Source organism: Tenrec ecaudatus, chromosome 12 (genome assembly GCF_050624435.1).
Source record: "Tenrec ecaudatus isolate mTenEca1 chromosome 12, mTenEca1.hap1, whole genome shotgun sequence".
NCBI classification, from domain to species: domain Eukaryota; kingdom Metazoa; phylum Chordata; class Mammalia; order Afrosoricida; family Tenrecidae; genus Tenrec; species Tenrec ecaudatus.
The window spans coordinates 127,536,185-127,607,007 of NC_134541.1; the positions used below are offsets into that span (position 1 = coordinate 127,536,185).

A 70,823-nucleotide genomic window follows, 5' to 3' on the forward strand; every position below is an offset into this window, starting at 1 on the left:
TTGTTTTTTTTGTCATTGGGTTGCTGTATATTGTTGCTTTGTTTTGCTCTGTCTTGTTTTTGTGCATGTTTATTATCTCCGCGGGTCTGTCTAAATAAGATAGGCTGGATGAATAATCTGGAGGAGAAAACAATGGGACCGACAGTTCGGGGGGACATGGGAGAGGGGGAGGTGGGGGAAGGTAGTGGTGTTAAACCCAGGGACAAGGGAACAACAAGTGATCCAAATTGGTGATGAGGTGGATGTGGGAGGCCTGGTAAGGCATGATCAAGGGTAATGTAACCAAGAGGAACTGCTGAAACCCAGGTGGGGACTGAGCATGATAGTGGGATAGGAGGAAAGTCAAGGGAAATAAAGGAAAGAGCTGGTAGGCAAAGGGCATTTATAGAGGTCTAGATAAAGACATGTACATATGCAAATACATTTATATATGAGGATGGAAAAATAGATCTATGTGCATATATTTATAGGTTTCGTATTAAGGTAGCAGAAGGACATTGGGCCTCCACTGAAGTATTCCCTCAGTGCAAGAATACTTTCTTCTATTAAATTGGCATTGTGTGATGCTCAGCTTCCCGACAACCGCTGAAGACAAAGCGGGTGAATAAGCAAATGTGGCGAAGGTAAACAAGTGGCCATCTAGCTGAGAAGCAACAAAGCCCACATGGAAGAAGCACACCAGCCTGTGTGATCACGAGGTGTCGAAGGGATCAGTTATCAAGCATCATCAGAACAAAATTTATCATTGTAATGAGGGGCAGTGTGGAGTGCAGACTCAAAGTCCATCTGTAGGCAACTAGACAACCCCTTATGGGTTGCAGGGAAGAGACAAGCCAGTCAGAGTGCAGGATAGCAACAATGAAACACAACTTTCCTCTAGTTCCTAAATGCTTCCCTCCCCCCCCACCCCACTATCATAATTCCAGTTCTACCTTGCAAGTCTGGAGGATGTACAGTGGTACAGATAGGAACTGGAAACACAGGGAATCCGGGACAGATGATCCCTTCAGGACCAGTGGTGTGAGTGGCAATACTGGGAGGGTAAAGGGAGGGTGGGTTGGAAAGGGGGAACCGATTACAAACATCTACATGTGACCTCCTCCCTGGGGGACGGGCAACAGAAAAGTGGGTGAAGGGTGACGTGGGACAGGGCAAGATATGACAAAATAATTTATAAATTATCAAGGGTTCATGAGGGAAGGGAAAAATGAGGGCCCGATGCCAGGGACTTAAGTGGATAGCAAATGTTTTGAGAATGATGAGGGCAATGAATGTACAAATGTGCTTTACACAACTGATGTATGTATGGGTTGTTGATAAGAGTTGTATGAGCCCTTAATAAAACGATAAAAATAAAAAGAAAATACCAAAATTGACTATAGCATTCTGCTTACCATAGCAAGATTAACTACACCATTCAGATGACAACATCAAAAGGAACAATATTAAAACAAACGCTATATTGAAGGATAGTGTAAACTAATTGTAGTATCCTGAACCTGGGAACTTGAGAGTCTATTCTAAAACCAATCACTAGTGGGACTTTCTGAGATGGGAAGGGGAAGGAGGCAGGTCACTCAGCAGCTAACAAAAATGGAGCTAGTCTGCCCCATGTGTAGCACAAGCAGGTGTTGGTAGGAACTGAAAGGTTGGTGATTCCAATCCATGCAGAGGTACCTCAACAGAACAGCCTGGCAAACTGAACGATGACAGCCGTCCCAAACCCCACATGCATGACCACCCAGTCCTCTGAAGCCCATAGGACCGCTGCGAGTCAGCATTCACTCAATAGCGACTCGTGTGTGTGTGTGTTAGAAAAATGTATGCCTCTAACCACCAGGCCCCAGCCCCAACATTGGTAAGGAAACCAAGGTGTGAATTCAAATCAAGGTCTGGATACTGTATCTTAGTGTTTAAAATGCTTGGGGGAAGGCCAAGATGCTCTCCCTCAGTTGTCCATCATCCTGACAAACCAAGTTCTAGTTTCAGATTCCCAGCTTCCTCACGGCACTTCCTAATTGCTGCATCCCAGATGTCATTAAGAATGGCAGGACTTCCCAGAACTTGCCCACAGTGGCAGAAAGAGTCAGTGGTGACCATCGCCCGTGCTCACGGGAAACGGAGCACCGGGAAGAGAGTGTATGTGGACAAGCTCTCCACGCTTATATTGAAGGAGTCCGGGAGGCAGACTGGTGGAGGCAGGCCTTCACACTCGGGAGCTGGAAGTGCATCCCAGCCACATCCTCCTGAGTCAGTGATTCGCCACTCACCCTAAGTTCGGCCCACTCCCTTCTGCTAAGGATCATAGAGTGTTCCTTTGGAGTAGAGCTCAGGGACACTTAAGGTCAAGCCAGCTCAGAGGCGATCAAATTTAAGCCGCCATATTAATTCTAGAACCTGCCCATCACGTTACATCTGTACCTTCCTGTTACATGTATGCCTCTAATACTTCCCCTTCCTAGCACATCCCCTTCCTGTTTCATGTGTACTTCTAGCACATCCCCTTCCTGTTATTTATGTATGTGCATACCAGGGCTTGCTAGCCCAAGATAATATAAGCCTGTTAAGAGAACACATTCTCTCTCTCTTGATCTTGCCATCAGATGAGGTGAGCCCTTACATGCTTTGTCTAATGTGCCTTTAATTTACCCATCAATTACACAACCACCCCCTAGAACCCATTCGATGGGGAGGCTGATTCCCTACACACTGATTCTCATTTTCTGAGTACAAGGCTAGACTACATTTCCCATGAATGAGGTGGGGGAGAAAAAAAGGGCTTCCTGCTTCAGTAAAGAGTTACCGTCTCAGAAACTGACAAGGACAGTTCCACACTGGTTGCTGAGTTGGCTCAATGGCAGGGAGTGAGTTTTTGCAAGCAGGTGAGGCCAGGTGATGCTTTCTGCCCAATGGAATGGGTGCAGAACCAACCTGTTCAGCCAGGATCACGTCCGAAAACTCCTGTGGATCTCCATGCTCGCTCTTTCCTTGGCTGCTCAACAGGAACAGAGAATCCAAGGAGTAGCACCTGCTGAGCCTCTACATGGCTGAGCAAGTAGATGGCAGGAACCTGGGCCCCTGAATGACTGTGGGGAGTGAGCCCCGCCCCCAGCACTGTACTGTGCTGTGAAAAGAAATCTGTATTGTATAAAGGCACGAGATGTGAGTCTGACTCACTCACTCACTCACTCACTGCCATCAAGTCGATGCCAACTCACAGTGACCCTATAGGACAGGGTAGAACTGTCCCTGTGCGTTTCCGAGACTGCAATTGTTTGGGGAAGTAGAAAGCCCCCCGGTCTTTCTCCCACTGGGGTGTGGGAGAAACCAAACAAACAGCACCATCAGGTCAATTTTGACTCATAGTGACCCTACAGGATGGTATAGAACTGCCCTGTGGGTTTCGGAGACTAACTCTCTCTCTCTCTCTCTCTCTCTCTCTCTCTCTCTCTCTCTCTCTCTCTCTCTCTCTCTCTCTCTCTGTCTCTCACTTTTTAAGGTTTGAATTAGTTTATTAAGGATAGTATTTTACACAAATTACTTTTTAAAATCATTTTATTGGGGGCTCATACAATTCTTATCACAATCCATATGTCCATCCATTGTGTCAAGCACATTTGTACGTTCATTGCCCTCATCATTCTCAAAACATTTGCTTTCTACTTGAGCCCTTGGGATCAGATCCTCATTTTCCCCCTCCTTCCTCGCTCCCCCCTCCCTCATGAACCCTTGATAATTTGTAAATTATTATTTTGTCATATCTTACACTGTCCAACATCTCCGTTCACCCACTTTTCTGTTGTCCGTCCCCCAGGGAGGAGGTTATATGTAGGATCCTTGTAATCGGTTCCCCCTTTCCAACCCTCCCCCTCCCAGTTATTGCCACTCTCACCACTGGTCCTAAAGGGATCATCCGCCCTGGGTTCCCTGTGTTTCCAGTTCCTATCTGTACCAGTGCTTATCCTCTGGTCTAGCCAGATTTGTAAGGTAGAATTGGGATCATGATAGTGGGGTGGGGGCAGGGAAGCATTTAGAAACTAGAGGAAAGTTGTATGTTTCATTGTTGCTGCACTGCACCCTGACTGGCTCATCTCCTCCCCGCGACCCTTCTGTAAGGGATGTCCAATTGTCTACAGATGGGCTTTGGGTCCCCACTCTGCCCTCCCCCTCATTCAAAATGATATGATTTTTTGTTCTGATGATGCCTGGCACCTGATCCCTTTGATACCTCATGTTCGCACAGGCTGGTGTACTTCTTCCATGTGGCCTTTGTTGCTTCTGAGTTAGATGGCTGCTTGTTTACCTTTGGCTTTTGAGTTTAGAGTTCTTTCAACTCATCTGCTCTTCCTTCCTGACAGCTTTCCCCTTTCCTGGGATTTCCTTCCTCGCACCTATTCCCCCACCCCCCTCGCACATCTGCACATCAGCGCAAGGGTTCTCAGACAATGCCTGCTCCAATCGGCTCTTCTTACAGAGGCATAGGGACGTCAACTGCTGGAGTTGCTTGTCCCAGGTCACCTAGCGAATGATGGGCCTTCTGCTCACTTGGGCCTTCTGCCGGAGGCTCAGTCGGCTGTCACTTCTCCCGGGGGTAGCAGGCTTGGCTGTCAAGTGGCATCATGATCCCAGCCTCTTGGAAAAAGTGGTCTGTCCCCTCCCTTTGAGCAGGAGTAGAACCTTGGATTTGCTTCTAACCAATAGAAAATGTCCAAGGTGAGGGGCTGTCTTTCTAGTGGTCACCTTTCCATCTGGAAGACTAAGTCTTTCTAGCTGACTTGCTCTTTCTCTCGGCTGGCTCCCCGTAAAAGGGGCCCTGTGGGTAGCCTGGAGGAGTTGAGGGCAGCCTCCAGTCAATAGCCAAATGCCAAATCTTTCAATTTTACAACCACAAGGAAGTGAGTGATGCCAACAGTCTGAATTCACTTAAAAGTGAATCATCCATCACCAGTCAAGACTCCCATTAAGCACGGAGCCTGGCTAACCCCTTCGTTGTGGCCTCGTAGATGACCCAGCTAAGCTCTCTCTGGGCTTCCAAATCACAGAACTGAACCCCATGGTGGCATAGTGTGCTGCATGCAGGGCTGCTAACTACAAGGTCAGCAGTTCAAAGCCACCAGTCGCTCCGACGGAGAAAGACAAGGTTTTCTACTCCTGTAAAGAGTTACCATCTCAGAAACTCACCAGGGCAGTTCTACTGTCCTGTAGGGTCACTATGAATTGGCACTGATTTGATGGCAGTGGGTTTGGTTTGGTGAGGGGTCAGTTTCAAGTGTAAGAAATCTGGCTCATAGTAGGTAGAACAGAGTGTGTTGGCTCCTTCCTGTAAGGAAATCTAGGCGTTCAGGCACAGCCGCATCGCGCATTCAACAGAGACACGGTCAGGCCAATTAGCTGGAATGACCTATGAAACCATGATCCTAAACCTTCAAAGATGCGAACCAAATCCCATGAGGTGTTGGGTTATACATTAGACAGCCTCCACAGCTACGCTTTTTCTTTTTTGGTCACCATTGCAAATCTCACCCAACATTTGCCCTTGGCAGTAACCAACCCTCAATCAATACAATTTGCCATCACATAACCCCTGCATGGAGGAGTCTGGAGGTAGCCACAGGGACCGAGGGCGAGAGGACAGCCGTGGTCCATGCGGCCGAGGGGGAACTGACCAGACCCAGGATCCCAAGAAGTGGTAAGGAGCCTCCCTCCGTCCCTCTCTTCCATCCACAAAACCAAAAAGCCAAATTCACTGCCATCGAGTCAGTGCTGACTCATAGTGAGGCTCTGTGGGTTTCCGTGACTGTAACTGTTTATGGGAATAGAAAGCCCAGTCTTTCTCCCAAGGAGCTGTTGGTGGCTTTGAACTGCTGACCATGCAGGTCACAGCCTGAGCATACACCACCGGGGCTCCTTGGCTTCCTTTCCACGGTCACCAACTGCATTTGTCTGGGTCGACTAGAGAAATTTAGACACTCATGTGAATAGGAAGGAGCTTTATATAAAGAGTAATTCTACATGAAGAAAACATCCCAGCCCAGTCCAGATCAAGTTCATAAGTCCAATATTAACCCATATGCCTGATACCATAATTAGATGCACAAAACACATGCAATGCTCCGAATGCAGGAAGATCACAGGTCAATGGGCTGGAAGCCTTCTGAGTTCAGTGGTGGTGGAAGCATCTCAGTGATGGCAGGGCGCTCCACGTGGCTCCTCCAGCTCCAGGGCTCTAGCGTAGCTCCATGTGTCTTGTCAGCAGGAATGTCATTTATCTCTGCTGTGCCTCCAAATGAGATCATCAAGCTGCGACCTGATTGATAAGCTAGACTCCACCCCTTCCTCCAGCTGACAGATTATGTGACTGCCACAGATGCATATTTCGCCAAAGGTGAGAGAGGATGGAAGCTTGAGTCATAGCACAAAAAACTTCAAATTCACTGCCATAGAATCCATAAGACTCACAGTAACCCCATAGGACAGGGGACAACTGCCTGTGTGGTTTCCGAGACTATAACTTTACAGGAGTAGGAAGCTTCATCTTGCTCCTGTGGAGCAGCTGGTGGTTTCGAACTGCTGACCTTGCAAGGAGCATCTCAACATATAACCACCAAGCCACCAGGGCTCCTGAGTCATAGCACAGAGGAGGAAATGTGCTAAGACCATTCGAGGGACAGGGCCTGTTCAGCTGGAGTTGAGTAGAGGACGGAGACACGGTGCTGACAGCCAGAGAAGACTTCTGCCTCCAGGCACTTCACTGCTTTCCAAGCATCCTTCATCTCCGAGACCCTCTGTGGTATTATGGACCCATTGCTCCCATGGAAAACAAGCCAACCGACAGAGTGGTTATGCTCTGTGTAAAGCTTCCCGGCAAGGCACTGGCTGAGCTGGGACTCCCACCCAGGGTGTCTGCCTCCTGGCAGGACTTTCCCTCGGCTTGGGGGCATGGTTGGAGCCCCATGGGACCTGTAATAGCGTGGCATGAGTTTGAGCTCACGGGGCACCACGGGAAGGAACTGGAGAGGAGGCATAATTCTCAAAAGCGTGATCAGGTCCTGGGTGGGGAAAAGGGCTGTGGGTGCTGGGTGGGACTCCCTTGTCTGACAAAGTGAGAGGATTTCATAGTCACTGGGTCAGAGCACCCACCGGGTGGCGTGGTGGTTCTGTGCTGGGCTGCTATGGGAGAAAGCTGAGGCTTTCTACTTTTGTAAAGAGTGACAGTCTCAGAAACTCACAGCGGGCACTTCTACCCTGTCCTAGAGGCTCACTGTGAGTTGATATCGACTCTAGGGCAGTGAGGTTATCTTGGGTGGGCAGTGATTTTGGGGGGTGCAGAACCAGTGGGGAAGAACAGCATTCGTTCACTCAGGAACTCAGGTGCCAATTGTGCTGAACGACTAACCTAAAGGTTGGTACTCTGAACCCACCGGGCGTGCTGCGGAAGAAAGTCCTGGTGACCGCCCCCCATGAAGATGGCCGCCAAGAAAACCCCGTGAAGCGCAACTCCGAGACTGAAACACATGGGGTTAGCACACACCGACGGAACTGACTGACCACCTTCCGGGTTTTGTTTCTCTGCTTTCCTCAGCCGGATGCTGAACTGATCACTGGGCTTGTGATGGTGAACTTGGCAACAGGGTCCCTGACCTCACAGGGCTCACGTTTCGGGGTGGGGGGGAGTCGGGGTTCAGACTCACTGCGAGCAGGTCAATTCAGACTCATCGTGACCCTGCAGGACAGAGTAGAGCTGTGCCTTTGGGTTTCCAAGGCTCACTGACCTCCATAGACCCCAGGATCTGGCGCAGGAGTTTTTGCTCAAAAAAGGTCAAGGTGCGATTTTCAAAAAGGTGAGGGAAGTCAGCGTGTGTGTGGTTCGTTCCCCACAGACGTCCTGCTGGTGAGGGTCCAGAATAGCTTCCAAAAGAGATGGGTTGGCACAGCGACTGCCACAATGGACTCCAGCATGGGAACGATCATGAGGGTGGCACAGGACCGAGCAGTGTCTCGTTCTGTTGCACACGGGATCACTAGGAGTCAAAATAGCAACTCCATGGCCCTAATGACAGCAGCGACCTAAGGGGTGGCAGCGCTGCAGCGGCAAGGGGAGGGAATGGACGATTCTAAAGATAATGGGATCGAAGGTGGTACCCATCTGCTCCTCAAATCCAACTGATCCTAAGCAAGTCTAGCCCTGTCTGAGCCCTGTACCAGTGGATGCTTGGGGGAAGGCCAAGATGAGTCAGACGCACTCCTTGCCCTACAGGTGACGAGAAGGAACCCAGAAGGAATGGTCAGGTGAGAAAACACAAGGCAGGGCACAGGAGCTCCTGCAGGACAGGGAAGCCTGCTCCCCAAACTTCTCCCACTGTGTCCATGGGGCTCCCGGGGCAGGCACACACCTGACTGTGAGTTCAAACTTCTTACCTCTGCTACATCCTGACCAGCCTCTGCTGAGGTTTCTGGTCTGCAGCTTCTCTCCATCTGACAGCTGCTCTGGTCTCCCGCCTCCAGCCCACATGGCCCCAGGGGTCATTAGTCACCTCTGGCCCCATATTCCTCACTTCCTCTCTCACTCTGTGGGAGAGAAGGGTGGGACAGAGGACCAAAAGTGGGCAGTGGGCCACCTCTGATGTCTGCTTGGCGTGTTAGCCACCTCAGTGGATCAGCAATGAAAGTAGACCTATATCTGTCGCCACTGGTAGACCTTGAGGGGACAGCATCCACCTTATTTTCAGAGGTCAGCTTCAAGGTCACTTCCTGTCCTCCTCAAGCCTGCTGGACAACCCTCATCTAGGGTAGGACTCTCACAGCACCCTGGACTTCCTGTAGCCTAAAATCCTTTGCTGTCAAGGTCAAGGCAATGCCCGCCTCGTGGGGACTCCGTAGATAAGTGGCCTGGTGGTGAGGTGGTTATGCATTGGGCTGTGATCTACAAGGTCAGTAGTTTGAAGCCACCAGCTGCTGTGTAGGAAAAAAGATGGGGCTTTCTACTCCTATAAAGTTATGGTCTCAGAATCACAGTGGCAGTTCTACTGTCTTACAGGGTCACCATGAGTTGGCATCACCTTGATGGCGGAGCCACATATCGTCTCTGAGGATATAAAATCTTTTTTTTTAAATTTTATTGGCATAGAGTTCAAATTTCAAACAATTCATTAGCTCAAGCACATCAAGCAGAGTTGTACAATCATCACCACAATCAGTTTTAGAACAGGTTTTTCATTCTTATCCTCATGGTTATTAGCTGGGACTGTAAAATCCACACAGCCTCCTCTTTCTCCCCTGGCACGTTAACCAATACTTTCCTTTAACATTTCTCCCCTGGCGGGCAAGGAGTGCGTCTTACTCATCTTTGCCTCGTTCACTTCTTTTCTGCTCTGCATATTCAACTAAATTGGGAGTTCTTTGTGCTTTAAAAAAAAAACAACTCCTAGTCCCCAGCACTCCATACAAAAGTTTGCGAAAGGATGCGTGGGCTGCCACAGGAAAGGAGGCCAGTGCTGTCAGCATCCACCAGGCGGTGGTGGTGGGTGCGGCCAGTGACAGGTGGCCCCCTAGGAGATACAGAGGACCTTTGGTAAGTTTCACTTGGTTGGGAGCGTTTGTTCATTTTGAGATGAGCGATTTCCAGGTAGGGATCAGGTGTGTGTGCACAAACCAGGGGTGAAAGGTGTGACACTCTGGGCTGTATTGTATATGGGGACTGAGGGCGCTGCAAGAGAGTGGGTGTAGCTCGGGCCCTTTAGGGCCGACCCCAGAGAAGTTGCAGAAGCAACTCCAGCAGGTGCCGGCCTCCAGCCCCGGTGGGGAGAGCGGGGCTTCGCACCTCGGCCGGCCCCGCAGCACGTGCCGCCCGCTGCCCGTGCTCCGCTGCCCACGCGGGGCCCTGGGGATTCCCGGGCGCTCGGGGAGGGACGCCCGCGGCGGGCGCGCAAGCGCGCTGAGGCCTCGAGCCCCAGGAGGCGGGCGGGTGCGCGCGCTCCCTCGCGCACGCGCGCGCGCGGAAGGGGCGACGGCGGCGGCGGTGACGCTGCTGCGGCGGACGGCGGCGCGGGCGGCGGCGCGCAATTCCCGTGTCCTGGGAGCAGTGCCCTGGCCCCCGCCGCTCCCACCGCCGCCATGTCGGGCCGGTCGGTCCGGGCCGAGACCCGCAGCCGGGCCAAGGATGACATCAAGAAGGTGATGGCGGCCATCGAAAAAGTGCGGAAATGGTGAGGGGCCGGAGGCGCGGGCCCAGGCGGGCGTCGCGGGCCCGGGCCCCAGGGGGCACCTGATTGGCTTGCGGGGTGGGAGCGGACCGGCCGGCGCTGGGGGAGGGGGCGAGGGGAAGGTGGGAGGAGGGTCCCGCGCGTCGGCGTGAGGTCAGAGGGCGTGCCGGCCGCGACCAATCAGCGGCCCGCCCGGCTGCTGGGCCTGCCCACTTGGCCGCGCGTCGCTCGGGAGGGGTTGCGGGCTTCCGGCCGGAGAGCGGTCCCGGGGCCTTGCGCGCCGCGGCCCGGCCGGGCCCCTTCGCTCGGGCCGGAGCGGCGCCCGCGCCCCGGGCTTCCCGGGCCTCCTCGAGCGCGTCTCCCGAGGGCCCATCCTAATAGCTCGCGACCGTTAAGTGTGGAGTGCGCCATCCCGAGCGCTCCCTGTGTACACGCAATTAAGTTTAGCCAGAGTTTGTCCGTCCACCTGCTCGCGCGAAGCCAGCCGGGCCAATGAAATGGAAGCCCATCTCCTCCTCCAGCATCCTTCAGGCGGGCCTTCCGACCCGACCCCCGCGCGGCAAACCTGCGTGGTGTTTTCTGCCGTCTTGGTAGGAAACGCCCCGTCATTAATGACACCGTGAGCGGCTGTTTGCACCACATTTTCACGTTGTACTGCCAATTACCCGATGCCTTCTCATGTCCCCCATTAAAAGCCCGGCTGGTTGGAGTCGATGTTTGTTCCCTTCTGGAACATTTCCCTAACTCCTCCCATCCCCCGCCCTCCACCCTTTTGGGGGACATCTTTACCCAGGTCAGTAATTGTACTTTGCTTGTTTCCTTACAAGAGGAAGCTCCTTAAATCTCTATCCAAGGGCATCTTATTAGAACTGGGAACTCAGTAATGAGTTATTTTTCCCCCTAAATCGATGGCTAGGTTTTAGTTGCACCTAAGACTTGATCTTCCTCCCCCTGTCCCCCCAGTCTGTGTTCTCACCAGCAGCCTAGGTCAGGTAGCTGCCCCCTCATCTAGATTGGTGCTGTCTCCCCTGCCCATTCACCCCATGGCAGCCTGAGGGATGCCATTTCCTCGCTTGCAGTTACCGGAGTGATCTTCTAAGAGTGAAAGCTGTGTCCCAGCCCCAGGGATGGATGACTAGAGTGGCCTCCTCTTGCACTTGGCCGAAGAGTCGTCTCCTCTGTCCGCCCTCTTGCCTGGGAGGCTGTCCCCCCCTCCCCCCATCGCAGGCCTAGCTTGTAGATCTTAGCCCCAAAGTTGCTCCTTCAGTCACACCTACCAACAGCCGCTATCTAGACCAGCTCCACTTCATCGGTCTTTGCTCAAGCCTGAGAAATTCCTTTATGTTTACATTTTACCTACAGAAATGGCAATTTTATATGATTAAAACATGATTGGGGGAAAAAAACCCAAATGATTGACTAGCTCCTTGTGAAGTAAGTTGTTTAGGCTGGCTCTGGGAGAGTCGAACAAACTCACTGCCATTGAGTTGATTCTGACTCATAAAGACCTCATAGGACAGGGTAGAACTGCCCCTGGGGGTTTCTAAGACGGTGAGTCTTTGCAGGAGTAGAAAACCCTGTCCTACTCAAGAGAGGTAAGTGGTTTTGAACTGCTGACCTGGTGGTTGGCAGCCCAACTCAACCACTACACCACCAGGGCCCCTGGGAGGATAGGGATGGGAATCTTTCCCTGGCTTCATCCCCAGGGTCTTGTACATGAAATGTTTCTTGAGTATCAAGGAAATGGAATGGCCTGCCTGGGACCAAGCATCACGCTAAATCACACTCTGTTCCTGTGCAGGTAGCGTTTGCTGAACCACGTCGGCTCATTTTGATTTTTTTTGGTAATCACACATTCAAACAGGAAATGAGCTGGTTCACATCTGCTACCAAGTGTCTCTCCATTCGACCGTCTTTCCTGCTGACAGACAGCCTGCCTACAAAGAACCTCCAGGAGCCAGATCAGAACACTGGCATTTGACTCAGGACAAGACTTTTATCCCTCTCATGCTTTTGTTCATGTACCTTGTGTGCGTAGCGGGATCTAAGGGATCATCTCTGTTTACAGCCATCAGGTTGGTCCTGGTTCATGGTGACCCCAGGGCCAGCAGAGTGACTCACTCCTCTTGATGGACTGGAGACTTGGACCCTTGAGAGCTGCTTTTCAGAATTAGACGCTCAGACCTTCCTTCTTAGCTTTCTGAGTCTGGAAGCTCTGCTGGAACCTGTTCAGCACCCAGTAATGTAAGCCGAGAGCAGCCTGGAGACTTGGCGGCCCTGTGTACAACAAAATGAAACACTGCCTGGCCCTGCGCCAGTCTCACAATTGTTCCTATGTCTGAGCCTTTTGTTGTAGCCCTGAATCAATCCATCTCTTTGAGGGCCTTTCTCTCTCCGCCTATCCTTTGCCAAGCATGGTTTCCTTCTCCGAAGACCGGGTCAGTCCTGATAGCACGTTTGTAGCATGTGAGACAAAGTGTCACCATCAGGAGCACTGTGGCTGTCATTCCAAGACAGATTTGCCCGTTCTGTTGGCGGTCCATGGTATTTTGAATATTCTTTGCCAGTACTGTCATTCAAATGCATCAGTTCTTCTCTGGTTTGGATTTTTCAAAATTCATTGTCCAGCTTTCACATGAGGCAATTGAAAGGTACCCTGGCTTGGGTTGGGTGCACCTTAGTACGCAAAGTACATCCTTGCTCTTCCATACTTTAAAGAGGTGCCACAGATTTACCCAATGCATTTGTCATTTCATCTCTTAACTGCTGCTTCCATATACACTAATTGTGGATCCAAGCAAGACAAAATCCTTGACCACTTCAATCTCTTCTCCGTCATCCCCTTTTCGGGTGGAGGGGAAAGTGGTAGCAATATAATAGTTTGTCAGTTTGAGGATTAAGAGTGTGGGGGTGGAGTGTAGCCTGTCAATCAGATCATAGCCAATGAAGCCTCTGTGTTGGCCTGGCCTTCTCCTGAGAATTCTGGGAAATCCTATATTTCTTCCTTGGAGGCGGGAGATACTTCTTTCTGGGTTCACTCCCTGGAAGACACTCTACTGACAAGACACACGGAATTATGCTAGTGCCCTTAGTTGGAGAAACCACATGGAGACCCCTGCCAGCACTAGGATGCTTACAACGCCACTGGACCCAAAGACTTTCTACCCACTGGCCTGTGATCATCCTGCATGCCACATCATTGCATGTGTTTCATGAGTCTGAAGGGGACTTTGTGGATCAGTATTGGCCATATGGGCTGATACTGGAATTATGGGCTTGGATTGGACTAGGTTGGAATGTTTTCGTAATATATAATTGCCCTTTATATAAAACTCTTGGACACATGAGTATCAATGAATTTGCTTCTCTAGTCTACCTGGACTAACAAAAAAAGTACTCAGAGTCCTCCTGGCAATGAAAAACACTTTCGTACTGCAGCCCATCATCCAGGATAAAGTGTGGGTATCTGCTTTTGCAGCCCTCCAGCCCCACCCCAGTCATTTCGGTGCCCTGCACTAGGAGTGGTAGCTCCCACTGTGACACTGCCGGTCCCATCCTTTAAAGCCACCTTTCCCAGGGCGTGGGCCATACCTCCTCCAGAAGGTAGGTGAGGCGCAGCCGGGACAGCGGGAGGCATGCAGCCCGGCTGCTGATGGTGTCTTCAAACAGCCTTGATTCTCTTCACCTCCGGGCTCCTGCGGAGTCCGAGGAGCTCTCTGCTCCAGGGGCTAACTGCTCTAACTGGGGCTTTGGCCTTCTCGGCTCCCTGGCCACCGGCTTGTTACAATGGTTTCCTTCCTTATCTCCCTGCCCCCCTCTCTTGGAGCTCCCAGGGGAATAGGGATCACATCATATGCATCCTTTATCCCTGTCATGCCCTTGTATAAGAGGTCTTTCACTACCTGTGGAATGGAGTGAACTTGGGTCCCTACCCAAGTCTGAGAATTCTGTGTCCTTCTTGCTGGTGTAGTCCACAAGGTCCAAGGGCTTTATCACACTAGCTGGGAAGTGGCACGGAGTGGGGTCTGAACCAAAGGCATTTGGCATCCAGCAGTCCTTTCGGGAAGGGATTATTGGTATTTTCGGTTGCCTCATATGCTTGTGAAAGTTGGACCGAAAGGAAGACTGAAGGAAAACCGGTGTGTTTGAATGATGGTGCTGGTGAAGACTGTCGAAAGTACGGTGGACTGCCACAAGGATGAGCCACTCTGGGATGGAAGAAGGTTGGAAACAAGGATGGTGAGACTTCGTCTCACATGCTGAGGACCTGTTATCAAGAGAAGCCAGTTCGTGGAGGACGTCATGCTTGGTAGAGCGGAGGGGCAGTAGAAAAGAGGGATGCCCTCAGGGAGATGATTGACAAGGTGGCTGCAGCAATGGGTCCAAAACAAGGACAATTGTGAAGATGGCCCAGGACTGGCGGTGCTTTGTTGTGTTGTCCACTGGGTCTCTGTGAGTTGGAACGGACTCTGCAGCAGCTGATAACGGAAGGGACGGCTGCATATGTAGGGCATTCCGACGGGGGGGGGGGGGGCGCTCCCCTGAGAGGCAGAAAACACCGCTTGTGGACAGAGAATCCCCTCTGGTATGATCAGTTCTAAGAAATGTCTTTCTTCTAGGGAGAAAAAATGGGTGACCGTGGGTGACACGTCCCTGAGGATATTTAAGTGGGTTCCTGTGACAGACAGCAAGGAGGTAAGTGTGGGAAGAAGGCAAAACAAAAAGTCAACTTAAAAAAAATGTCTCTGTCTCAGTTGTACAGACTGGAAGGGAGCATACACACTGGCAGGCACCCTCTGCCCTTGGTCCCTGCGAGGCCCTCTGGCCATACGTCCCTGTCTGCCCCTGCCACTTCTCCAAGTCTTGGCACACTCCCGGCCCTTCTCGATCCCTTCCCTAGGCAGGTCCATCCAGTTCTCCTGGAACACAGCTGAGCCGTTGCCCTCATTGTCTGTGCCGCCATTAAGTGACAGCGGCAGAGCTGAGCAGTTGCCACCGCATCCTAATGGCCAGCGAACCCTGGCGCTTTTGGAGTCCTGGGGTGGGTAAGCTCACCCCAAAGCACCACGGAGGACAAGCCCGGTAGTCTGCTTCCTTCCAAAAGGGTGCACATGGCCTGGGAAACCCCCCGGAGCAGTCCCTCTGCTCACACAGCAGCAGCAGGAGTGGGACCGACTAGCTCAGTGGTGACCAGCACGAGAAGGCTCTGAGCAAGCCTGCTGCTGGGATGCTGCCTGCCTGCCTGCCTGCCTGCCTGCCTGCCTGCCTGCCTGCCTGCCTGCCTGCCTGCCTGCCTGCCTGCCTGCCTGCCTGCAGTCCGGTCCATGGCCTAGCCTGTGGGAAATGTAGGCCGCTTGCTGAATGAAAGTCAAGAGCAAGGAGCTGAGTTATGTCCATATGCACTCCTTTCTGCTGGTTCTCTCGTGGGTTTGTTTGGATCTCTTCTCCCCTACCCCACATGACCCTTCCTCATCACCAACCACTTCCGCAGCAACAGCTCTCTCTGGCCCAGCCACCCACAGTTGAGCCTCTGGTTAGAACTCTTTCCTTGCAGCCTCTGCCAGACAGGCCAAGGCCAGCCCTTCTGCTCTGCTGGTTCTCCCCGCCCCAGTCAGAGAGTACCGGACTGGCCAGGCCCCTTTCAGGAGCTGGTCACTAAAAGCTCAGTCTCGTCCTTCATTCTGTCTGGGAAGAAGGAGAAGCATAATGCTCCTTGCAGACATAGGCTTGGGCACACGGTCAGAAGGGGCCAGTCCCTGGGGAAGGACACTGTGTCAGTGACCTAGGGGAGCACACAGTGGCTCCCACCGCGGGCTGCAACACTGCAGCAGTTGTGAGCCTGGCACAGGACCTGGCAGGTCACTCTGACCTAGTGGGGCCTCTGTTAGCCGGGCTGACCTGACAGCACCTGAGAACTGCACCAGGAGTCCTGGGGGCCGAGTGGCTCCACCCTGGCGGCGGACTGCATGGTCCACTACGGGAACCCACCAACCGCTCCTTTCTGCCCTCGGAAAGAGTGACATACAGTCAGGGCACTCACAGGGGGCGTCGGCCCTGCGCTACCCGTTGGCGGTAGGAGAAGGCAGCCGCAGCAGTGCGTGTTGCACCACAGGTGTATGCTTTTTCCTACAGGAGAGCCCGAGACAGGAATTGCTGGGCTTCGGGTGTATATTTTGACTTAGTACTATACTATTTAGTGTTTGGGAGAAGAATGAGGCTTTCTCTGCTGCCGTAAAAAGTTGCAGTGTGGAAAACCGACCCCGGCAGTTCTGCGCTGTCCTGCAGGGGGCCTGTGAGAGTCAACTCGATGGCAGCGAGTTTGGGGTTTGGGTTCGTTAACGATGAGCTATTTTCCAAGTGATTGTGCCAGTGTACACGCCACCTGAAAACAGGAATGTTCTCCTCGTGGTTCCACTTTGATGGCTTGTTTACATAATCCCTAAGAAGACTGAGTGCCTTTTCGGTGTTTATTAGCTGTCCAGGGCTGGTTCTGAAAGGAACAAAACCAGTGACGGCCATTGCAGGAAGTGGTCGAGGCTGTCAAGTCAGGCAGGAAACTTCTCCTGACCCGTGATACTGGGCTGATGGTGGTAGCCCACCATCTGCGGTCAGGGGATGACGAAACAAGAGCAGGGTTGAATGAGCATACCAACCGTGCCTTGCTTCCCGAAAGTGAGCAGGTTTTGAAGCACTTGCTGATGTGGATCGAAGATCGCAGGCTTCAGTGTGGGTTATGACTCATTGACACCAAGAAGACCCAAATCCTCACACTGGACCAATAGGTCACGTCATGGTAAATGGTAAAAAAGTTGAAGTTGTGAAGGATTTTGTCTTGCTTGGATTCTCAATCAGTGTTCATGGAAACTGCAGTCAAGAGATCAAAAGAGGCGCTTCATCAGGTTCATCATCTGCAGAAGAGTGTTGAAAAGCAATGGGGTTACTTTGAGGACTAAGGTGTGCCTGACCCAAGCCAGGGTACTTTCCATTTTCTCATATGCATTTGAAAATTGAACATTGAATAAGGAAGTCCAAAGAAGAAGAATTGATGTATTTTAATGGTGCTGGAGAAGACAAGGACTGCCAAGAGGACAAATCCACCTGTCTTGGAAGAAGTACGGTCAGCGTGCTCCTTAGAGGCGCAAGGGATGGAAAGACTTTGTCTTGCATACTTTGGATGTATTGTCACGAGAAGGACATCGCACTTGGTAAAGTAGAGGGCAGCGACAAAGAGGACGGCTCTCGAGGGGGTGGACTGACTGACACACTTTGTGTGACAACTGGCTCGGGCTGAGGGACAGTTGTAAGGATGCGGCAGGACAGTGTGCATAGATAGGGTCATTGTGAGTTGGACCTGACTCGATGGCACCTAACAATAATAGACTTCACCATAACATCCAAATGCACTGGGGGCAGGCCACACCCCCGAGAAAACTCCCCTTCCAACTGATTTGCTACTCACATCATATCGCTAACTGGAGGATGATTAAATGATGCCCTCCCAACCTCTGGGAGCTGTGGTCTTGCCATCAGTCCATCTCTTGAACTTCCTCTTTTAGGGAATGCCCATTTAAGTCTTTGGTCAACTTTTCTGTTTGTGGTCCTTCTGACTTTTCTGGATTTCTTTGTTCAGGACACCAATCCTTTAGTGACTCAATGGTATCAATACTTCTGTCTGTGGTCCCTTCAATAAGACAAAGCCAGTCAGAACCTGTTCCCTGCAGTGGATTTCCACTCGTAGAGACCAGCTAGGTTCAGAGTCGCAGTGCTCTGTCGGGTCCCAGTGCTGTGAATCCTCTACTGAAAGAGACCGACGGCCGCTTCTTTGGCCCGTGGAGCAGCTGGTGGGTGCCTACCTCCATGCTTCTGGTTGGCAGCCGAGCGCTTCAATCACTGCACCAGCAGGCCTCCTTTCTAGCAGAAACGTATCGTCTCCGGATAACCACTATTAAACTTCTTTCTTTTATATGCATTTGTACAAAACTAGTTTGATGTCTGAAGGAAGTCAAGAAGTATGGCTACGGGAGGTCATCTCCAGCCGCAGAGTGGTCGGGGGTTCTCCTTCTGGGGAGGGTGGGTTGTTTGCGGCCCTTGGGGCATCCAGCCTGACTCACCAAGCTCCACGGGTGTTGGTTTGTATGACGTGGGTTCCCGGCAGACCCTGAGGTTGGGGCTGGTTCCTGGGCCTATGGGCCGTGTAGACTCAGCAGGGGCTTGCCCTGAGCCGCAGGTTCTTCCAGGGGACTCAGTAGCACGGCTCCTGGGCCGGCGGGCAGTGTACACTCGGCAGGGACTTGCCCTGAGCCTCAGGTGCTTCCGGGGATTCGGTAGCACGGGTCGTCCTGCTGTGGATACTTTGGTCCCCGTGCACTTCATTTGTACAGCAGCGTAGGGGCGTTGTTAACCCCTTAAGGTGATAGAGTTCGAGAGACTTAGAGGAAAAAGGGAGGTGGCCGACTGGGAAAACATTTCTAACTGCAGCCCAGCCGGAGTCAAAGTGATTGATTGCGTGAAGTCTGTGTTCTTGAGCATGGGAGACGGGTCGTTGGACGCAATTGAGCCCTGCGCTGAGCAGAGACCAGGACGAGCAGCCTCATCCCACTGGGAAGGGCAGCCCCGTCTGTGAAAGAAAGGCGGCTCGCTGGGGAGCCTGAGATGAGTATGGAAGCGTTCAGATGAGAGTAAGGGGGACGCGTCTCAGTGCAAGACGCTAAGAAGCTCACTTGAATCGAGTTGCCCCAACAATGGATAAAATGTTTTGATAAAAGAAGAGACTAAATAAATAAAATAAAAGAAGAGACTACTTAAAACTCAAAGAAAAATTTGAAGCAGGACAATTCCAGTCTTCAACAATAACTGCAAAATCCTGGACTGAACCTGAATTATTCACAGAACTTGACTATACACACACACAGCTCTGTTAGCCTTAAGGACAATAGTGATTACCAGTACTGTTTGAATTAAGGTAAATGTCAATACTTGTTCTCTATAAAGGACTCTTAATAACTAAAGTAATCAAATAACAGGATTCATTGGACTATGAATAATTGAAGTAAATGGTGTAAAATATATTATGTTTATAAAGCCTATATTTTAAGAAAATAAAACTTATAATAAAACACACAAAAAAGAAGTATGGCTATAATTCCTAATAATCGTTATGAAACCAAGATGGCAAAAATGTGAAGTTAAGGTTGCCCAACATCTTTTCACTGCCGGTGGGCAAGACTGAAGAGACAGGCCAGGACTGGGGGTGGATAGGGAGAGGACATGCGCTAGGGCAGCTCTTGCTGTCCTTGAAGACTGAGCAAGTACGCTGTCATTGCTGGGGAACAAGGTCTTTGATGAGCTTTCCTGGGGCTCCTCCATGGGGTTTCCAATGTTGTCATCTTGACAGAGCAGGCGGCCTCATCTTTCCCCATGGAGCCAGCTGGTGGGTTCAAACCACCGACTTTTCAGTTAGCAGCTAAGTGCTTTGTACTATGCCACCAGGCCTCCTTCTGGAATAGTCGACAGCCTTGCAAAGTCATGTTCTTAAGACTCCTGGTTACCAGGGTCGGAGGGGGTGAGGGAGGGGGAAGGTCTAGGCTAGTTGGTAGACAGGTGTTAACTGGAGTGAAGGGGGAGAAGGAGCTGGGGGTTGGGAAAAGAGGGCAAGCCATGCCATCAGGAGGCTTGAGAAGTTGTTTGAGTTGTTGACTGCAGAGATGATGGTCTCATGCAGTCACAGTAAGAGGGTGTTTTTAAAGTCGTCGTTTGGCATGCCCAGCAAACCGGTCCCGGGTCTGTGATGATGTCACAACGATGTCTGCGTATGACAATAGGAAACAGTGCCATCAGTGTGGCTTTCTTGCTGAGAGGAGAGTGAGCATTATCAACTCCAACTAAATGGTGCTCCTAGTCCCCATGTCAATGCTAAATGGAGCCCTAGAAAGAAGTATGGAGAGGTCCATTTGCGCTCTGCCCGGTGGAAACTTCTGACTTTTGGATGTTCTCATTTGCAATGCTCGGATGGGTCACTCCCTCAGCGCTGGGCGGACATGTTGGTGGCTCCTCAAGACTTTGCGTCTCCCCTGCCCATGTCACTTGCATCCTGCAGGAGAGAGCTGGCGCTGTAGGGCAAGGTGGCCGGGTGGGGCTGATGGCTTAGGATTAGAGTGCGCAGGGCCTTCTGGCCGCAGCCCGCATCCCCGTGTCCAGCCAGCAGTCCAGTCTGTTCTTGCTTTCTGCTTGCCCTGCTCTGCTCCTAAAGCAGGACTTCTCTCACAGGAGTGCTGCATGGTTCTCGCCCAGTCACCGAGGGGAGCCTTGGGTAGAGTGTGTGGCCAAGGGTGGGAAGCTGAAGGGAGGCCACCGGGAGCTGTAGTGGAGTCACATAGCCGTCTCGGGGCCTCACACCATCGGGTAGACACCAGCAGGGTTCGGCACCACTGCCCCAGAGTCTTTCCATGACGCCTGTGTTCTCCCCTGGCCCAGGCCTCATCCAGACCTAGGGTCTCGCTGGCAGCACCCTCTTCCCTTGCTGTGGGTCCTGCTCGGCAATATCACGTTCCTCTTTTGTTCCCTTTCTAGAAAGAAAAGTCAAAATCGAACAGTTCAGCAGCCCGGGAACCTAATGGCTTTCCCTCGGATGCCTCAGCCAATTCCTCTCTCCTCCTTGAGTTCCAGGGTGAGTTGCATCCACGTCTTCCTTGCAGGAAAATGGCCTCTTAGAGCAGCAGTTCTCAACCTGTGGGTCATGACCCCCTTAGGGGTCAAATGACCCTTTCACAGGGGTCACCTAAGACTATCAGAAAACACATCTTTCCCATGGTCTTAGGAACCAAGACACGACTCCTCTACTTGTCTCCACATATGAGTACTCAGCGTGATAACATCATCGTGCCAACCCCATCACATACACCCCATACAAATACAGGTGTATGTGACAGGGTTGGTGCCACACGTAGAGAGCAGTTACTGTGTAGAAAGCAATGGCTATGTTGAAAGCAGCAGTTTTGGAGTTAAAATGACACTTCATGAATTTTAATTACTGAGTAAATGTAAAATCATATACTGTAAAATCAACTATTGCCAAAATATATATATCTGTACCATGGGAACTTATTCTGGATGCTGGTCGGTCTTTTTATGTTCAGCTGTGGTTGATGTGAATACTGCCCCCTTGTGATAGTAACAGGTATGTAAAAACACAGAATGGTAAATCATAGGAAACTTTAATGAACTGTATTGACTGAACTATGTCATGTATCATCTTTTGTATTATTAAAGCTATTGTTATATATTATTTTCATTAGTGAACCATCCCATGACAATGGATCGTGTAGAGAAGAACGTTAAGAAAAGAAAATATAGTGAGGACTTTTTACAGTATGGTTTTACCTCAATAATTACAGCAGGAATTGAGAAACCGCAGTGTGTTACTTGTTGTGAAGTTCTATCAGCCAAATCTATGAAGCCGGACAAACTCAAACACCATTTTAATAGCAAGCATCCGAGCTTTGCCGGCAAGGATACCAACTATTTTAGAAGCAAAGCTGATGGACTCAAGAAAGACAGACATGACACTGGTGGCAAGTACCACAAACAAAACGTAGCAGCCATTGAAGCTGCATATTTGGTGGCACTCAGAATCGCCAGAGCTGTGAAACCTCACACCATTGCTGAGGATTTACTGTTGCCAGTGGCCAAAGACATTCGAGTTATGGTCAGAGATGAATTTGTTAAAAATTGAGTACAGTTCCTTTATCTAACGACACTGTCCACAGACGAATAGATGACATGTCTGCTGATATTCTTGATCAGGTCACCCAGGAAATGAAATCTGCTCCACTTCCAATATTTAGCATCCAGCTTGACGAATCTACAGACGTTGCAAACTATTCACAGTTACTGGTTCACGTGAGGTATATTAATGATGGCGACTTTAAAGATGAGTTTCCTTTTTTGCAAACCTCTTGAAAAGACGACAACTGCATGTGATGTATTTGACACAGTTGGTTCATTTCTGAAAGAGCATAAGATCTCTTGGAAAAAGGTTTGTGGTGTTTGCACAGATGGGGCTCCAGCTATGCTAGGATGTCGATCTGGATTTGAACGTTTGGTGCTGAATGAGTCACCAAAAGTCATCAGAACTCACTGTATGATTCATCGGCAAAGATTAGCAATGAAGACGCTGCCACAAGAGTTACAAGAAATAATGAAAAGCATAAGTTCTGTCAATTTTGTAAAGGCGAGCACTTTATAAACAGCTGTTTTCGCAACTGTGCAACAAGTTGGATGCACCGAATAATGCTCCACTATTTCACACTGAAGTGAGATGGTTGTTGAGAGAAAAGGTTTTAAAATGTGTTTTTGAGCTTCATAATAAATTCAAAACGTTTTTTAATCAGAAAGCAAGACCGCAGTTCAAAGCACTTTTCAGTGAGAAAAATGAACTGCAGGAATAGCTTGCTTGGTTGACATCTTTGACATATTGAATGAGTTAAATTTATCACTGCAAGGACCAAATGCAACATGCCTTGATTTGTCTGAAAAGATCCAATGATTCCAAATGAAACTTCAGCTTTGGCAAAAAAAAAAAAATTGGATGAAAATAAAATTTACATGTTGCCTGCCTTATCTACTTTCTTTGAGGAACATGACATTGAACCAGACAAAAGGATTACGATGATAATTTTGAAAGAACTCTTGCACATGCTTACATACGAAATATCATCATACTTTCCAAATCTACCTGACACCCCATTTGCAGTTGTCCAGAAGCCCATTCACAAAGTGGAAGATGTTCCTGAGACAGCACAAGAGGAGTTCATTGAACTTACTAACAGCGATACAGTGAGAACTGATTTCTCCACAATGCCAGTTACAAAATTATGGATCAAGTGTCTGCAGTCATATCCCATTCTGTCTGAGACTATGTTGCGCCTTCTTCCATTTCCAACAACATATCTTTGTGAAACAGGGTTTTCCAGCTTGTTGGTTATCATGTCTAAATAATGAAGTAGACGTGTGGTGGAAGATGATCTTCATTGTGCTCTTGCAAAGACTGTCCTGAGAATGTCTGATCTGATGAGAAAGAAGCTATCTCAGTCTTCGCACTGATGTTGACTTTATGCATACTGTCCCAAAATGTAGCAATGTAGTTTACTATTGCTATAGTAAGACTGTTACCCATGCTTCAAGACAAACTTTCATTTATTTTATAATTAGAAATATTTCATTATTTTGTAATTAGAAATAAACATTTCACAGTATATTATTTTACAATATGTAAATATTTCATAGTCTCATGATTAATTACTATGCTTTCATTATGTTCAATTTGTAACAATGAGAATATGTCCTGAATTTTAGATATTTACATGATGATTCATAACAGTAGCAAAATTACAGTTATGAAGTAGCAACAAAAATAATGTTATGGTTGGGGGGTCACCACCACATGAGGAGCTATGTGAAAGGGTCACGGCGTGAGGAAGGTTGAGATCCACTGCCTTAGAGGAACCTTTTGAGAAGAAGAAAAATAATTCTGTGAATCGGTCCAGGGCTTGATCTGGCTGGTGTTTTGCTGAGCACCTTAACTACTACCTTCCCTGTGAGCCTCCCCAGAGCCCTACCAGACCAATGGTAGGATGCCCACTTTCCAGAAGTCCCTAATGTCCCATAACTCAGAAGTGATCCTGTAAGCTCCTGGATCCTCAGGACCTGACAGCTTTGTTCTTTAGATGTCTGTGAGATGACAGGGCCCCAGAAGAGCCTGTCCGCTGGAGTCACGCCACCCAACTCTGTCTTTGAGTGAAGGCCCTCTGGGTGCTGGTAGGGCCGTCATCCCCTTTCGCCCCCCAGAAAGTGAGTCCCAAGCTCAGGCTTCTCTTCCTGTCAGCCTGTGATAGAAACCGGGCCAGTAGCGTTTTTCCTCTTTAGAGAACCAGATCAGCAGAGAGGAGCACTCCTCAGTGGCGCTTTGATTAAAGGGGAAGATCAGTGGTTCGAGGGCACCAGCCACCCTTTGCAAGGGGAAAGAGGAGGTCACCTGCTTCCGCGAGGGCGTCCAGAGAACCTTGGGCATCCTCTGGGGCAGTGGTACACTGTCCGTACAGGGTCCTGGCAGCCAGGACTGACTCGAGGCCAGTGGGTTGGGTTTGCGTGATGCCCCGCCAAGCCCAAAGGGACAGAGCTGTGTTTGCCGCATGGCCTCATGGGAGGAAAGAGCAGCTGAAGAGGGAACACGGGGAGGAGAGGAAGAGGCGGTCACTTGTGAGGGGCGGGGTCACCATCATTTTGTTCCCTTACGTGGCTTCAGGAACCCCTGCTCTGTACCAGGGGTTTCATATCACCCCCGGGTTCCAAGGATCAGCGCTTCACTCCGGGACACTGCCTTCCCAGAGTGTGATGGGAGGAAACGGGTGGATGGCATCATCGGTGCAGGTGGACACAGGACCTAGTGGGACCATGGAAGAGAGGTGGCCATTCGCACCCCAGGGAGCCCCTGAGGCAGGGCCGCCAGGAGGCAATGAGGCTTGTGCTGCCTGGTGGAAGAGAGAGCAGCTTTTTTTGGTGACTGGGGGGATTAGACCAGCAGAAGGAGCAGGTGGGCAAAGGGGAGGGTCCCGCTCAGTGGCACCAAGGGTGTATGTGAGTGGGTGACAGTGCAGCTGGGGGTGCTTGAGATGGACTTTATCAGGCCGTGGTGGGGCTGTGTCACAACAGCCTTGAGAAGCACTGGGCCCCAGTATCTTCTTCAGGCAGCATGGGGAGCCCAGAGAAGGGGGACACTGGGAGCTGGGCAAGGGGGAGCAGTTAGGTGGCCGAGGCAGGCGGAAGCAGAGGCAAGGCGGTCAGCGCGGCAGAGTGACAGGGAGCACCTTCCTGGCAGTAGGAGTCAGTGACGATGCTGCTGGCTGGGAGAGGGAGGTGTTGTGGACTCCGCAGTCTGCATTCAGCTGGAAGGCCCCTGAGACCCTGCTGAAGCAGCCAGCTGCATTCTGGGCAGCGGAGGACCTGAGCTGGCCACCTTCAGTGGCCACCAACCTCCTTCCAATCCCTAGAGCCAGACAGATGGGGGTTTTCTCTGCACACCTTACACTGGGTGAAAGACAGAGGAGAAGTCCTGAGCTGAGGCCCCGCTCCGCACCGCTTCTCCCCCAACAGGGAGAAGATAGCAGGCCCTGCGGCTCTAATTACATGGGCTGCTCACCTTCCTCACTGAAGCGTTCACACTTGCAAAGGCTGACAGAACTTCCATGCGTGTCTCCAGCAGATGTCCTGCTGCCCAAGGAGGCGCCAGGCCTTGGGCTTCATTCTGCGCTCCACTCCCACCCCTCAGCTGTCACCTTTGCTGTGTTTGGCTTTCAGACGAAAACAGCAACCAGAGTTCGGTGTCGGACGTGTATCAGCTGAAGGTGGAGAGCAGTACCAACTCGAGCCCCAGCCCCCAGCAGAGCGAGTCCCTGAGTCCAGCACACACGTCTGATTTCCGCACCGACGACTCCCAGCCCCCGACTCTGGGGCAGGAGATCCTGGAGGGTGAGGCGGGGTGGAAGGGCCTTGGTGCTTGCTCTCCTTACCCCTTCCTAGAGGAAGAGCTTCCAGAGTGTTCCTCCGTGCCTCGGTGACCACCAGTCTGGAATGCGTTGGGGAATGAGTGTCTGCGTCCCGCCAGCGGGAGGACAGAAATAAGCCAGGCTCTGTCTAAGGCGCTTTTCGTAGTGGGTGCCAAAGGTTAGCACCATCTGGCGGTGGGGAGACGGGGTCCGGGATTACACTGCCTAGGGCAACTGGACGTCAGTTTAAACAGTCCTAGAGGCACAGTGGTCAAGCGCTCAGCTGCTAGCCTGAAGGTCAGTGGTTTGAGTTCCCCCAGCTGCTCTGCAGGAGAAAGAGGAGGCCGTCCGGTTCTGTAAAGATTCACAGCCTTGGAAACCCCATGGGGTAGTTGTACTCTGTCCAGGAAGGTCACCTGAGTCCGAGCCAGCGGTGGCTTGTGCCTTTATGCCCTTTGTGTTGATGCCCTTTGCCGGTTGCCCTGCAAATCTCGGTTATGACACGGCTACAATGCAAAGGCGTAGCGCGCTTCAGACAGAAAGTGTGTGGTGGAATGGAATGCTCATAATGGAGTCCCCACAAACGTTCTAAAGCTCCCGTGCATGGCTGCCTTAGACCATAGGCTCCCAAACTTACCTGCCCTGTCTACCCCTTGTTCCAGGGGAGAGCAAAAGTACACGGTGCCCTCTTGGCCGCGAGGAACTTTTGTACCACAATCCACCATGCAGGATAAAGTGTGGGTGTCTGCTTTTGCAGCCCCAGGACGTTCCAGTGCCCCTGGGGGTGGTAGCACCCACCTTGGGAAACCCACTCTTCACCACAATTGAGCATGTTTCCCTGTTAGCCCTGCCAGTCATATGTACTGTGTGCTGATTAGCGGCCAGACACAGCCGTAAGTGCCGCCTGTGGACATGTTGTTGGCTCCTCATGGCCACCCTTTCGTGGTGCTGAGCCACTGGGCTGAGCCGCTGAGGCCTGGGCCCAGCCGGATCCTGCAGCGTGCCTGTGAATGTGGGTTCATCCCCCTCCCTCCTTGAGAAGTTGGGTTTGCAGGCCAGCATTCTTCCCTGGTCACCAGGTCCCCTCCCCATTACCCAGAGAACTCCCCCCCAGGCTGTGGTAGAGCTCCCCTGGGTGGCTCCAGCCGCCTCCTGAGGGCCTGTGGTGACTGCTGTCTGCCCACCTTTGCAGAGCCTTCCCTGCCTGCCTCCGAAGTGGCTGATGAGCCGCCCACCCTCACCAAGGAGGAGCCAGTCCCGCTCGAGACACAGGTCAGGAGGCTCTTTGGTTTTCCTGGATTTTGAGAAGAAAGGAAAGGGCTTCCCGTGTGAGAAATTGGTCCTGCAGCCCTGGCTGTGCTGTGGGGAGCCTGCGCGGGGACGGGGGCTCGGGGTGGGGTGTCCAGGTGGTAAGGCCAGAAGGAGTTTGATGACCTGTGAGAAAGGAGAGGGGTGCAACCAGGGTGGGCTTGCAGTAGGTTCTGGCACATAATGCCCTGGCACCTCTCTCTCAGGTCGCAGAAGAAGAGGAAGACTCGGGTGCCCCGCCCCTGAAGCGCTTCTGCGTGGACCAACCCGCAGTGCCGCAGACAGCCTCTGAGAGCTAGCACTGCTGCGCCCTCTGCCTCCTGGCCCTCCTGCCTCTATTTATTGCATTCTGGTTCTGGCCATGCTGTGTTGCTGGGGTACGGGCAAGCACTGGGGTCCAGAGCCTGCACTTCTGGACTGGAAGGCTGGCATACGACTTGGGGTGGGAGCAGCATCTTCCCATCCCAAGCACCTGTGTCCGCTTGCGCCCGAGGAGAGGAGAAGGCACGGCCCTGTTGCACCCTGCGTAGGCTGGCACGTCGGCCACCTCCAGGCTCAAGGAGCCCCTCCAGGGAGCCGGTCTGCTGCAGAGCCGTTGGACCGACCGAGCTGCTGTCGCTTCAAGAAAGGAAGGAGATGGATGTGGGATGTGAAAGGCCGCTGGGGAAGAGCGGACCTGGGATATTTGAACTTGACTGGAGACCAGATTCCTTCGTGGGCTGGCCTGTGGGGCTGCTGTTGGAAAAGGACTTGGGAGGGGAAGGGCTCTTCTCCAGACAGAGGCAGAAAGCTCTCCTGATGTCTTGCCTGGTACTGAGGTGGCCCCGCCGCTAGCAGGCGCTCTCGCTGCTGATAGTCCCTTGTCCCCTGCCGGAGGTCTTTTTCTGTCCCCCCCAAATGCACATTTTTTTCACCTGTACATTTCATTCCAGCATTCCCTGCCCCCCACGGTCCCCAGCACTTGTGCCACAAACCGCCCCAGCAAGAAGGTGAGGTTCAGACAACAGGACCCTTGCCCCGCTCAGACTTTCTAGAAGGTTTCCTTTTCTTTGAAATCTGCATGTTTAATTAAACTTGGTGATTTTTATTTTTTGTTTCCAAAAAAAAGTTTAAGAAAATGGAAATGGGCAACAGTGAGTGAAGACATATTTTAGCACTGCATAGAATATTTTTAAAATTAAAATGATTTGAAATATGTGTTGTTGGTCGCTACATGCTTCTGTGGGGGGGGGCAGCCTGGGCTAAGTGGTGGTGACTGGGTGCTTGGGAAGTCACGGAGGGTGTGGCCTTGGCAACACCTTCTAATGCAAATGATCTGGAGACTTCCTTGGGAAGGGTCTTGTAGTTGCTCTTCTACTTCTGACCTTGTAAACACCAAATGCCACCAGCGGCCATACATATTTTCCAAAGTCCTTAAGAGGGAATCTTGAGTTTCTTTCAGCTAACAGTTTTATTGACATATTCACATACATTTCAGTGGTTTCAATATATTAAAAAGAACTGGGCAATCATCACCACCATCCTAGCACAGTCTCCTCACTGTGGTACCCATTATTAGCAGCTTCCCACACCCCAAACCGCCCCTGCCGCAGCCCTGAGGAACCACCCGCCGAGTTACTGTCTATGGACTCATCCAGGTGGACTCCATGAAAAGAAAATCATTCGGAACAGGAAAAGCCCAATCCAAGTGAAAAGTGTTAGTTTCGGGTTGGTTTTCTCCCCTTCTTGCTTAACGCTGAAAGAATTCACGCAGAAGTACTTTGGTAATCCAAAAACTTTTATGAGGGAAGGGAAGTTTCCAGTAGTACAGTCCCCAATAGTACACGCTACCCCTGCAAAGTGTGAAAGGCTGCATGGCGGGGACCGGGGATGGGGGAGTTGCGGTTTTGAGACGGAAAACGGCTGCTTCAGGGGAGCGTGAAAAACCAGGTAGAAAACAGCTAGAAAGAGGGACACAGATCCAGAAAAAAGGAAGCCAAGAGAGAGGCCCGAGCCCTGAGGGCATGCATGTGTACACAGTGCACAGGGGATCCTGCCCTCTGACCTGAATGAGGCTTGCCCTCAGTCTGCATTTTATTCCCTCCTACCCCCACGTGAAGGGGGGCGGGGCATGGTGGAGGATATTGGCCATTCTTAGTGGCTGAGTTCACGTGCATATGCGAGGAAATGTTACTGATGCCGTGTTGACTTTCACCTGCCACGTAGGTGACTGGTCCGAGCATGCCCAGCTTTGGATTGTCCCATAGGTGTCTAATATGTGTCTGATTTCCTTCAAACCCCTTTATTGTGTCATGGCCAGCTAATTTTTGCTTAGCATAGGCATTCAGTGGAGACAAATCCCTCTTATCCCTAATCTTTCAACCTTTCAAAAGCAGAGAGCAATAGAAACTAAAAACAAATTTAAAATGGGTCAAAAGGAAAAACGGTAATATGTTATATATTGACCGAAATATATCTGCAGTAATTCACTTTCCAATGCACTCTGAAGGTAAGACCATTTATATCCTTGGTCAATGGTCTGAGGGATCCAATGGAAGTTTAATTCAAAAGGGGATTCTACAAATGGATGCTGGGTTTTTACTGCCATCCATACCCCTCTGCAAATAGGATAGCATCTAAAGCTTCAATACAATTCCCTCCTCTGATCCTGGATTTTACCATTTACAATCCTTGGATCACACAGGCTGGTGCACTCCTTCAGTGTGGACGCAGCTGAAACTTCACTTAGATGACTGCCACTTCTAAGACAAGTCTTTAAGACCTCATACACCATAGGAGGTCCACTAGCCAGGCACCATCTGACTTTTTCACCCCACTTTGCTATCGGACTTACATCTCCAGTGATCATTTCATGAGAGCAAGTATTAAGCAGAGACATGTCATAAGAACAGATTGTTAATAGATTAGGGTTCATGATTAGGCATGAGCTCAAAATTTATTGTTATATCTAAAGTATACATCTCTGGTTCATTTTAGAGGCAGCATTAGCTCTGGGAAAGGGTGTATGTGTGTGCGTGTGTGTAAAAATACACAGAAAATAGACCATTTTGAAGGGTACAGTTCAGCACATTCAGGATGTCCTGCAAGCACCACCACTAATTCCAGAACCCTGTACTCATTAGCAATCCTTCCCCATTCTGTACCCTGTCAAACCAAAACACTAAACTCACTGCCATTGAGTCAAAGCTGACTCATAGCAACCCTATTGGACAGGGTAGAACTGCCCTCTGTGAGTTTTGGATACTATAATGCCTTACCAGCATAGAAAGCCTCAGCTTTCTCCCAAGGAGCAGCTGGTAGATTTGAACTGCTGACCTTGCAGTTGCAGCCCAAGGTGTAACTATTATGGCAAGAGGGCTCCCTCTCAACACCTAGACCCCTGGAAATCTCTGACCTGCTTCTGTCCCTATGCTCCTTTTTGTTCCTGAGGCCTGAAGAAGATGACTAGAGTCATGGATGAAAATAATCCTGTATTTTATGTTGTCCAATATGCTCATTCCACTATGATACTCCCCAAAGGGATGCTGTATTGGACAGGGTTCTCTAGAGAGACAAACCAAATTGCTAGTAATTATATATAAATATATTTATAAAGATAGATATATAATTCAAGAAAAAAAACCATTAAATTATATACAGATAGATAATACAAGAAATTAACAGTTAAATTATAAAGCAGTGAGACACTAGCAGTCCTTCAAGGCTTGAGAGCTGCCAGTTGCCAGTCCTCTTCTGTAGAGAGAGCTGGGCTATATATACCCAGGCAGCAAACAGCAAGGCAGGTCCCCAACTGTCATCAACTGTCAGTCCCCAGCTCCAGAGATGAACATTCCAATCGTGTGGGCTTAAAGGGACCTCAACTTACAGCGACACAGTCCACAGGCTAGGCATCCCACAGGTAGTGTACCCCTTTAAACTGAGGCACAGAACAACCAAGGTGAGGCTCACTCTGCCCTTCAGTTAATCCTACTTGTGTTTATCGGCCAGGCTGGCACAATAAACTATAGCAGATGCCAACAACTTCTCTGATTTCTCAGGGGAATTGAAAGCTCCAAGTTCGGCTGCCTTGTTTGGTCATCCCTAGTAACTTTGTTCTAGAAATCAAATTGTCCCATGAATATCACCGATACTGGAATGATCATAGGTGGCACATAAGTATGTTTCAATAAAGATGAGTTTAAATGTATATATAGAAGGACTTCCGGGAAGATGGCAACAGAGTAACACATACCAGAGGGTCTCTGCAGAATTCAGCCCAGGAGAGTTACCTAGAGGGAAATTCAACACTGCTAGAACAAGCGAGAGGAGCATCATAAAGATAAGTAGGCACAGACCCATGGCATTTTGAGGGGGTGGGGGCTTTTGGCTTACCTCAGTGGAGGCCAGCTGGCGCTTGACCTTGGCCCCGCCACTGTCTCTGCTAGGAACCTGTAGGGCAGCTTGGTCTGAACACAGCCATAGTTTGCCACCACCCACCCAGGGGCAGGGACTGGATCCTTGCTGCTCCATTGGCAGGGATCAGGGTTCAGCTACATTGTTGCTTTTGTTTCCATCTCCTCTCTGTCCCCCCCACCTTGGTCTTGGAGAGCAGCACAGGTGCCTTTTCTCAACACAGCCACAGCTTGCTGCTGCCGCCTGGCCTCGAAGCAGGGACTAAACCCTTGCAGCTCCACTGGGGCATGGGGACTCAGCTACATTGTTGCTTTGTTTCCATCTCTTCACTATATCCCTCACCTCCACCGCCCCCCACAGGCTCAGCAAGCTTGCCTTTTTTCCTCCTCTTTGTCTTCCTTGGTCTCTCTCACACTACCACTAATCTCCAGACCACTCCCCTTAGCCTAGGGCATTTACACCTGCACCACACCCAGCTAGGTGAGCTCCACCCTGTGTAGTTAGCCCGAGGTAGGAGAAGGCCCTGCTGACCTCCACCAGGGGGAAATTCTGCTCAACTTCTTACAGGGGAATTCCTGCCTGTGTGCCTGGGGTCCTAAGGTAGCTTGGCCAACACTCTTCAACTTCCAAGCTGTTTCAGGAACCTCTGCCAACCTCTGCAATACCAAAGCAGGCAACCCACCAGCCTTCTGGGGCACTCCCATGAGAGGGAAGCCACAGGAGGATAAAGTGTGAGATTAAATCCATAGTGAAATAAGCTGTAGGCAATTAGAAGAAGCACTCCTACAAGTCTCCCAGAGAGAGCCAGTGCTCTTCGACTCCCTGGAAAATGGCACCTGACTCCTCTAAAACAACGCAGCCAAAACAGCCATAAGATCCAACGACCTCAATGAAAAAATGGGAGAAACAAAGGGCAATGGCAGAAGCTGTCCTGAACATAATGACATGCATAGAAGAAGCAGACAATGAGCTGCCACAAAAAGAAATTTGCAGAATGCTACTTGGAGTCATACAGGATATGAGGGAAACAATACAGAGAAATTATGAAATGATAGTGTTAGACTTGGGAAGGGAACGCGAGCTCACCTTGGGGGCATGGAAAAATTACGACCAGTTGAGATGCAAAAGCAGCAAAAGAAGTATATTTGCTAGCTCGAGCTAGGGCTTCCCTCCCTCCACTGCCCAGCGCAGGGGGGGGACCCAGCGTCCAAAAGGAAATCAGTCCCAAGTTCTTTGTTCCCTGGGCTTTTATGGGGCCAGGGACCAGGGACAGTTCAGTGTTGTTGTTCTTTAAATTTATTGGAGAAAACTTCTGGCATCAGTGTTGTCCAGTGGTGGTTGGCAAGCAGTTCCACGCGTGTTTTCTTGACTGGTCAATTGGGGATGGTGGTCGCTGCACTCTACTGGTCAGTCTGGGACAGGTGATGCCTTCTCTGACAGAATTACCTCAGTGTCCAGGAATCTGAAATTCGAACTTAAGCCTGCCCCAGACTTTGGTTTTATACAGCCTGTCATGGTGCTGGTGCTGCCAGTCGTAAACCAGGACCCCACAATAGAAGAGGTAAAAGCCATAAACCAAAGGGAAATACAGGAGCTTAGGAAGGAGATAACAAAAACCAGTAGCAGACTCACGGACCTCAAGAAGCAACTGGAGGAATCAGAGAACCGCATCAGTGACTTCAAGGACAGCAAAGCAGACTTTAACAAATGTGAACAAAAATCTAATAAGATCATCAGAGAAGCTAAAGAAAACTTAAGAACTATGTCTAATGCTATGAAGCAGAACAACATTAGAATGATTGTCTTACCGGAGGAAGACACAACAAAGAAGTCATCTGTAACAATAGTGAGAGAATTCTTGGAGGAAAACTTCTCCAGCTTAATGAATGAAAACCAGGCAACCATTCAGGAGGCAGAAAGAACACCAGCTAGACTGAATCCCAAGAAGAAGTCACCAAGGCACAAATAGTTAAATTATCCAACTTTGAGGAATAGGAGAAAATCATGAGAGCAGCTAGGGAAAAACAAGCAATCACATATAAAGGTTCCCAAATGAGAATATGCTCAGCAGAAACTATGAAGAAAAGGAGAGAGTGGAGTAACATATTCCAAAAATTGAAGGAAAACAATGCAAACCCAAGAATACTCTACCTAGTCAAATTATCAATCAAGATAAATGGAGAAGTAAGAGTCTTCCAAGACAAGGAAAAACTCAAAGAATATGTTAGAAGAAACCCAGTCCTACAAAAGATCCTTGCCAACCAAGTATGGGCAGAAGAACAACACTCGCCAAAAATAAATAAGAGACCACCACATAGAACAACCCCACCCAGAGGGCAAAAAAGAGAAAACCGACCTCAAGATAGCACTGACTTAAAGCTGGAAAGACTTCAAAGGCTGCTGAGGTAAGCTTAAAAATTAAAAAAAAGCAAAAGGGGCATAGGGAAAAAGCTACAGTATACCAACATTCCTGGGGTGAGGACCAGGTAATATGGCAGGGACCAGACCAAATACAGGGGTACACATGGTAGACAACTAAAAAGGAGATGGGGAAAGGGAAAAAATAATAATAATAAAAAAGAAAAGGGTAGCGGGGGCAAAGGGCTCTAACCCACCCAAGGGGAGGGTATTGTTTGTGTCTCCACAGGGAAAGAGGGGCCAGACTTCAACCTGGTGCTCCAAGATGTGAAAGCAACATCCTGGCATGGAGTAGGGAACCAGTGGAGTGGTCTGGGGGGTCGACCCCAACCCCAACTACTAAGTGGACACCTGCCCCTCCCCTCAGAAGAATTTATTTCAAAGGAAGGCACTGAATCTACAGCTCTGGAAGAGGGACATTTCTGATCAGAGCACACAGGAGCAGATGAAGGGGGAGGAGGAGAAAGTGGAGCACATCCTGGCCCACCAGGCCGTGAGGTCGATGTTCCTAATTAGAGCAGTCACTCGACAGAGAGGACCACATGGCCGGCCCCACTATGAGACATGACGCCCCTCACTGACCCATAGCCCTATAGGGGACAACACCAGAGACACAGTGTGGGAATTGCACCCGATCGGATCCCGCCACACTGAGGCAAAACATTAAGAGGCTGCAACTGAACAGCAAAGGAATGGAGCAGCGAGGTCCCCAGGGAATGCTGAAGGTAGACTTTGGGGCCACAGCGTTGTGCCCCAACAGACTGAACTGGAAAACACTCCTAAAGGCCAACAAACAATCCTTGAACTAACTACAAGCTTTGCTTTCTTGTATTTTTTTTGCTTTCTGTCATTGGTTTGTTGTAGTTGTTTTGTTGTATATTGTTGTTTGGTTTTGTTCTGTCTTGTTTTTGTGCATGTTATTATCTCTGCAGGTCTGTCTAAATAAGATAGGCTGGATGAACAATCTGGAGGAGAAAACAATGGGACCCACAGTTCCGCGGGGACATGGGAGAGAGGGAGGTGGAGGGAAAGGTAGTGGTGTTAATAGACCTAGGGACAAGGGAACAACAAGTGATCCAAATCGGTGGTGAGGAGGGTGTGGGAGGCCTGGTTGGCATGATCAAGGGTAATGTAACCAAGAGGAATTGCTGAAACCCAGGTGGGGACTGAGCATGATAGTGGGACAAGAGGGAAGTCAAATGAAATAGAGAAAAGAGCTGGGAGGGAAAGGGAATTTATAGCGGTCTAGATAAAGACATGTACATATGCAAATATATACATGAGGATGGGGAAATAGATCTATGTGCATATATTTATAGGCTTAGTATTAAGGTAGCAGAAGGACATTGGGCCTCCACTCAAGTACTCCTTCAATGCAAGAATACTTTTTCTATTAAATCGGCATTCTATGATGCTCACCTTCCCGACACAACCACTGAAGACAAAGAGGGTGAACAAGTAAATGTGGTGAAGAAAGCTGATGGTGCCCGGCTATCAAAGGATATAGTATCTGGGGTCTTAAAGGCTTGAAGGTAAACAAGCGGCCATCTAGCTCAGAAACAATAAAGCCCACATGGAAGAAGCACACCAGCCTGTGTGACCACGAGGTGTCAAAGGGATCAGTTATCAGGCATCATTAGAACAAAAAATCTTACCACAGTGAATGAGGGGGGCAGTGCAGAGTGGAGACTCAAAGCCCATTTGTAGACCACTGGACATCCCCTTACAGAAGGATCTTGGGGAAGAGACGAGCCAGTCAGAGTGTGATGTAGCAACAACGATGAAACATACAACTTTCCTCTAGTTCCTAAATTCTTCCTCCTCCCCCACTATCATGATCCCAATTTTACCTTACAAATATGGCTAGACCAGAGGATGAGCACTGGTACAGATAGGAAATTGAAACACAGGGCATCCAGGTTGGATGATCCCTTCAGGACCAGTGGAGTGAGTGGCAATACTGGGAGGGTTGAGGGAGGGTGGGTTGGAAAGGGGGAACTGATTACTAGGATCTACATGTGACCTCCTCTCTGGGGGACGGACAACAGAAAAGTGGGTGAAGGGAGATGTCTGACAGGGAAAGATATGACAAAATAATAATTTATAAATTATCAAGGGTTCATGAGGGAGGGGAGAGTAGGGAGGAAGGGGAAAAATGAGGACCTGATGCCAGGGGCTTGGGTGGAGAGCAAACGTTTTGAGAATGATGAGGGCAACGAATGTACCAATGTGCTTTACACAATGGATATATATATGGATTGTGATAAGAGTTGTATGAGTCCCTAATAAAACAATTTTTTTAAAGTAAGATTTTTTCCATTTAAACATCTATTTAAGAAATGAATGTCAGGATTTTTATAATAAATATATATCATGTTTAAATACAAAAATTAATAAATATATATGTTTATATTTCAAGTACAATAAAGGTCTAAAAGACCACAAAGAATTATTAGGCAGATTTAAGGACAGAGTTCCTAGAAGTAAGAAACAGAATTGTTGAAATCAAATGCCACAAAAGATACACAAAAAACAAAATTCAAACTTACTGTCACCCAGGCAATCCTGAATTACAGCCATCTCCTGTCTTCCTGACAGACAGGGCCCTAACCAATCTGTGTTCCCAGGCTGCTGACTCCCCTTGTGACTTCTGTGTTGTGAGAAGCTCTGGTGGAGTAGTTACGGGAGTAGAAAGCCTCATTTTCCTCATCTTCGAAACCACCAGCCAGCTCTGTCCGAGAAAAACGAGGCTCAAGGCTCGCCCCTCCCATAAAACAGTGACAGTCTCAGGAAGCCACAGGGCAACTCTTCCCTGTCCCACAGGGTGGCTAGAAGCTGGAATTAATGAGATGGCAATGATTTTGAGAAATCAGGGCATCAGCAGCCTGGCATCACAGACAGGAAACCCCATCCCTCAGGAAGTTAGGCAATTGACTTCTACCTGGGACCAAACACACTCTCATTGAGTCGATGCGGATTCATAGCGACTCTATAGAGCAGGGTAGAACTGCCCCTGTGGCTTTCTGAGACAAATTCTTTAAAAAATTTTTAAATTTATAAATCATTTTATTGGGGCTCTTACAGCTCTTATAACAATCCATACATCAGTTGTTTCAAGCACATTTATACATAGGTTACCATCATCAATTTTAAAATATTTTCTTTCTGTTTAAGCTCTTGGTATCAGCTCCTCTTTATTTTCCCTCCCTGCCCCACCTTCTCACTCTTACAGACCTCTGATACATTATTATTGTTTTCATATCTGGCACCACCCACTGTCTCTTTTCGTCCCTGTTACTGTTGTCCGTCCCCTTGGGCAGGGGTGGGGGTGGGGTGGGTGTTAATTCATCATTGTAGAAACTAACTCTTTACAGGGGTAGAAAGCCTCATCTTTCTTCCGAGAAGTGACTGGTGGTTTCCAACTGCTGACCTTGTGACTAATAGCCCAACTTGTAAGCACTAGGCTACCAGGGCTCAAGACAGAGTACCAGGCTAGGAAGTGCTGATGGCCAGGCTCAAAGGGACATGTAGGATGAAGGGAAAGGTGCAGTAGAAATCACGCTGTCCTTTGGTAGACTACTAGCAATTGGTAAACACTCGCCTCAGAAATTCAGGTAGCCACCTCCACCATGAACCAGAAATATCGGTGCAATAGGCATTGGGAGGATGAAGAAAAAGAAGAGGTACAAATCTGGCTGGACCAGAGGATGCACACTGGTACAGATAGGAACTGGAAACAAAGGGAATCCAGGACAGATGATCCCTTCAGGACCAGTGGTGAGTGGTGATACCAGGAGGGTGGAGGGAAGGTGGGGTAGAAAGGGGGAACCAATTACAAGGATCTACATATAACCTCTCCCTGGGGGATGGACAACAGAAAAGTGGGTGAAGGCAGACATCAGACAGTATAAGATATGACAAAATAATAATTTATAAATTATCAAGGGTTATTGAGGGAGGGGCAGTGGGGAGGGAGGGGGAAAAAGAGGAGCTGATATTAAGGGCTCGAGTAGAAAGCAAATGTTTTGAGAATGATGATGGCAACAAATGTACAAATGTGCTTGACACAATGGATGGATGTATGGATTACGGTAAGAGTTGTACAAGCCCCCAATAAAATGATTTTAAAAAAAGAAGAGGAAAAATCAAGACTGGCCACTGGTTATAAGTAACCTGTGAATGCCTTCCGGGTAGTACGTGCATCTGAATTATTCTGGGAAAGGCGTCGGATGCCCATCTAACCAGACGCACGGATTATGGGTAAGCACTGAAAAAGTTCAACCATACAGTACACCCTGGTGAGATAGAGGAGGGAGAAAGGCTTAGGTGTCGTGGGTGGTGAGATTAAGGTCCAGAGGAGAGTCTGGGAGGCTGGAGATCCTGAGAGGGATTGTGGGAGAGCTGGCCTCTGAGTTGGGCCTTGGAAAACAGGGGCGGATAAGAGGAGATGGGCGGGAAGGGGGAGCTCAGGGCAGAGGTGAGCAAAAGCCAGTCTCTGTGCAGACAGTGGCCATGCCATTTGCCTTTTTATTTGGAGGAATTTCCAAGCCACAGAGAGTTGACAGAATAGTTTAATGAGCACATATCGACCCTTCCATTGGAGGCAACCGCGATTCACATTTTACTCCACTTACTTTATTCCGCAGCATGGATCCTTTCTCTTCTGGCTGAAGTCCGTGCAAGCGTGGTGTCAGCAACATGACACTTTCCCCTGGGGGGTCATGGGTGAGATACTGCACTGCTAACCTCAAGGCTGACATTTTAAACCCACTAGCTACTCTGAGAGAGGCAGATACAACTTTGTACTCCTGCAAAGAGATCTTCACAGAAAGCCCCAGGGGAAGTGCTGCTTTGTTCAAAGGGCCGGGATCAACTTGAGTTTTACTATATCCTAAGAACAAAGCAGGGGTCCTGGGGGTAAAGGGCTCCAAGGTGAGCTGCCAGCCACCAAGGTCAGCCATTTGCAGTAACAGGAGAACCACGAGGCTTCCATGTAAAAAGTGACAGTCCTGCAAACCCACAGGGACAGTTTTCCCTGCCCTGCACCATCTCTACAAGATAGAATTGACTCGGTGGAGTGAGTTTGGTGGAGGTGGAGGTGGTGGAGGTGGAGGTGGAGGTGGTGGAGGTGGTGGTAGTGGAGGTGGGGGTGGAGGATGTGGAGGTGGAGGAGGTGGAGGTGGGGGTAGTGGTGGTGGTGGAGGTGGTTGAGGTGGAGGTGGTGGGCGTGGAGGTGGAGGTGGGGGTAGAGGTGGTGGAGGAGGTGGAGGTGGAGGTGGTGGAGGTGGGTGTGGAGGTGGAGGTGGAGGTGGGGGTAGAGGTGGTGGAGGAGGTGGTGGCGGTGGAGGTAGTGGAGGTGGGGGTGGGTGTGGGGGTAGAGGTGGGGGAGGAGGTGGTGAAGATGGAGTTGGGGGTGGTGGAGGTGGAGGTGGGGGTAGAGGTGGTAGAGGAGGTGGAGGTAGAGGTGGTGGAGGTGGGGGTGGAGGTGGAGGTGGTGGTGGAGGAGGTGGAGGTGGTGGAGGTGGGGGTAGAGGTGGTGGAGGAGGTGGTGAAGGTGGAGGTGGAAGTAGTGGAGGTTGGGGTGGTGGAGGTAGAGGTGGAGGTGGAGGTGGAGGTGGAGGTGGGGGTGGAGTGGAGGTGGAGGTGGATGTGGAGGTGGGGGTGGTGGTGGAGGTGGAGGTGGAGGTGGAAATGGAGGTGGAGGTGGAGGTGGAGGTGGAGGTGGTGGAGGAGGAGGAGGAGGAGGAGGTGGAGGAGGTGGAGGTGGAGGTGGTGGAGGTGGTGGAGCTGGAGGTGGATGTGGATGTGGACATGGTGGTGGAGGAGGGGGTGGAGGTGGGGGTGGAGGTGGTTTGTGTTTGCAACCCTCACCTAACCCTTGGAGGGCCCTGCAGTCAATAGGTTGACCAGACTCAGCTCCTAACAGGAAACAGTAGGTGGCTGTTCTAGTCTACCCACGCAGGTTTTAGAATAAAGCCGTGCTACTTCCGGAAAAGGAACCCTGGCCAACCATCCAGAGTACAGTTCTACTGTGACACACAGAGCGTCACCGTGAGTCAGCACTAACCCCATGGCAACAAAGATGCTTTTGACTGGCTAGGTAAGTCCTGTTGGCTGAAGGGAAGTGGGTGGGGGGGAGGCTGTGAAGGGCGGCCGGCGCAGGAGTGGGCTGCATTTTATTTGCATTTTGCTTGACCACAGCACCTTTATGAGTTGCAACCGACCCCAGAGCACCTGACCACGGTAGCCAGGTGAGGGCAGCTTGTGAGAGGCCTTGCCGGACCAAAGGACTGGCTTTTCTTCTGTTGCCTCAAGGGAACCAATCCTTGGGCCTTAAGGATCAGAAGGAGGCATGCTAGCAGCAGCGGGCAAGTTGCCATGGTGAAGAAGCAGGGAGGCTGGGAGCTGCTACACAGAGGCTGTTTTGGGAGATTTCCCTTCGGTCAGTCTAGGGATAGATCTGTGATTTACAAACCAACAAACCCATTGCCATGGCGTTGAAGCTGACTCATCGTCACCATATCGGGCAGAACAGAATGGCCTCTCCGGGTCATCAGGTTCTAAATCCTTATAAAAGCCCACACCTTTCTCCCTGGGTTTCTGAGACTGTAACTGGGAGTAGAAAGACCCATCTTTTTCCCTTGGAGCAGCTGGTGGATTCAAACTGGTGACCGTGTGGCTAGCAGCCCAATGCCTAACCCACTATGCCACCAGTAGACCTATGTTTATATCTGCTATTTAGAAATATGGCAGTAAGTTAAAAAGCAAACACCCACAGCTTTTTGAGTTGAAAGGAGTCTTACGAGGGTGGTGAATGGTGCATGAGGCTGCTAACTGCAAGGTCAGCAGTTTGAAACCACCAGCTGCTCCTCAGGAGAAAGATGAGGCTTTCTCCTCCTATGAAGATTTGAAGCCTTGGAAATCCATAGGGGGCAGTTCTACTCTGTGTCACGGGGTCCCCAGGAGTCCAAATCCACATGATGGCAGTGAGGTGTCTTGTTTTGTTGTGGGGAATTTGCTGCAGTTTGGAGTAGGCAGAATTGGATGTTATCTGGTTGATGGTGTGTCTGCTGCATGACTGAGAGGAAAGTGGGGCCCTTAGTTGACATTCTAAACACACCCCGGGACAGGGAAGAGGGTGGAGGGGAGGGAGATGAGAGACTATGGGTTTGGGAGGTTTCGCATTTGAAGACAGGGTAGGGAGGTGGGAAAGGCCAGGTCCAAGCTGGGATTATTTAAGTAAGAAAGGGTGTGTGTCGCCATCAGTGAAGGGTGACTGTGTGTGGTTGAGGACACTGGCTGGCTGACAAGCTCACCACCCCCCACCCCAAAGCTCTCTCTCCCTCTGTACATACATATCACCTCAGTATCATGGAGACGGTCAGTCTTTTGGGAAGTGCAGAAAGCCTCATTTTTCTTTCTCCCACCAGGGTTTGCACTGTTGACCTTGCAGTTTTCAGCAAGTGGAATTAATCGACATTATTTGCTCAATGATGTGGGTGCTGAGTTGAGAGAGAGAGAGAGAGAGAGAGAGAGAGAGAGAGAGAGAGAGAGAGAGTGAGAAAACGAGAAGGCTGAAAGGAAAGAGGGCCACAATGTGCTGAGAAAGCTTCGGCCAACATGGACCTCGCAATGCCACGGGGGCTCCTTTCTGAATATACCCAAACCCAAACTCTGTCATCGCGTCGATTCTGACTCAGATGTAACCCTGAGGACAGAGTCAAACTGCCCCTGAGGGTTGCCACGACTGCCAATCTGGAGACTTGTTTGGAGGCTCTAGCTGAGGAGCACAGCTACTGGTATACCCTTGACCGAAGGGCTGGCCTCCTTCCATCTGGGAAGGTTGTCCTCTTCAAGGGCACGCAAAGCTTCGGAAGGGAAGGAAGCACATGGAGCTGTGAGGGAGGAAGGGGACACCCATTTAGCCAGCCAGGTCAGCCAAATCAACCCTGGTGATCAGTAGGGTGACAGATGTCACCGCCAGATCACCCTCACATCCAAGACTACGAATCTTGATAGTAGTAGAAAGCCTCATCTTTCTCCCTCAGAGGGGCTGGTGGTTTTGAACTGCCGACCTTGTGATTAGCAGTCCAACGTGTGACCCTCTGTGCCCCAGGGCTCCTTCTCTCTGCCTGTGTAGGTAATAGGCCTCCTGCGACTAAGCAGCTGCAGCTGTCACCTTGGACAGACAGGCCTTGAACCGATTAATGCCCTGGTAGAGAGATGTGAAAACTTATACATTATCCACTAATGCCCATTATTGTCAATTCGCCCAACTGCTGGGAAAACCCACACATTCAACAACAAAGTTTGGTAAAATCATATTTAAAAACATACACCTTGAGAGCCCAGGGTGGACTGGAATGATGAAGAAATGCATTGGGAAGAAGGTGTAGCATTCTGGGGCACTGGGGAGGCGGAGTGCCTTTCTGGCAGGGGGAGCAAAGAATGCAGCAGCCTGGGACCTGGGAGAAAGGGGACCCGGGGAGGCTTGCTGAGAGGGGCCCAATGATGAGACTGAAAGAGTCAACTCAAATGGGTTTTGTGCTGTTGTTAGGTGCCGTCAAGTCAAGTCGGTGCTGACTCATGGGGACCCTGCGCCCAAGAGAAAGGATGGATGATCGGTAGGAAGATTAGGATGTGGGGGGTGGGGCTTGCCATGCCACCAGAAAGGGGCTGGAAAGAAATCAGGCACACATTGGAAACCCACGAGTACAAAGCAAAGCTGGGCATGCTCAGACCAAGGTCACCTCGGTGCCCATGGAGGTCAACCTGGGTGTGCACTCTTGGCACAGGCAGCATGACGTCATACGTGTGCCTCATCTCAGCCACCACGAAGAGTGGCCAAGACCCTCAACCACACCCCCACTAAGTGAGGCTAGGAGGGGAGAGGCCACACAGACTGAGGGCAGACCCTTCTCATGTCGATCGCTCTTTGAGGTTGGAGAGAGGTGCCCCAGTTTTCAACCTGTGGATCGTGACCCTTTTCGGGGGTCAACGACCCTTTCACAGGGGTTGCCTGATTCATAGCTGGAGCAAAATGACAGTGATGAAGTAGCATCGGAAATCATGTGATGGTTGGGGGTCACCACCACCTGAGGAACTGCATGAAAGGGTCGCACAGGGCGGCATGAGGACGGTTGAGAACCACTGCTCTGTGCTTGCAGCCTCTCAGGGTCCGCAATCTCTCTTCCTTTTTGTTGGTTCTGAGCCTGCTCTTTTGGTTTTCTGGACTCCACTTCAGGGCCATTTCCCACGTGGTTTTCCTTGCTCCTCCAAAGTGGCCATTTTCAGTCTCTAACTTTCTCACGGCCTCCCACCCCATGCCGCCCCCTCCCCAATGCCGCGCCGCCCCCCCCCTCCATGCAGCCTTGCATGTGTTCCAGATAATATGTGGACTATGGGAGACTGTGCTGCCCCAAACTCCCCTTTTCCTCATACGAGTTACTTAGATTTACAAAAGCAAATCAGCTGTGTGAATTCTTTCAGCGTTGAGAATCAAGAACGGGGAAAACCATCCCAGAATTCTAACAGAAACACTGCCTCATCCTGCGCCATCCCCACAAGAGTTCTTAGGTCTGAGCGCATTATTGGAGCCACTGGGTCAAGCCATCTTGTCGAAGGTCTTCCTCTTTTTCACTGCCCTCAGGTTTTACCAAGCCTGATGTCCTTCCTCCTCCAGGGACTGGTCTCTGCTGACAGCATGTCCAAAGAGTGAGTGGCTAAGTCTCGCCCTCCTTGCCTCTCAGGAGCATGCCGGCTGTCCTTCGTCCAGGACAGATGGGTCGGTTCTTTTGGCACCTGTGTGCTTTCCGTGTTCTTTGCCAGCACCACCGTTCAAATGCATCGATTCTTCTGTATTGCATGTTCAACTTTGACATGCACGAGATGGCTGGGGCCAGGCACACCTTAGTTCTCAAGTCCCATTCTTGCTCTTCAACACTCGACAGAGGTCCTGTGTAGCAGTCACCCAGTGCACTGTGTCTTTTGATCTCTTGACTGCTGCTTCCATGAGCACTGCTTGTGGATCCCAGGAAGACAAAGTCAACCACCCCACCCCCATTCATCATGATATTACAGGGATCCAGTGGTACCGATTCTGCTTGTCTTTGAGGGATTATGTCAGTTTGAGGACTAACTAAGTAGGGGCTGACTGGAGCCATGTTCTTTTCTTTTTTTACATTTTATTAGGGGCTCATACAACTCTTATCACAATCCATACATATACATACATCAATTGTATAAAGCACATCTGCACATTCCCTGTCCCAGCCATGTTCTTTTCAATGACCTCTTGTGCATCTGAAAGGTAGACAATGAAAAAGACTGAAGAATTGAGGTGTGGGCCAAGAAATTTGAATATGCATGGACGGCCAGAGGAAACAAGGAATTTGCCTAGGAGGAAGTACAGCCCCAATGCTCCTCAGCAGCCAGGATGGGGAGGTGTGAATCTATTTCACTCAATGTAGCCTAAGGCAGAGGTGCTCAACCTGTGGGTCACAACCTCTTTGGGGGTCGATGACCCGTTCACAGGGGGCCCTGATTCATAACAGTATCAAAATGACAGTGATGAAGTAGCAACAAACAATTTTATGGTTGGAGGGTCAGCACAACATGAGGGACTGTATGAAAGGGTGGTGTTGTACATGAACCGGACGAGAACAACTCAGTCTGTGGTAAGAAGCAAAGCAGTGAGGACCTGATGCAAGGGGCTTAAGTGGAGAGCAAATGCCTTGAGAATGAGTGGGGCAGGGAATGTATGGATGTGCTTTATACAATTGATGTATGTATATGTATGGATTGTGGTAAGAGTTGTATGAGTCCCTAATAAAATGTAAAAGAAGAAAAAAAAAAAAAGAAGCAAAGCAGTTTATTAAAGGGGGACCAAAAAGAAGCTGCGCAGGGACCAGGCCTCGGAGGAGTGGGAGCAGGATGGACCGGATCGCTCACAGACTTGGGTTTTCATAGGGTGGGGTAAACAGTGGGGGCTTTGCAGCTGTGCGAGCAAGAACAGAAGCAGACTTTGCAGTTAGCCTTGACATTTTAAAACTTTTTTTTCCTTCGAGATAGATGTGCAGCCTTATCTTGCAGCTGCTATTTTCTGGCCAATGTTTGCTTGACCTTAACCTCAGGGGAATTTCCATAGCTTGATACAAAATGGAGACTGCTAGAGGATGGTTCCACTCAGGCTAACTCTCACAGTGGCAGCATTAGGAAGGTGGAGAACCACTGTCCTAAGGGATTAATCAGTCTTTGGAGAAGAACATCATGCTTGTTAGGCAGAAGGTCAACAGGAAAGATCTTGAAGGAGATGGGGGGACACAATGGCAATGACTGAGGATGGTGCGGGGGGCCAGACCAGGTTTCATTGTGTTCCACCCGGGCTTGCTAGGAGACGGAGTCTACCTGACAGCACCTAAGGACAACACCTGTGAGAGGAGCTCAGGAGTGGCCCAATGGTGAAGGCCTTGGTTATTAGCCGGAAGGTTGGCAGCTCAAGGTAGTTCAAAGCCATCATGAAAACTGCATGGCGCTGTTCTACTTGGTACACTTACGGTCTCCAAAAGGCAGGACTGAGTTCCCGACAACTAACAATAAATGTCTCAGGTGAGTGATAGGCGCGTTAACTCGTTAACTCGGGTCTCCACTTTTTGACATCTTTGGGACAGGCTGGTTCACATCTTGTGTTAATCAGTGCCATTTGATCATTTCTTTTCTTTAAAAAAATTACTGTATTCGTGACATTATTATTTTTTAACTGTGTACCATTTCCTTCTGTAAAACAAATATAACGATGCTAGGGAAAAAAGACGGGGAAACAGAGAGGAAAATTAAGTTCACCACAATCTATAAGACACCCACAGCCATCTAGTCCATCCTGAGGTATCATGGACACTACAGGACAGGGCAGAAGAGAACTGACCACAGACTTTTCAAGAGTGTCATCTTTACAGAGGTGCCCTGGTGGCGCGCAGTGGGTGATTCGTTAGGCTGCTAACGGAAAGGTCAGCGACTTGAAACCACCAGCTGCCCCGGGAGAACGAGGAGGCTTTCTACTCCGGTTGAGAGTTACAGTCTGGGAAACTCATGGGGGCAGTTTCTACCCTGCCCCACAGGGCCGTGATGAGTTGAAATCAATTCAGTGGTGGCAGTGAGTTTGGCTTAAGCGTTGCAGGAGCAGACTGCTACCCCTCTCTCCTGCTGAGCCGTGGATGGGTTCAAATCAATGACCTGTGGGTTGGCAGCTGAGTGCTGTAGCCTCTGCACCACCAGGGCTCCTTCACTAATCTAAGATTGGCAGTGCTTTTTATTTGGGGAGCTCCTCAGTAATTGCCTAGGAGTCCACTAGGTAAGGTGGGTTAAGCATTGAACTGCGGGCTCAGTAGTTCAAAGCCACCAGCTGCTTCGTGGGAGAAGGGTGAGGCTGTGTCTGTTTCCCCCAAGATCTGTAGTCTCAGGAAACCAACCTTAAGAATAAGTCTCTGGAAAAAAAAAAGAATAAGTCTCTGCATGTTTTTTTTTTTCTCTCATTAACTTCCAATTGCTGTTCCTGAGACAATAGTGGATAGGATGTTTAAGGAAACTCCTCCAGGCCCTTTCTCCCTCCTCCCTCCTCAGCTCCCATTCAGAATTCCCACTGTGTTCCTTAAGGCTGTCTAGTGTCTGGAGCTGAGATGGAGCTTCTTACTGGGGGTTCCATCTTAGATGCTGGCTTCACTGTTTTTTCCCCCCTTCTTCTTCCAATTTTTTTTTGGGGGGGCACCTAATCCACATCATACAGTTCAATCATTCATTCAATAATCATGTCAAGAAGAACTGTGCAATCAGTAGCAAACTCAATTTCAGAAATTTTCTGTTTTCCCTTCTGACTAAATCACCCTTAAAATGAGCTGTACACTCACATTCAGTTCTAGTACCCCTTCCCACCTTCACTGTTTACTCCTGCAGTCTCCTCACCCTCCCCATCCATTCCTCCCTACCCACCCAGCACCCCCTCCCACTCCTTGCATCTGTTATCTCGATGCAGGCACTCCTTCTGTGCTTCCTAAGCTGTTAAACCCAAGAGAAACAATAAAGAACAACATCTGAAATGAAGTGGTAAGTATAAAACACTAGTGATATCAAGACAAAAGTACCACCCACAATGAGCAGGAAAGAAAAGACCTCCATCAATATTTAAAAAGCCAGGATCAAGTAAGAGATGCTTGCACCTAGAACAAATTCAGGCTGGGCCTAGAGGGAGGTCAACCGGCCAAGTATCAAGTTTTATCCAGCCTAATCAGGAAGACAGTGATCTGTGTTTGATACGAGGCTGTTTCAGACCTTCGCCTGACTGGCACACTTGGGGAACTGCTGACCTTGGGGAATCAGCCCAATGAGAAACCACTATATTCCTAAGGCTATGCACACAACTCCCTTCTAATTAATCTTCCAATTCCACCATCCCACACTGTGGCCAGGACGACGATTTTCTTTGCCGTTCTCCTAACTGATAGTTGCCCTTAGATTTTTTAAGTCCCCTTAAGCTTAAACTCACGACTCTTTTGCTCTGCTGTTCCCGCTGCCTTCTTCCCTTTCTCTGCCTAGTGAACCTCACTGAGATGGACTTCGCAGGGGCTGCAACAATGGGCTCAAGTATAGTGTAATGGGGAGGAACACCCCAGGGACCAGTGTTTCCTTCTGCTGTGCCCAGGGTCCCCATGAGAGGCTCCCTGCTGCGTGGCACCTAACACTGAATTCTCTACAACACAAATGCTTCTCTGAGAAAACTTCGGTTCCTTTTGCAAGAAATGGGTACCGAAAAAGACACGCTTCCTTCTCTACCAGGTGATCAGAGCCGCCTTCACCGAGGCGCCTTCTGAGCTAGAACTTAAACAACTATTGGGGATGAGATTTCTGTAGGGCGAGAGGATAGGATACATACGGGGGTGCTGTCAGGGGACACCTAGCAGCCTTGGTCCTGTTGATGAGCAGTTGGGAAAGTACATCCCGGGGTCAAAAAAAAAGAAAATATTTGAACCAAGGGAGGGAAATGGCCACAAGAACATTTAGAGCAGCGCTTCTCAACCTGTGGGTCGAGACCCCTTTGGGGGGGTTCAAACGACACTTTCATAGGGGTCCCCCGATGCAGAACAGTAGCAAAATGACAGTGATGAAGTAGCAACGAAAATAATTTTATGGTTGGGGAGTCACCACCATAGGAGGAACTGTATGACAGGGTCGCAGCCTGAGGAAGGTTGAGAACCCCTGATTTAGAGGGTTTTTCTGATTCTACAAGGAGCTCTGGTGCCACAGTGGGTTATGCACTGGACTCTAGCCACAAAGTTCTAAGTTTGAAACCGCGAGCCACTCTTGGGGCGATGGATGAGGCTTTCTACTCCTGTAAAGAGTCACAGTCTCAGAAACCCACAGGGGCAGTTCGACGGTCCTGTGTTGGGATCGATTTGATGGCAGTGAGTCTGTATTTTAGCCAGATTTTGGACTCTGTGGGGGATGTCTGCTTGGAGCAGTTCACCCTCCAGGCAGTTATCGCTGTCCTGTTACCACGCATTTTGTACCTCCGCTTATCGCATAGAACTGGTTCTTTGTGTCAAATTGTCCTTTTCATTTTTTTCCAGGGAAGTTTCTGGGTCTTACGCTCGCCCCTTACAACACTATAGCACTCATCCCAGGGCCTGGGACATGGTGGGTGCCAGGGAAAACTATTGGAATGAATGGCGGGCGGTATCTCCTTGACAAACCCTTTAATTTGTTTATCAAGGAAGGTTCTATTTTATCTTTTCCCACCAGCCTCTCAGAGGTAGGGGGCCGATGCGGATCTCAAGCGCGCTCTCGTCTAGAAGTTAACTTCGAGGAGAGACCAGGTAGGGTTCAAGTTGTCCAGCAGCGGAACGTGGGCTTGGAGGAAGGGATGACTTCCCGCCAACCCCTCCTCCCACCCCCTCCCGGGATCCAACCGCGCGCCCCCGGGCGTGGCCCAGCGCGGCGCCTTTAAGAAGGGGGCGGAGCTCAAGAGGAAAGACAAAGCCCCTGGCCGCGCGCTCCCCCTCCCCCCTCCGGCGCACCACACGGACAGTGGTGCCCGGATGTCGGTGTCGCCGTCGGTGACAGATGGCGCAGTGTCTGCATCTGTGAGAGGGCTTCTCGGCCCGGACCTCCTGGGGTTCTCGGCCTTTCGTTCTCCCACCGTGCCCCGCTCTACACTCCATCGCCGGAGGCCCGCGCGCCTATCACAGGCGCTTACATAACGTGACCTTTCACCCCTCCTTACTGCCCTCCAGTGCGGCGCAACCCAACTACGCGGCAGGGGGAGGGGGCGGTACCCACGTGCGGAGCGGCAGCTGCCCGGAGCCAATCACTTGCGAGCGTGGACCAGCTCCCCGCCTATTGGAGCCATCGCCACCGGCGCCACAGGGGAGCGAGTTAGTGTGTGCGCTGGCCGGGCGGGGGGGAGGAGGGCAATCTCCCGCCATTTTTCAATAATTTCCTCCGGTGCCTCCGAGGAGGAGTCGTGACTGCCGGACGCGGAGGCCTGCAGCGGAGGTCAGCCGGAGCCCGCCGGACGGCGCCGAGGTGTGCGTGGGAGCCCCGGGCCGGAGCGCTCCGCTCCATGGGGGCCGCGCGGCCGCTCCAGCGCTGAGGGAGCCGGAGTTCGCGCCGCCCTCTCACCCCTCCCCTCCCCCACCCACCCCCGGGAGCGCGGCGCCAGCCCGGGGCCGCCGGGGCCTAGTGCAGCGCTGCGGGCCCGCCGAAGAGCACCGGGGCGCCGCCGCCGCCGCCGCGATGGCGCCGCTCCTGGGCCGCAAGCCCTTTCCTCTGGTGAAGCCGCTTCCCGGCGAGGAGCCGCTCTTCACCATTGCGCACACCCAGGAGGCCTTCCGCACCCGGGAGTATCCTTTCCAGCCGGGCAGGTCGGGGGGCCGCGCCGGGGGCAGCTGTCAGCGCGGCCTGGACCCCGACCCCATTCCCGCCAGGCCGGCGGTTCGTGGGGCGTCGGGCCCGCCCGGGGGTCCCGCTGCGCCGCGCGCTCTGCATCCTGCGCCCGGCGTCTCTCACCCCTCCCCCTTCGGTCGCTACTTTGTCCCCGGGTCTCCGGGGCGATGGCGACCTGGGGGGTCTCCCCAGGGCCAGTCGGGCCGGCGCCGAGTTCTGTTCGCTGAGATCTCCCCGTTGCGCCCAAGTTGGCGGCCGCGTGGACGCGGCCAGCGCGATTGCGGGGGGCAGGTTCTTCCCGGGCCCTTCCCGTGGGGCCGGGCAGGGAGGCCTCGAGCCCAGGGTGAATTTCTAGACGTCTGGGAAGGGAAGGAAAAGTTCCCAGGGAGGGCGGCCCCAGCCTAGAAAGTTTTTAAGACGGGGCGGCAGTCGGATGGGTATTGGTTATGATTGTCATTTAATTAAAAAAAAAATCTTTCTTGAACGAAAACGCCCAAACATGCTCTTAAGTTTTTAGGTTTGCCTTTAGGGACAACGGACTGCTGCAGGACATGGCCTGCGTCCTCGCTGCCGCCTAAGCATCGTGGAAAGGTGCTTGTAACGAGGTCCTTGAGCGCAGTCAGTCGACGGTTAAGTTTCTTTGGGAATATGGAGGGCTGATAAAGCCTTTTGGAAGCGCAAGTGTAAGAAAGGGGGGGCGTTGGTGGGAAAAAAAATTTCGAGATCAGTCTTTTAGGAGTGAAGGTTAAGGGCTGATTGGTTTCGTCAGCTCCATTTCCTGTGGAAGGGCTTGAGTACCCAGTTTCTGCTAGTTAGCGCAGGAGACGTGGTTCTGGGACCCAGTTCTTTCCCTTCTGTGCCTCCTTTGAAAGAACTCTTTTCTCGGGTAATCTTACTGTGCCTTTGGGGACCGCTTAGGATTTGTTGGGTCTGCACACAAAGGGACTTGACAAAATGAGTCGCTTGCTTCTGGGCATGGGATGATGCGGGAGAGTCTCTGGGAAATAGATCTGCTGAGATAGGCCTCTTGGAGGATTTAGGAGGCTGCCGAGGTGGTAGGAGCCTCCTGCCAGGTTGCTTAGAGGGTTTCGTGGGGTGGTTGGCTTGTTAGAGGTCACTCAGCACTGGGTAAATGATGACTGGCAGGAGCCCTCCCAGGGCCTCCTGCGGAAGCACATCTGAGAACTCTCCCTGCCATGTCAAGCCAGACAGTCACTCCCCAAACCGGCAGTATTCTACAGCTCCCCGACTTTTCCTAACTTTCCAGAACATCAGTGGAGTGGAAAAATGTATGCCGGTAGGTTCTTTTCAGGTGGCATCCATCTTCTGAGCAGTTGATGGGAACGCACTTGCACGCTGCCATTAGGGTCATTTTCTAGGGCTAGTTCTAGTAGAGGATGAGTCCCATCAAGAGACAAGTTCTAAATCTGTAACAGGCCCTGAGCGGGGTAGCATGTCATGTAGTGAAGTCATTGAAATAGAAATAAACACAGGGGCTTCCACAGGTTCCTGGGGAAAATCCCATTTTTCCATGAACTTTTTGAAGGCGCCCTTACCCTTATGTTTCTTGGGGAGAACAACGAGGCTTTATATTTGAATAAAAGATTTACAGTCTCAGAAATCCGTGGGCAGTTCTACGCTTCCCCGTAGTTCCCTGTAGTCACTATAAGTCAGAATGGTTTTGCTTATTGTGTATCTGGATGAGCTGCCCCGCTGTTGGCTAAGCTTTGGCACTACTAACCACAGGGTTAGCAGTTCTAGCCCAGCAAGTGCTCTGTAGGAGAAAGCTAATGCTGACTGCCCCTGTAAAGATTTACAGCTCGGGAAATTATGTGATCATTATGAGCTGTAATCGACTTGATGGCTGTGGGTATTGGTATACACGAATTCCACTTACAATGATTATTGAAAACTGGGTCTTGGGACAGTTTAAGGGTACGTGTGTAAAAAAATTACTCGTTTTGTATTTCATAAATCAATATTTAGTGTGTCCCGCTGAAGGAGCACTAGTGGTGCAGTGAATGTAGCTAGCTAACCACAAGGTCAGTACTTTGAACCCACCAGCTGCTCCATGGGAGGGTCCTATAGGGTCTCTATGAGCCACAATTGACTTGAAGGCAGCTAGTTTGTTATGTTAAATAGGCACCTCCTATCCATTTAGAACTTTTTTACTAAGAGGTAATTGCATTATGTGCCAGGGAGGGGGATTCTCTGTTGGGAGTTGTTACAAAGGGAAGTACTAGGATGGTTTTTAAATTGTTGTCCTGGATGACTGGCAGGTTGGCATATTTCTTTATTAGGTTATTAGTGGTTTCACAGAGGAGAGTATGTGGTTGGGTAACCTCCTTTTGAACTGTTATTTCTAGTTCTCAGGTTTATATTTATAGTTAGGTTTATAATTGGTTTTGATATTTTAAATTTTCTAATACCTTTCTGACTGTCTATATACTCTAGAGCAAATGATGTGTTTTATTAAGAGCTGTGAGCTGATAGGGTCTTCATTTTGGTGAAAATATATACAAACTCCCAGACCCATTCTAAATTCAGGGTAATTGATAACCGTGACACACTTACCTGTTGGGTGTGATTCTCCCTGTTAACTTGAATGTTTCCTGAGTGGGTGGTGCCCATCCCCCCTGTGGGGGTGTAGTGCTGGAGTCATCCAAGGAGTCTTCAAAAGCAATATTTAATTGCCAGGGTAGTGCTGTGTAAATCCCCCCCTTCTCAAAAAAAAAAGGGCGGGAAGAGGGTTAGGCCAAATATGTTTGGGACTCCATCACTTAAAATTATCCCTTAAAATTCTGTGTCTAGACTTATGCTTGTCCATCTGATCTCAAAGCCCACTGCCCTGAAGTCATTTCTGGCTCTCAGGGACCGTTTAGACAGAGTTGAGCTGCCCTACCCCATTTCCAAGGCTGTGACTCTTGGCAGAAGCCAACTATCACACCATTCTCCCATGGAACAGCTGGTGAGTTTGAGCCATCGACCTCTTGGTGTTAGCAGCCAAGCACTAAAACAATGTGCCACCAAGGTTCACTTTAATCTCATTTAGATAAGTAATTATTGAAAAGAGGACAAAACTTCATGAGGGAACAGGGAATGAGCTGATAGGGCTCAAGTAGAAAGAAAATGTTTTGAAAGCGATGATGGCAATATGTGCAAATATGCTTGACAATGGATGTATGTTGGATTGTGATAAGAGGTGTATGAGGCCCCAATAAAATGATTTAAAAAAAGGGCAAAACAGGTCCACAGTGAACATGCTTCATTCAATGAGCTGAATGGTTTAGTTTAAAAATGACTTCATTCAGTAGTTTTGGTTCCAGCCCTGAAAATTACTGGCAGCAGATTTGGGAAGTCCTGCAGGGGTTTGAATGTCCTCCTTAGCATTATAGTGTACCTAGTCATTAACCTTAAATTGGGAGTTGTGAAGAATCGCAAACATTCCGTGACTGATCTGATAGAGGGATGGCCGTGTTCACCGCACTCTGATGTAGTCCTGATACTAGGAGACGAGCACTTGATAGGTTTAGGGAGGACCGACCACAGGTGAGACACCAGATGGTAGCTGTAAAAACTGACCTTACCAAAATAAATTGCCCTTGATTCACAAAATGGGAATGGTATACTGAACTGTATTTAAATTCAGACAGATTTTAAATAGGAATTGAAGCTAACAGCAGCCTACTCTAGATTAATATTTTTGTTGTATTTCAACTAAAACACTTCAACTGTTTTTGTTTCTGAAGCTTTAGAAACACCTAGTTCATAAGTTTGGTTAGCATCATTGTATGAGCATTTTCAGGTGGTGCAGTGATGAGAACCTGTTAGAATATACAAGTCCATTGTTAGTGGTTACAGACAGGAAGGATTAAGCAGCTGTTCTTAACCTGTGGGTCGTGACCCCTCTGGAGGAGTCGACCACCCTTTCACAGGGGTCTCCTGATTTATAACAGTAGCAAAATGATAGTTAAGAAGTAACAATGAGAGTCCCTAATAAAATGTAAAAAAAGAAAAGAGGAGAAAAAATGATTAGGGCAAAGACTGTACAGATGTGCTTTATACAATTGATGTATGCATATGTATGAACTGTGATAAGAATTGTATGAGCCCCTAATAAATTGTTAAAATTAAAAAAAAAAGAAGTAACAATGAAAATAATTTTATGGTTGGAAGGTCACCACAACATTAGGAACTGTATTAAAGGGTCTCGGCATGAGGAAGGTTGAGAACCACTGGATTAGAGCTTCTTTGGGCAGTTAATCGGACAGAACTCGATTGGGCAGTTGGGGTATTACGTTTTTATAATGTAATATCTTCTAAGTGTTAAGAGATGCTTGATTCATTTTTCACTTAATGACACTGGACCAGGGAGAGAAAGTAGGATAAAGAGCAAATCTTGAGTTTGTTGTTGTCATTTTCTTATTTAGAACCTTTGGTTATTGTGCAGTTTTTTTTTACCCTCCAAATTTTGTGGCCCACTTTCTTTCAGTCTATCCAGTACTTAATGAAATGAAACAGTTCATACAAGGCAAGAGAACAAAGAATGGGCATTTTTCACGAAGATAACACAAACTCAGGGGGGAAAGTACTGGTAGATGCCCATGAAACTAAGATGGCAAGTATTTGTTTATAGTTTCTACCTTTGGAAAATTGCTCAGCCATTCTGTCGGCAGTGACATCTGCTGCAGTTGTTGGCATGTACGAACCCCCACTGGCATTTGCGCTAGGTGGTTCTTTGAGGTTGAGCGACTTATTTTGGTAACCTAAATCTGAAATGGCATCTGGAGGCAGCAGACTCACTCCCCTCAGAGGCTTCTCCTCCCCTTTTATTTTTCTAGCTTTCTCTTAATGTAGTCAAAGTCATAGAACAGTTACAACAACTTAAAAATAGTTAAGGATCATCATAGGAATGTCACTTTTGAGATTTTTGATTTAGCTGAGAGCACTAGTCTAACTAACAATTTTGAGTTAACATCAGGGCATTTGCTCTAAGACAGTGGTTCTCCACCTTCCTAATGCTGCAACCCTTTCATACAGTTCCTCATGTTGTGACCTCCCAACCATAAGATTATTTTCATTGTTATTTCATCACTGTCATTTTGCTATTGTTCTGGGGTCGTGAACCACAGGTTGAGCACTCCTGCTCTAAGATGTAACTCTTAGATTTCATAGCTGTGAAATGGGAGCCACGTGTGAAATTAATTATATTTTAAAATTCAGGCTATCCAAAGTCCCATTTCAATGTGTAATTTAAGAATCACTGAGACCAATTGACATTCCTTTTTTTTATACTGTTGTTCAAATTCACTGTTTTGTACTTGGAGCACATCTCAATTTAAACTAGCCATGTTTTAAGTAGTTTTAAACAGCATAACTCTAGAACATTTGAACTAAGTTAAAGTGTTATCGACCTGTTATTTGCAAGTTTGTTTAAGTTTCTTTTCCTGAGTCTTTATCTTTTTTCAGAGTAATGTGTTTTGAAAGTTATCTTTCTGAAATAAACTCTTTTTAAGAGGGTGGCTGACCCCTTTGGTGCAGAAATAGTTGTAAGCTGCTTGTTGACCATTGACTTTTAGCTATCATGCTGGTGCTGGACACAAAGATGAGTACTGTGAAGACCCTTTCATTGGAGAGCTGCTAATGCACTAGACGGTCATTGTGAGTCACCTTTCTGACGGTTCTTAGCCCAACCAAGACTGAAACCTACTATTTTTGGTTGATTCTCATACAGAAATATTTTACATTCCTCCACATTTTAAAGGGCCTAACTTTTTTTGGAGAATACTCCATGGCCATTGAATCAGTTCTGACTCACACAGGGGAGCCTTTCTGAGACGGTAAGTCTTGGAGGAGAGCAGACCGCTTCCGCACTCTCCTGAGGAGTGGCTTGGCGTTTAAACCGCGGATGTTTGGGTGATGTCCATGCACTGCTGAATGCCCTGTTCCATCAGGGCTCCTCTTGGAGGACTCAGTCCCTGCAATCATGTTGTTACTGACTCTTTGACCTGTAGGGATGAGAACCAGTGGGTTTCCGAGGCTATACATCTTTCTGGAATAGAGAAAGCCTCAATTTTCTTTTAGCTTTATTATTTTTTTTTAAGCCTCATCTTTCAGTCCCAAGAAAGGACTCGTGTGCTTGAGCCAAGTCTGGTGGTTAGCAGCGTAGTGAGAGTGTAACCCACTGTGCCCCCAGAACCAGCACGTAATATTTCTATTGTGATGCAGCGTTTTGAAAACTCATGCCTTCATTTTGATACTCTTACCGATTCTCATGGCTATTTTGCAAAATACATTGGCATCTTGGATCAGTTGTCTTCAGGAAATAGTTTTCAAGGCATTTTTGGCTCTTGGATTATAAGTGGGATGGTAGCATTTGTCCTGAAACTGTATCTTGGGTTATTTTTCTCTAAATCTCCTTTAGACATTATTTCTTTCCTCTTGGTAACTTTTTTGGTCATCTTGTTTCACTGCCTGTAAAGTGTTCCATGTGATTTGATATTACTCTTAGTTTATTTAAAAGTGTGGTGAAAGTAGTCCTGGTTAACACTGTTTATAGTTCTCTATTGATGTGCTGTTTTTTTATCATTCTAATTTTATTTAATTTATTTTTTAAACATTTTATTAGGGACTCATACAACGCTTTTCACAATCCATACATACATCAATTGTATAAAGCACATCTGTACATTCTTTGCTCTCATCATTTTCAAAGCATTTGCTCTTTTTTCCCCTCCTTCCCTGCTCCCCCCTCCCTCATGAGCCCTCGATAATTTATAAATTATTATTTTGTCATATCTTTCCCTGTTTGGCGTCTCCCTTCACCCCCTTTTCTGTTGTCCTTCCCCCAGGGAGGAGGTCACATGTAGATCCTTGTATTCGGTTCCCTCTTTCTAACCCACCCACCCTCTACCCTCCCACTATCACTCCTCACACCCCTGGTCCTGTGCCTCCAGCTCCTATCTGATGATGTGCTGTTTTCTATGAGTATTTAACAGTTTATTTTTTAAGGAAAAATTTGAGTATCTCCAATGTCTGTCTCCTTAATGTTTAGGACACAAGGATGCTTTCTTTCCCCTCTTTAAGTTTTTCTAGTAGGAGACAGTTATATGTTCCTATGAAGGCAGCAATCATGCATATTTAATACTCAACCCAGGGACTAGACAATTCCTTTCCTACAGTCCCCCATTGCCATCTGTCGATTTCGAATCAGAGACCCACCCTACAGGACCGAGTAGGACTGCCCCTCTGGGTAGCCAAGACTGCAGATCTTGTCAGAGCAGAAAGCTTGATCTTTCTCCTGCCCTGCAACTGGTGGAGTCCAGAGTTGAGCTGCTCAGCGTGTAACCGACCCACTCACTGTGCCTTCAGGGCTCCTTTGACAGTCAGTAGGAAGGACTCAATAAATACTTGTTTTCCCTCTAAGGTACATTACGTGTTCTCTCAACACTGTCTTGCTGTCATCCTACTGTACACTGGGGTGTCATCAAGAAGTTTGTAGAAAAATGGAATTGGAAGATACATGTAATTTTCCCATGAACTTTTTGAAGTTTCCTCATGGGCTAGGAAGATCACAGTGACTACAGTATGGCAAATGGATCACCAGCCTCCAGACTAGAAACAGACTAATGAGACAGCCATCTAAGCAAGTCTGGGTGGTGCTGTGGGGTGGGTTGGGCTTTTAACCACAAACTCAGTGGTTCAAAGATAAAGGCTGAGGAGGCTGACCCCTTAAAAATTTAGTCTTTGGGGACCCCGTGGAGCAGGCCTATTCTGCTTTTACAGGGTTGCTATTAGAATCAGGGCAGTGATCTGTGTGTGTTGTTTCTACTGGCCTTTGTGGTGGAGAGAAGTAAAGTAGATAGAATTGAGAGAGAATATAGGTGTGATTTGGTTTGCACCTAGATAGTAGTAGTGGTTGATAAAATCTGGAAGAGGAGGGTCAAGTTTGCATCTGTTTTGCTTGACTGGATGTTGGGGGAAGGTAAGTGGAAAAGGCAGTTTGGACATTCGTATGTTAAATACTGTTTGAGATCCATCTGTCTGTTGAGAGAGGTGACTGAGCTGATGGTAGAAGTTAGCGACATAAAGGCAGTAGTTGAAGTTAGGACATTAATGTTGACCTAGTCAGTAAAAATGCTGTAAGATAGGTGTAATTTTTAAATGAGAGGGAAATAACTATGCAGTGGGAGAGATTCATAGCTTGAAAAATATATTCAAGAAGTATAGATTTGACATTCAAATAAATGCTTTGTGTAATAAAATCCTTGCCCTTTTTTCTTTTTAAAACAATACAAGTCATAGAAAATGAAGTCCAAAATTTTGATTGATGGGGCGTCTGTTCTGTGGGGGCCACCGGGTTGTCTCTTTGTATTTGTATCAGACTCTTCAGTTATCAGAAGGGATTGTGGGTTTACAAAATGAATAAGTAAGAAGCATAGACGATCAGAGAAGACAGGGTTATAAGTGAGACCAATTAAAATGTTTGAAAATGTTACCACTGGATAAGAAGTGGGGATGAAACTGGATCTTACCTAGTGGGGACATACGTGGAACTTCATTGAGAAATTTAGGTCTTGTGCTAATCATGTTAAGGTCAGCTGTTCAAATCCACCAGCTATTCCTCTGCTAAAGATGTATAGTCTCAAACTCCTGGTGTAGGGTCACTGAATCAGAATGGGTTCAAGGGCAGTGGGCTTCAAACTGAGAAGATACCAGCGCCATGCGATGAGACTGTTAGGGTGTGGTTTATAAAAAGTTAAGAGTTGAGGTATCCCTGAAGTATTCATGTTGTACCAGTTCTGTTGACTACTTAGGACTAAGGAGAAATGACAGTTTTTCACTTTTTAAAACAGCAACTAATAATAATGTAATGGTCTCTTTAAGGCATATTTGCTCTACTACAATCTTTATTATAATCTTCCATTCTATCTGATTACAGTGAATTTCTTCAAAACAAAACAAATGTAAAAAACACCAGTCAGCACTGAATGGATTCTGACTTTTGGCAGCCTTGTGCGTTTTAAAGTAGAGCACCAGTCCTTTCTTTAAGGTACCTCTGGGTACACAGAACCACCAGCTGAGTGCATTAACAGGTTACTTCACCCAGTGACCTTGTATGTTTGTGAGTTAGACTGTGTGTTAGACTGTCTCTGGCTTTTTGAATCTACCTACTGATTATTTGTCTTGTTGTACCTCCCTCCGCTACTTAGTGGGAAATGGCCCAAAAGAAACACTACCCCCGAACCCCCAAAAACACTCCCAGATTTACTAATTGACTTCTTACCAGCCAGAACCCTGAGGTTAAAACCAGAGGGATCTGTTTAAGTAAATTTATTTCCACCACGATAAAAAGGAGAAAACACAGGGATTGGCAGTTAACCTTCGTCGTCGTGTCAGTGTATTTTCTGACGTAGCATCTGTTACTGTGTATAAAAGTAAACCAGTTGCTTGTTGTGTGAGCATGCTGGCTGATGGTGAATTCCAGCCGGAAAGGTGTGTAACAGGTCTTCATGGATCTGCTGCCAACTTACATGATGTTCTCAAGACCCTGCATGTCCCTGGGAAGACTGAGTAGTGAATGAAAAGTGGTCTTAGGAATACAAGTACCCATTACTGGAGACAACTTAGAATTTAAAAAGGTAATTTCACTGTGATGAAATGCACAAAATAAAAATCAGGGTTTTAAAAGCCATTTTAAGTTTACAATTCCTTGACATTAATTGCACTCACATTCTCTGTAACTATATTCACTATTCCCAAAAGGTTTCCATCACCTTAAAAGAAACCTTGGGCCCCTTCAGCAGTAACTCCATTTCTGCCTTCCTCATTGAGCATAGTCTTATTAAGGTCCATTCATGTCATTGCATGCCTTATAGACCCTACTGTACTTATCCTTGTGTAACTTCCCATAGTATATACATTTTGTTTATCCATTCGTTTGTGAAATATGTGAGTTGTTTCCACCTTCTGGCTATTGGCAAATGATGAAGCAATGCGCATTTATGTACATATGTGTATTTGAGATCCTATTTTTAATTCTCTTGGGTCAGTACCTATAGTGGAATTGCTGGACTGCATGGTAATTCTCCATTTACCTTTGCAGTTGTTTCACAGCAGCTGTACTGGTTTTTACATTGCCTCCAGCACTGCCCAAAGGCTCGTTTTTCCACTTCCTTAGCAACAGTTACTGTCCATTTTTCTGATAACAGCCATCCTAGCAAGTGGGAGATGCATGGCTGATCCCTGTCCAGAGCACCTCATACACAGCTACCACCCATCTTCCAGTGTAGGTGTGGAGGTTGCTGGGTTGCTCTACAGATTTCAGGCTAAGACTGGGAAGAAAGGCTACCCCTAACATTGACAGTAAAAAAACCCTCTGGATCGGTCATTTCATCTTTCATTGCAAGTGGTCTTGGGGGATGGCACAGTGCTGGGCAGTCAAGAAGGTCTGAAGAGATATCTCTTTGTACTTTTGATTTGCATTTCCTTGGAGCTTTTTGGCAGCCTTTTGGAGATGGGAGAAAGATGAGGCCTTCTACTCTTGCAAAAAGTTACCGTCTCAGGAATCTACAAGGGCCACCACCCTACTCTAGTCCTATAATGCTGTGAGTTGGAATTGACTCAATGGCAGTGAATATCTTTGGCGAAATGTCTACTAAAGTCCTTTGCCTAATTTTTATGGCATGGCTTACCTTTTATGTTGAGTTTAGAACTCCTTTAGGTATGAAGAAGCAATGGGTGTTTCTAAAGTCTGAAGACCTACCTATAAATGGCTCCTCAGCATATGTACAAGCTATTCTAAATGTCATTTGGAATCAGTCGTGGTGAGCTAGTCATGAGAAATTCATGCTGCTGTGGAACGAATTCTTGAGTTTGCTGTCTGACAATTCCATATGGTTTAAATTCTTATTGCTGTGACTTGTGTTTCATTTTGTCTTTATTTCTTACACATTTTAAATATGGTGTGAGTCCTACAATGAAGCTTGGGTGAATTGAGGACATCACATTTGTGTTAAGATACAGTGAGACTATTTGTAGTACATGAAAGACTATTAATTTTACTTTAGTATAATTATGAGCGACTATGACAAGTAGAAATCAGGAGTAACACAACAGACCTCTTAGGAATTTGGAACAGAAGCTTTCTCTCTGGACTTTTCAGAGACTTTTTCTTGGTAACAGGCAGAAAGTGTAGAGAATAGTAATGTAAGCATTTTGTTTTGGATTTGCTAGTTTGAAGCCCTACTTCCAATTTTATTATGCTCTGCATTATAGAATAGATGTAGGCTCTTTTTCTGTATTTGATATAGACGTTTTATGGGTATAGCTTAGTTGTCACTTTAAAATGGTTTTCCTGAGCCACTGCCATCAGGGAATATGAAGCCCGCCTGGAAAGATACGGAGAGCGCATTTGGACGTGTAAGAGTACTGGCAGCAGTCAGCTGACGCACAAGGAGGCCTGGGAGGAGGAACAGGAAGTGGCTGAACTGTAAGTAACCAAGCATTGCCCTTCTGACACCATTTTGCATTGTTAGGAAAAGGGGCGGTCATTAGCTCCAAAGCAACAATTGTATTTGTGAATATCCCTTGGAGTGGATTGCCTAGTGACAAGTTGCTAGTGTCATTGTGGAATATATATATTTAGTAAAGTGTCTACTTCATGTGTTAAGCTTTGAGTATTATGTTCTTGCCCTGTACTACTTCTACAAGGGCAAGTTATAAAAGATCGCTACAGAAGCATAGAAACCTTTATCAAATAAGTATCAAAGTATCAAAAGAAGTTATTGGTTCTTTTTTTTTTTTCAAGAAGTATTCTTGACATTACCTCCATCCATCCAGGTCTAGACACTTGTGAAGGTGTTCCCTTCTTTGCAATCCTCCCCCCAAAGAATTCTGCACTCCTTGATTTACGCCACATCCAAAGGCAGTTTGGGTTTTTGCGGGACTCAAACGTTTTCCTTTTAATGTTCTTTATATTTACAAAGAAATGGAAAGTGTAAGATCAGGCATGTAGGCTGGATGGGGTAGTTTCCCATTGAAAAATTCGTATAGGACAACTCTTGCCATCTCGAAGAATGTGCAGGTGCACTACCAAGATGGCAAAAAATTCCTCCATGCAACTTTCCTGCCATTTTCATTCTGTTGAATGAATTATCATTGTTAGAAGGTTGGTTTTACGGGTTCTTGAATTGTTGCCAGAGAGACTAAATGGGCTCTAAATCTTTCTCACCAATGCAGTTTTCAGTGAAAACTTAGTTTTATGGGCTAGGGGAAGGTGGGGGGTAAGGAAGTGGTGTTAACCCAGGGACAAGGGAACAACATGGGACCCAAATTGGAGGAGAGGGGGGAGTGGCAGGCCTGGTAGGGAGTGATCAAGGGTAAGGTAACATAAAGAAGAGGTATAGCTATAACCCAGGTGGAGACAGCATGATAGTGGGGCAGGAGGAAAATCAAGGGAAATAGAGGAAAGAGCTAGGAGGCAAAGGGCATTTATAGAGGTCTAGACAAAGACATGTACATGCAAATATATACATGAGGTTGGGGAAATAGATCTATGTGTCTATATAGGTTTAGTATTAAGGTGGCGGAAGTACCTTGGGCCTCTACTCAAGCACTCCCTCAATGCATGAATACTTCTATTAAATTGGCATTCTATGATGCTCACCCTCCCGACACAACTGCTGAAGCCGAAGCCGGTGAACAAGTAAATGGTGAAGAAAGCTGATGGTGCCCGGCTATCAAAAGAGATATAGCGTCTGGGATCTTAAAGGCTTGACGATAAACAAGGGGCCATCTAGCTCAGAAACAACAAAGCCCACATGGAAGAACACCCCAGCCTGTGTGATCACGTGGTTCCGAAGGGATCAATTATCAGGCATCAAAGAACAAAAAATATCCTTGGCTGCACACCTCCATGATACGATCGCTGAGGACAAACGGGTGCATAAGCAAATGTGGCAAAGAAAGCTGATGGTGCCTGGCTATCAAAAGAGATAGTGTCTAGGGTCTTAAAGGCTTGAAGGTGAACAAGCGGCCATCTAGCTCAGAAGCAACAAAGCCCACATGGAAGAAGCACACCAGCCTGTCCGATCATGAGGTGTCGAAGGGATCAGGTATAAGGCATCATCAAAACAAAACAAAAAAAAACCTTACCATAGTGAATGAAGGGGTAAGTGCAGAGTAGAGACCCAAAGCCCATTTGTCGGCCACTGGAGATCCCCTCACTGAGGGGTCTAGGGGAGGAGATGAGTCAGTCAGGGTGCGACGTAGCACCGATGAAGAATACAGCTTTCCTCCAGTTCCTAAATGCTTCCTCTCCCCCCTACCCCCCCACTACCATGATCCGAATTCTACCATGCAAGTCTGGATAGGGCAGAGGTTGTACACTGGTGCAGATAGGAGCTGGAGGCACAGGGAATCAGGGTGGATGATACCTTCAGGACCAGGGGTGTGAGTGGCGATACTGGGAGAGTAGAGGGTGAGTGGGTTGGAAAGGGGGAACCGATTACAAGGTTCTACATGTGATCTCCCTGGGGGACAGACAACAGAAAAGGGGGTGAAGGAAGATGTCGGATAGGGAAAGATATGACAAAGTAATAATTTATAAATTATCAAGGGCTCATGAGGGAGGGGGAGTGGGGAGGGAGGGGAAAAAAGAGGACCTGATACAAAGGGCTTAAGTGGAGCGCAAATGCTTTGAAAATGATTAGGGCAAAGAATGTACAGATGGGGGAGGGGGGAAAAAGAATGTGATGCTTTATACAATTGATGTATGTATATGTATGGATTGTGATAGGAGTTGTATGAGCCGCTAATAAAAAAGGAATTGTTTTTGAATTTAAGGAATTTTAATATTTTCTGTACATTAAAGCTGTTTTCTCCATTAAATAAAAAGAAAACTTAGTTTTAATAAACTGATTCTTCCTGCGTCACTTGAGAAAATTTATCAAGATTACTCCTTTAGAAGATCAAAAGCATTCATTGTAACCTGAGAAAACCTGTACCTCGAATTTTAACTGTTCCATCAGATCCCTTCAGCAGTCAGTTTTGATTGGACCTTGGCTTTGAAGGCTCCCTAATGAGAATAAGACAACTATATCACCGAGAAAACCCATCTACAGCCATGCCCTGATTCAGTCACAGTTAAACATGCACTTAGGAACTAGGATCCTAGTAGCAATACTTTCTGATTTAGCTCTTTACTCTGCCATTCCTCTGGGAATGTGGTTCTAGGCAAAGGAATCAGAATCATAAGTAACATGGAAGCTGAAAATAAATTTTTGTATTTTATGATTATATAAAATTTCAGGCCATTTTCAACAGCTGTGGAAGAAAAGCACACACAGTTGGGTGATAGTTTATCTAAATGGGAGTTTTTTTTCCCCCAAACTCTGTGGATGTTCAAAGTGACTGGTTATTCTTTTCAAAAAACACTCAGAATTTGGGCAGTAAGCGCTTTCGCAGGAACTAAAGATGGTGAACTGGAACCCCTGGGAGTTGGTAATTAATCTCTACGCTGCTCTCGCTGGTGTTTCAGAGCATACTGGGTTCAGCTGAGACCTTAGGTTCTTAACGTCATACCAAAAAGCATTGCCAAATTGCTCTCAGATGATTGGAACATAGGACAATAATCCACAGTGCATTACATTCATGCCCTGCACCTTTTTTTAATAAATCATTTTATTGGGGCTCATACAACTCTTATCACAGTCCATACATACATCAATTGAGTAAAGCACCCTTATACATTTGTTTCCCTTATCCTCAAAATTCGCCTTCCACTTGGGTTCCTGTACATGTAGATCCCCGAGATCGGTTCCCCCTTTCCACTCCCCCTTCCCTCCCGGTGTTGCCACTCTCACTGCTGGTCCTGAGGGGTTCATCTGTCCCAGATTCCCTGTGTTTCCAGATCCAAACTGTACCGCTGTGCTTCCTCTGGTCTAACCAGGTCCGCAAGGTAGACTTGGGAATCATGATAATTGGGGTGGGGGAGGGGGAAGTGTTCAAGAACTAGAGGAAGGTTTTGAGTTTCATTGTTGCTACACTGAACCCTGCCTGAGTGACTAATTTCCTCCCCACTACCCCTCTGCAAGGGATGTCCAGCTGTCTACAGATGGGCATTGGGTCCCCATCACACACTCCCCTCATTTACAATACGATTTTTCCCCTGACTATGAAACCTCATCCCCTCGGCCCTTCATGATCACACATGTTGGTGTGCTGCTTCCATGTGGGCTTTGTTGCTTCTGGGCTAGATGGCCACTTGTTTACTTTCAAGGCTTTCAGTTCCCAGACGCTCTATCTCTCAATAGCTGCATGCCCTGCACTTCTTCAGGCTTTGTACTACTCACCATGTTAGATATATAATGAATTTTTTTTTTCAAGTTTATGAGTGAAAAGTGACACCTCCTTGTTTGACTTTGCAAGGACTTTAGAGTTCAACCCATGATTCCAACATGTTTAACCCTTTCTAATTTTCTTCATTGGTAAAATGAAAAGTCTAGACAAGTCACAAGGTATTGTGAGAACTGGATGAATGCATATGAAAATATTTTATTGACTGAAACATTCCACAAATAGAATCAAGGTAGTCTCCTAACCAATAAATTTATTGTAAAGGACATGCACAAGTAATCCACACCTGAAGCGAGAAAGACAGTGCAAGCACAGACTAATGGGGAAGAGTCTAACTTTACCAGTGATGAGCCTGCTTGTAAACTCAAAAAAGAAAACTCATTGCGATTGTGTTGATTCATAGTTCTAGTGACCTGATAGGGGTAGAACTGCCCCTGTGGGTTTCTGAGACGAACTTTACACAGCAGTAGAAAACCTCCTTTTGAACCGTTGACCTTGTAGTTAGCAGCCCAACGAATAACCATGAGAAAATTAGCCTGCCTACACCCATCTGGTAAAATTCTTAAGTTTTTCTTTTTCCTTTGTATCACCTGGTACAAAGCTTTAATCTTTGTATTTTCTAGTGCTTTGCATATTCGGTATAGAAATGTTCAAATTGACCTGCATTAAATCTCTGCATAGAATTTTCTGCCTTTTTTGGGGGAACTAATAATCTGTTACTTTAGTCTGAAGGAGGAGTTCCCTGCCTGGTATGAGAAATTGGTTTTGGAGATGGTTCACCATAATACGGCCTCCTTAGAGAAGCTAGTCGATAGTGCTTGGTTGGAGATCATGACCAAATATGCTGTGGGAGAAGAGTGTGACTTTGAGGTAAGCAAGCACCTGTTATTTTTCTTGTCTGATTTACTAACCACTTGTCAGGGCTGGGGCTTCAGAAGGCATTAATGTGTATGTGAAACTGCTGTATTTCAAGCCTGCTTTGATCTCAAATACTGTATTACAAGGGTCAAATTTTTTAAACTAAATTGACTATTAGGGTGTATATAATATTGTGATAGTTCCTATACTATGTACCATTGTACTTAACTTATTGTTTTGTAGTAATTACAGAAAAAAATCAAAAGTTTAGACGACTTTCAAATGTATTTAATCGAAATCTGTGTTACCAATAAGCAAAGGTATTCATTGTACTACACTAGGGAGATAGCTGCTTGTTTTCCTTTTTTCTACTTGAATTTCCCAAGCCAACTAGTTAAAGACTAATCAGTACTAAACTAAAAGTTGTTAGCTATCTTCAGGTTGATTTTGATTCTTAACAACCTCACATGATAAAGAACCTGTCCCACCTGGCTTTTGTTTTAGGCCGCAATCTTTATGGAAGCATATCCTTAGGTCTTGAATCACCAACTTTTGTTCATCCAGGGCGCTCTATAATTTTTTGGAAGCTTAGTGTAAGATTCCAGCGGAGGGGAGCTAACATTTGTTAAAGTATCCATGTTGGATATGGTGGTGTTGGTTGCTTGATAGAATGTCTTGCAGCATCTTGGTCTGGTAAACTGACCCAGCTCTTGAAGTAGCCTTTTCAAGTTTGTGTAATGAAGGAGTGCTATCAGCTGTAAGTACTAAAACACCTAAGAGTCAGTGGCCATTGCTTGTCCAACTTAGTGAAAGTCATCTCACTTTTTTTTTGTAGCGGCATATGAAAGAGAGACTTTCAATAAATGGATATATAGTTGATTTAAAAAAAAAGGTTCCTGAAATGTATTTACGTGTGCTTCTGGTTAACTGTTCAGTGGTTGCCTTTTGACCTTAAACATGGATATATAAATTAATTCCAAGATACTGATTTTATAATACAGTCCACCTCACCTTTGACAAAACTTCACTAGAACTCTAAAGTCATCAAATCTAGTGATCCCTTCCCCCCCAACATTATTTCTCAGATTTTTAGCTTAAAGTCTGGCATCTTAAAAAAAATGAAGTTTAGTCAGGTGAGGTGGAATGTATATTAGATTGTGTCACCACTTGTTAGCTCTGGTTCTCAGTTTCTATTTATGATCACTTTCTCCGATCTTCTTTATAGGTTGGGAAGGAAAAAATGCTCAAGGTGAAGATTGTGAAAATTCATCCTTTGGAGAAAGTGGATGAAGAGGCCACTGAGAAGAAATCTGATGCTTCTTGTGATTCCCCATCAAGTGACAAAGAGAATTCGGGCCAAATTGCTCAGGACCATCAGAAGAAGGAGGCAGTTATAAAAGAGGATGAAGGAAGAAGAGAAAGTATAAGTATGTTGATACTAGCTTTCCTGTGTGAGCCAGGAGACCTTGTTCATTATCTACAAATCTCTTAATGTTCTCTGAACTTTCTATTTAAATTCTCTAGAATTGTAATGGAGTTTTGTTATTTTGTTGAATTATGGTGGCATTTGTATTGCTATGGTGCTAGAAACAGTGCCATTGGTATTTTAAATACCATCAAGGGTCTTCCATGTTGCTCAGGTTTCACCTTAGTTATATTGTTGTTCTAAAAGAAGTACAAGTGAGTGGCTTTAGCAAACAAACATATTTTGTCAGTGCTCCAAGGGAAGGCTCTCAGTCAGCTCTGGTGGAAGGTCCTTGTCTCTTTAGCGTCTCTTCTTAGACTCTTTGGTGATGTTCACTTGTCATGGTATCTGTCTTCCCCATCTCTCCGTGCTCACTTGGTTGTTTCATTTCTTTTGTACCACAAAAGAGATTGACTTAGGCATGCGCTATACTGATAATGTCTAACATAACAAAGCCATTCCCAAAAGGGTCTAGGGGTTAGTATTTTACAACACATTTTGCGAGGTGAGCACAGTTTAATCCATAATACAGCATAGCTTCCAGGCGTAAGGCAAACTAGGAAGAAAACCTGGCTATCTTCTTCCAAAAATTAGCCAATGTAAGCCTCACAGATCACAGAATATCATTCAGTGTAGTACCGGCATGTGGTGTAGGACTGGCAGCTTTTTTCATTCTGTGTATAAGGTTGCTGTGGGTTGGCAATCAGCTTGATGGCAACTAACAACTAAAAGCATAGAGCAAGTCTGTTGATGACATTTTCCAATAGGTTGTATTCACTTCCTGTCTCTACATATACTTTGGTAATTTTCACAATGTTTCAAACTTCCATAATGTTCAAAATGCCATTGCACATTTAGTAGATCACACACACTGCCATCGAATTGATTCTAAGAGTGACTCTGAAACACAGAACTATCCCTTTGGGTTTTTTTTTTCCTTTTAAAAAAATTATTGGGGGTTTTTACAGTTCTTATCACAGTCTATAATCCATCCATTGTGTCAAGCACATTTGTACATATGTTGCCATCATCATTTTAAAAACTCTACTTGAGCCCTTGGTAATCAGCTCATTTCCCCTCTCATGATCCCTTGAGGATTTATAAATTATTATTTTATTTTTTATTTCTTTTCCTGCTTACACAGATCACTGTCTCCCTTCATTCACTTTTCTGTTGTCCATTCCCAGTGTGTGTTATAAGTCAATCATTGTGATTGGTCGTCTCCCCCCCTCCCCCCTGCCTTCCTTTTACCTTCCTGGTATTACCATTGGGTTTTTGAGGCTGCAAATCCTTATGGAAGTTGAAAGAGCCTTATGGTTCTCCTGTGGATTAGCTAGTGGGTTCTAACTCCTGACCTTGCAGTTAGCAACCCAATGTCCAACCCACTGTGCTACTAGGGCTCTTCAGAGGGTACAACGTAATGCAAACATAACATGTCCTGGGAAACCAAAGTATGTCTTGCTTGATGGGAGGGACGATTGATTTGTTTTGGTGGTTTGGAACAGGATGTACCATATCTACGAGGTCTGCCTCTACTTGACTTCTCTGAATAAGTCATATCATTTCTAGGTCTTTCCTGCTTTTTTTTTCTGCCCCTTAGGTTTTTCTTCACTTTACTTGGTATTTTTCTGTACCCATGTCTGTCTGTTTTCTACATTCTTTTATAATTAAGGAACCCTGATTGCGAAGTGTTTATGTATTGGGCTGCTAACAGGGTCAGCAGTCGAAATCACCAGCCATTCTATAGAGAAGAGGCTTTCTACTCATGTAAAAAGTTAGGAGTCTTGGATACCTACAGGGGCAGTCCTCTTGTCCTGTAGGTCACTATGAGTCAGGATTGACTTGATGTCAATGAGTTTGTTTGTTTGTTGGATTGTAATTATTTGCTATTGATTGTCCTCTGATTTTTAGCTCCTTAAGGCTCATCGTTGTTCCCAATCACCCACTAGAGCTGTGAGTGAATGTAATGAAAAGACTTCTTCCACTAATGTTCACTTTCGCTCATTTGACTAGATGACAGGGCACGTAGGTCGCCACGGAAACTCCCCACTTCATTAAAAAAGGGCGAGAGGAGATGGGCGCCTCCAAAGTTTCTGCCTCACAAATATGATGTGAAACTACAGAGCGAAGATAAGGTTCGTTGGCATTTTACACCTTAACATGTATATCTTGTCTTAGAAATAATAGGTTTGATTTTCTTGAGAAAATGTTACAGAAAAATGTCAGTGCTGCTCTTCTTTAGCGTATTCTGAGTGGTTCCAAGTGGTAGCAAAGTGGTTTGCTAATTGTGACTTTAAGTTAAATTACATTTTCCCCCTTGGATATAGCAAATATTTTCCAGTTTTTCAGGGATTACTAGAGTGGCACAATGACTAGGCTCTCAGCTACTAGTTAATTATAAGGTCAGCAGTTTGAGCCCCCTGGGGAAAGACGTGGTGGTCTCCTGGTAAAGATGACAGCCTAGAAAAGCCCATGGGGCAGTGCTGCTCTGTCTCAGGCTTGCTATGAGTCAGAATCCACTTAGAGCCAACAGATTTTTGGTTATTAATATTTTGAACTTGAAACTCAGTTTGAAGAATAAGAATTTGTCTTTAGTTGTTAGAGACTTTTGAGGAAATAGCTCTGTCCAATAAAAGAAGTTAAGACACATGTTGCTACTCATTGAGCTGTGACCATACGAGATGAAGAGGTGCTATTAGGGGCAAGAGAGAAGTTAACTTTTGAGGCATTAATGTCTGGAAGCGGGCACTCCAAAGGTTGTACAGTCCTGGCCTAGTTCTGTTTCCTTCATCCGAGTTTGGCAACATGGATATATTTTGTTCCAGAGAATTCATTGAGCTGGCTCTTGCATGGGCACTCTTTTTTCTGTATATAATATGTTATAATGAGTTTGAAAATGGTATTTAACATAACTATTACAGTAGATTCAAGAGATTATTTTGAGTCAGTAAGTTTGGGATGAGGCCCAAGGATTTGTATTTTAATGTTACCATATGTAGACCATTGGCTCTCAAACTGGTTTGGCCTACTGCCTCCTCTTCAGGAAATCTAATACTCCCTGGTAATCAGAAACTTTGTATTCTAGTCCTTAATCCAAGAGAAAGTGTGTCTCCCACTTTTGGACACACTTTACCCACTGCCAGGAAGTCCAACCCCACTCCTGCAACTCATAGAGGACGACAAAGTGGCTTGTGGGTTTGAACATGACTTTTGGTGTTAGTGGCCTAATGCTTAAGCCATTGTGCCTTCAGGCCTCCTTTCTGATTGTGCAGCATTCCACTAAATGGATACGTTTTAGTTTTTAACATCAATTCTTAGTAATGCACATTTAGGTAACCCTTCTCATTC

General features: G+C 47.8%; 2 protein-coding genes and 1 pseudogene across 3 annotated transcripts in view; all 3 read left to right on the forward strand.

Annotated features, from left to right (window-relative positions):
* Positions 1–10,002: 10,002 nt before the first annotated feature.
* Positions 10,003–28,249, forward strand: BCL7B (BAF chromatin remodeling complex subunit BCL7B). Of its 2 annotated transcripts, XM_075564869.1 has the most exons (6): positions 10,003–10,205; positions 14,822–14,897; positions 20,772–20,868; positions 25,557–25,727; positions 26,937–27,016; positions 27,259–28,249. In XM_075564869.1, exons 1-6 carry the CDS (start codon positions 10,114–10,116, stop codon positions 27,349–27,351), a joined length of 609 nt encoding a protein of 202 aa, XP_075420984.1. In that variant the 5' UTR covers positions 10,003–10,113; the 3' UTR covers positions 27,352–28,249. The 2 variants fall into 2 exon arrangements, with proteins under 2 accessions (XP_075420984.1, XP_075420983.1); XM_075564868.1 differs by lacking the exons at positions 25,557–25,727; positions 26,937–27,016; positions 27,259–28,249 and adding an exon at positions 21,497–23,476.
* LOC142422257 (cytochrome c oxidase assembly factor 6 homolog pseudogene) lies at positions 16,993–19,458 on the forward strand (annotated as a pseudogene).
* Positions 28,250–49,290: 21,041 nt separating the features above from the next.
* Positions 49,291–70,823, forward strand: part of BAZ1B (bromodomain adjacent to zinc finger domain 1B) — a 62,651-nt gene continuing 41,118 nt past the window's right edge. Inside the window, exons 1-5 of the mRNA XM_075564870.1 lie at positions 49,291–49,752; positions 61,170–61,286; positions 65,878–66,022; positions 67,236–67,437; positions 69,489–69,610. Of these exons, the coding sequence (XP_075420985.1) occupies positions 49,646–49,752; positions 61,170–61,286; positions 65,878–66,022; positions 67,236–67,437; positions 69,489–69,610 (693 nt within the window). The 5' untranslated portion in view covers positions 49,291–49,645. The remainder of the gene's footprint in view (positions 49,753–61,169; positions 61,287–65,877; positions 66,023–67,235; positions 67,438–69,488; positions 69,611–70,823) is intronic.

Coding starts and splice junctions, on each gene's coding strand:
- BCL7B (XM_075564868.1), top strand. CDS start 10,114: ATGTCGGGCCGGTCGGTCCGGGCCGAGACCCGCAGCCGGGCCAAGGAT. Junction 14,898..20,771: donor CTGTGACAGACAGCAAGGAG/GTAAGTGTGGGA, acceptor TTCCCTTTCTAG/AAAGAAAAGTCAAAATCGAA. Junction 20,869..21,496: donor TCTCCTCCTTGAGTTCCAGG/GTGAGTTGCATC, acceptor TATTTTCATTAG/TGAACCATCCCATGACAATG.